A 72,089-nucleotide genomic window follows, 5' to 3' on the forward strand; every position below is an offset into this window, starting at 1 on the left:
GTAGATTACTTCTCTAGTATGCATGAAGCCATGAGTTCTTCCTTAGCACATCACAAACAGAGCACGGTGGCATATGCCTGGAACCCTGGCACCCAGGAGACTGAAGCAGGAAGAACAGGAATTCAAAGTCATTCTCAGCCACACAGAGAGCTCAAGGTCAGCTGAGGATATTTGAGAATCTTATCTCAGAAGGAAATCATGAAAAAATAAAAAATAACATCTCTGGGATATTCTCATGTGAAAATGTTATGTGATAAAACAAACACTATTCCAAAAAGACAAAACATGGTACCTTATCTCCAGGGCTAACTTTGCTAGTTTCCAACGCTAACTAAAAGAGGGTTGTGTCCCTGAACCTCACCTCAAAGGGATGCGTAAATGCGTCTTCAACCGTATCCTCTTCCTTATTAGAAGATTGGGGCAAGGATATATTTTTTTCTGGAGCAAAAGGCATTATCTCCAAGGGTGGGACAAAACAGGTGATTTGCCAAGGTTCTGACTGTCTGTGTAACGTCAGTACAGAGAGGCTAGAAGATATATGATTTTAGCTGTCTGTGCATCTCCTGATGCACTTTCCAGGAAAAGAAGAAAATGTCGGTGTCCCTTTACTCTGTGGAGTACAAAGATCAGAGGACAACTTTTGGCAGATGGTTCTCTCCTCCTACCATATAGGTGTCAGGAATCAAGCTCAGGTTATCATCCTTAATGGACCGAGCCATTTATCTGGCTTTATAGAGCAAGATATCAAGACGAGGCCTGCCTATGCTGGGCCCAGAAACAAGAGAAACAGATAGGGGCAAATTTACATCAATAATAATAATAATAATAATAATAATAATAATAATAATAATATGTATGTTCTAGTTATCTATAAATGTCAGAGACAAGGATGGCCACATGACGGGGGGACAAGTATCACCTCTAAAATGACTGACTGCTTTTGTTCATATTCTCTATAAAGTGTACTAGCTAGAGATAGCACAGGAAAGGCAAATTTTATAATGCTAGTCCTCTGTTTTCACAGATTGCTGGCTCTTTAAGTAAAGCACAGCTTAAATATTTAATTCTGTATCTGCACATGGGTATTTGCAGTGACACACACACACATTTTGTTGTTGTTGGGGTTTTATTTTGGTTTTGGTATGGGGTTTCACTGTGCATGCCTCCCTCTCCAGCATGAAACCCACTATGCAGACCAGGGAACACATTAGTTTCCATGCTATGCCTTTCCCTGTGTGACTCCACCTTATAAAGCAACAGTGTGTGCCATTTTGAGACCAAATGCTGAAGCAGAATATTGCTTGTGCAAAGAAATAAAGGACCACCATCTGTCCAGCACAAACCATGAGGCTCAAACTGACAAAAGAACTTAGTTATATGCACAAATCTTCATTTGTGTACCAGTTATCAATTCATAACATTAAATTTATCAGACATGCTAGACCAATCAATGATACAACCTCTTCACACTTTCCTATGAAGGGAGAGGCACCTAACACAGGGATTGATTAGCATCCACTGACCTGTCTGTCATCAGTCCATCCAGTGCTCGTGGCAGCTCTGTCCCTGGGGCTTCAGCTCGACACATCCCTTCTTTCTGTGGCCTCTGGTCTAGACCCAGTAAATCTGGAGCAAGTTCTATACTTTGAATCAACTCTGCCAGTGAATTCTTTAGGTTAACTTTTTTTTTTTTTTTATGGCCACTGTGTCTGTCTTAGCTCCTGTATTCAGTAAGGACCCTTTGAACCCCAGAGGCATTTTAACCTTGTGTGTGTATGTGTGTGTGTGTGTGTGTGTGTGTAAATATTAAATAAGAAGATGTCATGAATTTGAGAGGAAGTAGGGAGGACACAGTGAGGGTTATTGAAGAGGGAAAGGGAAGGGTGGAAATTATATCAATACAGTATTGATTATGAAATTTCCTCATCAAAAAGAGTCCAAATAGCATAGAGATTTTTAAAGGAATTGGAAGACGTGTGGCATAAAAGGAAGACTAGTTGAAATTGAGAAGGAGCCTAGATGACTAGTTGAGAATGAGGAAGGCAGGCCAGTCAGGGAGAGTACCTGAGGAAGCCCAACAGAAACAAAGTATGTATAAAATTGCCATTATGAAACCCATTACTTTGTGTGCTAATTAAAGGCAAGCAAATATAAAAATGAAAATCATTAAGTAAGATAGGAATAAAAGAACTTATGATTGTCAAGTGTCATGATTACCAAGCCAAATCAGTATTATTTGGTAAATTAAAGCTAAAGACATTTTTATAGTCTGTGAGTTCATTGTTATTCATTAAATTGTAATGTTTTACAAACACAAATGTGCCAGTCAATGTTTCCAGCATATCTCACTCATGACACCTTTTTCAATCTCTTAAGGAATCTCATTAGCGTTTTTCTAGTTGCTATGTCATTTTATATTCCCACCAATAGTTACAGCATCACCATAGGAGTTCAAAACAACTATCAGCTCAATCTACAGAAACAGCTAGGAAGCCTGCAGGATGGCTCAGCAGGTAAACACACTTACTGTTAAGCCTAATGATATGAGTCTGATCCCTAGAACACACATGACAGAAGAGAATTGATGCCTATGTGGTAGAAGTAAATAACTGATTCCTGCAAGTTGTCCTCTGGCCTCCATGTGCTTCACCTGTGTGTCCCCCCATACATACTTGATGTTATGCACATACCCAAATGCTTTCTGAATGAATTGAAAGTCCACTTCACGATATGGGCCCTATGCCTGATATCATCTGTGTCAAGGATCTGTCGCTGATAGGTCATAGGCCCTATCTAAATCAGTACTTCCCAACCTTCCTAACGCTGTGACCTCATATTGCTGTAACCCAAACTGTAAAATTATTTTTGTTGCTACTTCATTACTGAAATTGTGCTACTGTTATGAATTGCCATGTAAATATTTGTGGGTTCTGATGGTTTTTAAGTGACACCTGTGAAAGGGTCATTTGACTCATATTTTTTATTAGATGTTTTCTTCATTTACATTTCAAATGCTATCCCCTTTCCTAGCTATTCCCTTTCCTAGTTTCCTCTCCGAAACTCCCCTATACCCTCCCCCCTTCCCCTGCTCCCCAACCCACCCACTCCCACTTCCTGGCCCTGGCATCCCCCTATACTGGGTCATAAAATCTTCGCAAAACCAAGGGCCTCTCCTCCCATTGATGGCCAATTAGGCCATCCTCTGCTACATATACAGCTAGAGACATGAGCTCTGGAGGGGTACTGGTTAGTTCATATTGTTCCTCCTATAAGGCTGCAGACTCCTTCAGCTCCTTGGTTACTTTCTCTAGCTTCCCCATTGGGGGTCCTGTGTTCCATCCAGTAGCTGACTGTGAGCATCCCCTTCTGTATTTGCCAGGCACTGGCATAGCTTCACAAGAGACAGCTATATCAGGGCAGCTATATATTTTTCCTGTCAGCAAAATCTTGCTGTCATCTGCAATAGTGTCTGGATTTGGTGGTTGTTTATGGGATGGATCCCTGGCTGGGGCAGTCTCTGGATGGTCCTTCCTTCAGTCTCAGCTCCAAACTTGATACTTTCTTTATTTCAAATGTTACCCCCTTTCCTGAATTCCCCTCAGAAAACCCCCACCCCATCCCCTCTCCCCCTTCTTACTAACACACCCACTTCCACTTCCCTATCCTGGCATTCTCCTACACTAGGGCATCGAGCCTTCTCAGTAAGAAGGACCTCTCCTCCCATTGATAACCAACTAGGCCATCCTCTGCTACATATGCAGCTGAAGTGATGGGTCCCTCTATGTGTACTCTTTGGTTGGTAGTTTAGTCCCTGGGAACTCTGGGGGTACTGGTTGGTTCATATTGTTGTTCCTCCTATGGGGCTGCAAGGTCCTTCAGTTCCTTTGGTCCTTTCTCTAACTCCTCCATTAGGGACCTTGTGTTCAGTCCAATGGTTGGCTGAGAGCATCCACCTCTGAATTTGTCAGGCACTGGCAGAGCCTCTCAGGAGACAGCTATATCAGGCTCCTGTCAGCCAGCTCTTGTTGGTGTCCACAATAGTGTCTGGGTTTGGTGACTATGTGGGATGGATCTCCAGGAGGGCAGTCTCTGGATGGTCTTTCCTTCAGTCTCTGCTCCACACTTTGTATCTCCTCCCATGGGTATTTTGTTCCCCACTTCTAAGAAGGATCAGAATATCCACACTTTGGTCTTCCTTCTTCTTGAGCTTCATTTGGTCTGTGAATATTATCTTGGGTATTCCAAGCTTCTGGGCTACTGATAATCCACTTATCAGTGAGTGTATATCATGTGTGTTCTTTTGTGATTGGGATACCTCACTCAGGATGATATTTTCTAGTTCCATTTGCCTAAGAATTTAATGAATTCATTGTTTTTAATAGCTGAGTAGTACTCCATTATGTAACTGTACCACATTTTCTGTATTCATTCTTCTGTTGAAGGACATCTGGGTTCTTTCCAGCTTCTGGCTATTATAAATAAGGCTGCTATGAACATAGTGGAGTATGTGTCCTTATTACATGTTAGAGCATCTCCTGGGTATATGCCCAGGACTGGTATAACTGAGTCTACAGGTAGTACTATGTCCAAATTAGAAAAAAGCAATTCTCAAATCTATCTGGAATATCAAAAAGCCCAGGGTAGTGAAAACTATTCTCAACAATAATAGAAACTCTGGTGGAATCACCATCTCTGACTTCAAGCTGTACTACAGAGCAATAGTGATAAAAACTGCATGGTATTGGTACAGAGACAGACAGGTAGATCAATGGAATAGAATTGAAGATCCAGAAATGAATCCATACACCTACATTCACTTGATCTTTGACAAAGGAGCTAAAAGCATCCAGTGGAAAAGACAACATTTTCAACAAATCGTGCTGGTTGGATCAATTGGTGGTTAGCATGCAGAAGAATGCAAACCAATCAATTCTTATCTCCTTGTAGAAAGCTCAAGTCCAAGTGGATTAAGGACCTCCACATAAAACCAGATACACTGAAACTAATAGAAAAGAAAGTGGGGAAGAGCCTCGAACACAAGAGCACAAGGGAAATTTTCATGAACAGAACACCAATAGCTTATGGTCTAAGATCAAGAATCGACAAATGGGACCTCATAAAATTACAAAGCTTCTGTAAGGCAAAGGACACTGTCAATAAGACAAAACAGCAACCAACAGATTGGGAAAAGATCTTTACCAACCCTACATCTGATAGAGGGCTAATATCTGTGGGGCAACCAGGTACCACCAGGGTTCAAGACCTCAGCTCGACTGGAGACCAGTCTGTCTGTGCATAGCCCATTGCCCCACAAATATCCAGTATATACAAAGAACTCAAGAAGTTAGTCTCCAGAGAACCATATAACCCTATTTAAAAATGGAGTACAGAGCTAAACAAAGAGTTCTCAACCAAGGAATATCAAGTGGCTGAGAATCACCTACAGAAATGTTCAACATCCTTAGTCATCAGGGAAATGCAAATCAAAACAACCCTGAGATTCCACCTCACACCAGTCAGAATGGCTTAGATCAAAAACTTAGTTGACAGCAGATGCTGGGGAGGATATGGAGAAAGAGGAACACTCCTCCATTGTTGGTGGGATTGCAAGCTTGTACAACCACTCTGGAAATCATTTGACTCCTAAAGAGGTCATGACCCACAGGTTGAGAACCACTGTGCTAAATGGCTATGGTACCTAAATGAGTCCTAATGATTACCATTCTTGCCACAGATTAGTACATTTTTAAATCTTCATTAGAAAAGTTCTATTTTTAGTAAATGGCAACTAACACAGAAATTCACAACTGGTCATAGTCTAAAGAATAAGAAAGTGGGAGTGGGTGGGGGAGCGTGTGGGGGACTTTTGGGATAGCATTGGAAATGTAAATGAAATAAATACCCAATTTAAAAAAAAGAAATTAAAGTACCAGTGGCCTGAAAAAAAAAAAAAACAAACAGTGAGGCGGGAGTGGGTAGGTAGGGAGCACCCTCTTAGAAACAGTGGGGAGAGTGGGTGGGATAGGGGGAAACTGGGAATGGGGATAACATTTGAAATGTAAATAAATAAATAAAATAAAGCAATAAAAATTAAAAAAAAGAACAAGAAAGGGGAAGGGGAGCTCAGCTTTAAATGGGACATCTATCATTATTTATATAATACTCCTGCTTGAGGTTCACAGATCATTCCAGTGGAGAGAGTGTAAAGATTCTGAGAGCAAGAAGTGGTGGGTGTCATCATCTGTATTAGTCAGGCACTGGCAGAACCTCTCAGGAGACAGCCATACCAGGCTCCTGTCAGCAAACACTTCTTGGCATCAACAATAGTGGTGGGACCAATACAGATGCAGATACTCACAGTCAACTATTGGGCTGAGCCTGGGGACCTCAGTGGAAGAGATAGGGGAAGAGCTGAAGGAGCTGAAGGAGATTGCAATCCCATAGGAAGAACAACAATATCAACCAACCAGATCCCCCAGAGCGCCCAGGGACTAAGCCACCAAGGAGTACATATGGAGCAACCCATGGCTCCAGACACATATGTAGCAGAGGATGGCCTTGTCTGATATCAGTGGGAAGAGAGACCCTTGGTCCTGTGAAGGCTTGATGCCCCAGTGTGGGGGAATGCCAGAGCTAGGAAGCAGGAGGTGGGAGGCAGGAGTAGGTAGGTGGGGGAACACCCTCATAGAGGCAAAGGGGAGGGGAGTTTGTGGAGGGGAAAACTGGAATGTAGATGAATAAAATGATTAATAAAACATAAAAATACAAGTAGAAAAGAAGTGGTGAGTGAATAGAAAGCAATAGTAGATATGAATTGACAACATGCACAACACCTGCAGAAGCTCAAACCAGACAAAATCCTACCATGGTGGGGCAAGAAATAACACCAGTAGTGAAAGAGCTATTGGCAATTGATAGCTTCTGAGAGTGGGAGAGTTGGCTTTACCTAACATGTGACCCCTGGTAGGTCAACCATTCTCAAGGGCATGCTCCACATCTGAATTTGAGCAGTGCCAATTGGACTCAATGGAAAAAGATGATGTAATAATTATATTTCAATTAATATTTTAAAATATTTTTTAAAAGAGAACATGAAGTTGGGTGGTAGGGAGATTGGAGGTGGATCTTGAAGAGTTGCAGGGGTAAATATGATCAAAATATATTGCATAAAAATCTCATAGAATTTGTAAAAATATTATTAAGAATATGGCTCAGTGGGTAAAGGCATTTGCCATGCAAGCCTAGTGGCCTGAGTTCACTCCTCGGGACCCATAAAAAGGTAGAATGATTTCCATAAGCTATCCTTTGACCTCTTCCAGACGGGCACTGTGAACAGAGAGAGAGAGAGAGAGAGAGAGAGAGAGAGAGAGAGAGAGAGAGAGAGAGAGAGAGAGAGAGAGAGAGAGGGAGAGAGGGAGAGAGGGAGAGGGAGGAAAGGGAGAGGGAGGGAGAGGAAGGGGGAGGGAGGGGGAGGGAGAGGGAGAGGGAGAGGGAGAGGGAGGGAGGGAGGGAGGGAGGGAGAGAGAGAGAGAGAGAGAGAGAGAGAGAGAGAGAATCTATTTAAGCTTAAATAGAAATGTAGGAAAAGTTTGCTAGTGTGTCTTTCTTCAGGATTAGTGACACCAAGTCAGGAGGAGCATATTAAATATCAGCAAGAAGTAAGCCATTAGAACTTTTGCTTTACCAGATTTCCATGGGCACAAACACTGAGAACTGAAAGAATCACATAAACCAAGAAATTTTAATGAAAACAAATTATATAAGAGTCTTCCGCAGAGTGGAGTTCTCATATTTTGGCATAGCATTTGCAGGTTTGAATAAACAAAAACAAATCAAACTCTGCCTCTAAAACTATTAACATAACTTCACACTCATTTATACATTCAATGACAGCCTCTAAAATGTAGTCTATAGTATTCCCTTCCTGTTGGTGGCAGAGGTAGATTTGAGGCAGGATTTGCACTTTATCTATGCTGCTGCTGCTGCTTTCAGATCTCATAATACTCCTAGCCAAGGGTTCAACCTTGCATTTTTGTATTTTCTTAGCATGTGTCTTAGGGTATTTATTGATGTGATAAAATATCATGACCAAGTCCCATGACTTAGTCCATTAACAAAGAAGTTTGAGGCAGGAACTTAAACAGGGCAGGGACCTGGAGTCAGGAGAGGATGCAGAGGGCATGGGAGCATGCTGCTTCCTGGATTGTTCCCCATGGCCTGCCCAGCCTGCTTTCCTCTAGAACCCAGGACCACCAGCCCAGGGATGGTACACCCACAGTGATCTGGGCCCTCCAACATAAACCATAAATCAAGTAAATGTACTACAGGCTTGCCCATAGGTCAATTTGCTGGAAACATTTTCTCAATTAAGGCTCCATCTTCCCAAATAACCACAGCTTGTGTCAAGCTAATATAAAATTAGCCATAAGACCAGATTTCCAAAAACTCACAGAGAACATTGATCCAAGCTTCAGAGTCTGCATGTAGCTGAGGATAACCTTGATTTTTTTTTTGGGGGGGGGGGGCGGGCAGGGAATTCCTACCTCCACCTCTTAAGTGCTAGGATTATAGGTATTCATGACATCCAGTTTTTGTGGAATGCTAGGGATCAAACCCAGGGTTTTATGTATGCACTCTACCAACTGAGCTACATCCTCAGGTCAATTACAGTTACATTTTATTAGCTGTGATGCTCACAGTACTGCAAGGGTACCTGAAGTACCTGCTTCAGCCTCACTAATACCACATAAGGTAAGTCCTGCTATTCCTGAATAGAAAAAAACTAGGACCAGAAGGCAGAGACAAAGGACAATGATGCCAAAGACAGGAAGACAACCTGAGACTGTTTTATGCAGAGGACTGAGGAACTTGGCTCCTTCAATATCCTGCTTTCCCAACATCAAAAGCAAATGGAAATGGAACTTTCGTGATTGTTTATCAAGCTTTCTTGAACTGAACAGTATTGAAACCAGTTGTACAAAGAGTCAAGAAAACAGAGGCAGTACAGCATAGATGCTGACCTGGAACTTTAGAGACCTCACTTGTTGCTCCTGCTTTGGGTCATAATAGAATGGCCACCAACTTCAGTTTTTCTGCCTATAGAACAAGTTGCTGAAGATAATTTCTGGAAGATATCTGGCTCTCAATGGCAATGTATATAACCATCCTAAAGGCAAAAGAATAGAAACAAGTTTTGAAAATGCAAAGCAATGACTACTGACATTACTAGAGTGTAGATATTAGTATTAGGTCCACTCATTTTATTGCAGTCTCTCTAATCCATGAGCACTGGAAGATGATATTCAGATGTCATTTAATCCCATGGCTGGATTCTGCAGATGCAAAGAAAGTTGCTACTGCCACCATTCTTGTTTCCTGGTACTTCTCTGTCTTGAGAATATAATGTAATGAATGGGCTTAGAATCAGAGCTCAAGGGGATGTAGCTCTGTTGGCAGAGTATTCACCTAGCATTCCTTAGAACCTCATCTCGATCCGTAGCACCAAGTGGGGTTTTGTGCTTGTAATCACAGCATCAGGTTACAGAGGCAGAAGCAGGAGATGTTCCAGTTCATCCCTGGCTACATCAAGGAGTTTGACGTTAGCCAATGTTTTATAAGACCCAGTTTGTTTTTTAGAACAACTCAGCAAAATAAAATTTTGGTTTATTATTGATCATTGTTTTACACATACATCAAATAGGCAAAATAATAATAATAACAATAATAATAATAAAACCCCAGAAACTTCGTAGCCCCCCCCCAAAAAAAAGGAAAAAATCTTTTTATTTTTGGCCTTTTTAACTATCTCATACAAACCAACTACTTACAGTACGGCTAGTTACTGGAATGCTCAGAATACGATTTTTGTTGTTGTTGGTTTTGTTTTTTATTTTACAAGTTTTTTTTTTTCTCCTATGAGACTATAATGAACATGGTCACACCACAAGTAAAGTCTGAAGTAGGACAGAAAACACTCTGAAGGCTGGTTTGGTCACCCGTTATCATTAAAAATGGCTGATCCCTAACAATATGTACAAAAATATAAAATGTAAATAAAAATACAGACAAATTTTCCTTTTAAAGTATTTTTGAGAAAAAAAAAAAAAAAAAAAAAGGAGGCCCTGGGAAGATCTGGTTCTTTTTTCCTCCCATGATGCCAGTTTGTGTTGTGGTTTTGGCGGGGTCATGGAGAACACATGTCATCTGTGGGTGGCACAGCCCGCTGAGGGTAGGTGGAGCCTGCTTCTCTACTCAAAGGTGACCAGGATTAAATTCTGAGATGGGAAGTGAAGGGTGACTAGGTCACGATGTGTAAGGTTAGCTTTTCCTTTTGCTGTCTAGTCATCCTCGTCAGTCTTCTGCTTCTTGGTGTCAACATCCTCATCCTCATCATTCTTAGCTACCTGTTTGCCTGTAGGAACCTCAGCTTCCTCAGCTTCATCTCCATCCTTTTCCTCACCGTCACTTTCCTCCTCTTCCTCTTCCTCCTCCTCCTCTGCCTCCTCCTCCTCTGCCTCCTCCTCTTCTGCCTCCTCCTCCTTCTCTTCCTCCCCACCTTCTTCCTCTTCTTCATTTAGCTCATTGTCAGCCTCCTGCTCCCCATTTTCCTCATTTTGAGCATTCCCATTGGCAGGTGTATCTCTTCTGCATCCTCGACAACTTCCTGCTTCTCCTTCAAGTCCTTGGTGGTGATCTCAGAGCTGGTGTCCACTGCCGCGTCTGACGTGGTGGGGCACACCAGTGGCCCGATGCAGCGAGTGAGGAATTAGTCGAGTTCAAGGACTCTGGCGAGAAAGCTGCAGAAGTCCAGAGTCTGCGTTGGAGGAGGTGGTGGGAGGCGAACTAAGTTGGCTGCAGTGAGCGTGGAGCACGACCCGGGAACAATGCAAAGATGGCTTTTCGGAGCAGTCAGTCAAAACCAAGGTTTTTAAAAGCTAAAGATACTATGGCATTGAGCAGGAGGTGACTGGAGCTGGAAGGTCTAAACAGGGTCAAAATTAATGTGGGAAAGTGAGGCATTCATCTTGGGCACAAAATCTGTTAGGGCACTAGAAACCTCAGAAATTAAGACAAATACCATCTGAAGAAAATGTTGGTAAGAAATCAAAATCAATTCCAAAAGTCCAGAGTGTATGGAATGCCAACACAGACAGTCTTGTTACTGTCCAGCGCTCTTCTCTTGCAATATATTCATTAAATCCAATTTCTTCCTACTAAAAATGTTAACCAAGGACAGGGTTCGCCCTGGTCCCACCTTACTTGTTTTTCTTGCTCTAGTTCTGCCCCACTTCCATTCTGGTCCAGCACAGACTTGGATAAAGTTGTTCAAATGTTTACTTTTGTTCAGTTCAATTCTTTAAAAAGACAATAAAAGCAACACAATGGTCTCCCACTCAGTCTTCACAACACATTCAGATATGAGTGGCTTATAAGAAAGAAGTCATTTTGAAATTTTTAAATATACTATTTAATATTTTCAGTCTCTTTCTTTAATACTTATTAAATATACTATACAAGCATTTGATTCTACATTTTTAATTGAAAAGTAGATCAAGCCTTTTCAAATTGCTAATATGCTTTCATTATTTCCAAATATATTATATTTTTTTATTTGAAAAATAGATGAAGCCTCTTTTCATTATTTAATTATTTAATTATTTAATGAAATGTTTTCATTCTTTCCATATATATAGTTATGAATTACTTTCCATGGCATTTTTTAAAGTGTAGGATGTTTTAACCATAATAAAGAATAATTCATCCTTTTCCATTTACATATTCATTCCTCTTATGCTATATCAATTTGTGTCTTGGCTTTCTTTTTATGCATGTGTGAGTGTGTACAAACACGTGTGTGAGGCCAGAGAACAAGGTCGGTGTCATCCAGAAATGTCATCTACCTCCACTGGGACAGAGATTCTCACTAGCCTTGCTCTTGACAAGTAGGCTAGGCTGGCTAGACAGAGAGTTTCAACCCCTCAACAGTGGGATTGTAAATGCACTACCATGTCTAGCACTTTTGTGATGGTTTGGGGGATCAAATCCAAGAACTTGTACTTTACTGACTGAGGCACCTCCTGATTTGTTTGGTTTTGTTGTGTTGTTTGTTTGTCTTGGGGGTTTTCTTTTTAAACTGGATTTCACATAGCCAAGACTGACCTTGAACCCCTAAGCCTTTTACCCCTATCTCCACTATGCTGTGATTGCAGGCATGCATGCACTGCTACGCTCAGAGATCTAAGTATACCTTAAATTTTACATCGCTTTAATGAAATCTTTAATTCTCCAATGAAATATTACCACTTTTGGTTTGTTTTGAGACAAGACTACAGTTATGTGTTCCATGCTGGCCTTGAACTCACAGCAATTCTCCTGCCCAGTCTTATGGGACTGTAAGTATGTGCTACCACACCTGCCAGTATGACTCAGATTCTACCCTTGAATATAGACATCAAGACAATTTCTTGGGCTAAAGATAAAATGGTAGAGTAGAAGTTTCTTCCATGCAACCTTGTGAATGAGAAACATCTGCCATCAAAGCTGATAATGTATTCTGAGGAGAGAGCAAGTAGAGAGAACCAATAAAGAGGTGACAGAACTGCTAAAAGTACAAAGAAGTCAAAAGGCCATGCAGAACTTTCCTTAGAGGCATTGCAGGTGAGGATGTGTTGTCAGTAGGCAGCAGGGATAAGAGAGGCTTTATGTCTTCATACAGTGCCTGTGAACATCTAAATGGTTGGTAGCTTAACATTCCCTGAAAAAAGGTGAACCTGAGATGATCACCAGTCTGGCAGGCTCTTAGGGTGAGGAGCAAGCCAGAGACTAGAAGAACCCCATCTAGGACCGCAGGCCCCATGAGGAAGTGATTTCAAAACAGAAGACCCTCCCATGGAGTCACTATGGCAAGCAAAGAGTGAACCTGAGAAAACCACCGGACTTGCACCATGTGGCCCGGACAGGGAGCATCCCTGAGATGACCACCAGTCCAGCACTGCACAGGCCTGGGTAGGGGCACAGACTATGCCCCTGAGATGACCCCTGCCTAGTTCCATAATGCATAAGTGAGGGGAGGGGTAGCACTCCTGAGACCACACCTGAGATGACCCCAGATACTCAGGACACAGGGCAGCACTAAGAGGAGCAAGTGAGTGGTGGAAAATCATAAGAAAAAGAGAAACAGAAGGATGTGTGTACAATGAAGAGAGGTAGAACTGGAGACTTGAGAGTAGTGAGGAAGAGCCTGGTGTGAGTAGCCAGTGATGCTACCTGAGACCTTGGTGGGGTCCTAGCCTATGCTTCCACTAGAGACCACCCCTGCAGCAGCAGGGGTCTGTTACTACCAAAGGTCAGGTGAACATCCTAGTCTGGGCTACTGCCCAGGGACATGTTGATGTCTGAGGACTCTGCAGAACTGACCCCACCTGTCCAGCTGCATGTCTGCCTCACCACTCGGGGTTCCCTAGTGCCATCAGGAAGCCACTCAGGGAAGGAAAATACAGTCTGTAATAGGGGTCTCAGTCAGAACAGGGGTCCACAGGTCTACACTTCCCCTCAGGCCATAAAGAACAGATTTTAATGCTATATGACTGATTGTCATGGTCCTCAGTGGGGTGTCATGGTGACATGTTCCAGATCAGGTAGTTTGACAGGGAGCTGACTCCATGCCTGCAATTCTCAATTCTGAGATTCCCTAGAGTTTGAGCCTGCTCAACCTTACCACTTCTTCTATCTGGTGCCATGGTCTAGGTCTACTTGCCTCATACCTATCTCTCACTTGGGCATCCTGGGAGAGCGCTCCCTAGGGATGTGAGAGCAGGAGAGCTGACCCCCATCCCTAGCCGGCTGCAGTTCTAGGGAGAGCAGCTGCACTTTGTGGGAGTTGCAGGTGATCTGGCCCCAGGGGTATAAGCATGGGAAAGCTGGGCCCTACCACTCATCACCTGTGTGAGTAGCATAGTCAAGGGAGAGTTACCCTCCTCCCCATCTTGTTCCTTACCACTTGTGGCAGGTGGGAGACCAGGCCTTGGGATCATTTGTGAGAGCAGGAGAGCTGACTCTGCCCATCACCTGATATAGCACCCGGGAGATTAGGCCATGCACATTCCCTGGGGCAGCATAGTAGAGCTGACCCTGATGTCTCAGCTAGGTCCCAGGGGCATAAGTGTGGGAGAGCTGGCCCTGCCACTGGTCTGCCATTCGGTGACATGGGAGAGGAAAATATGGCCTACCTCTACCCTCAGCAGGCAGGAGAGCTGACCCCAAGGTCCTCAGAGCAAGAGGGCTATCCCCACCCCACCTACTGTAGCACTCAGGAGAACTAGCCCTACAACACACCTGGGCAGCACAGTAGCAGTTGTGGGACAGTGGACCATGCCAGGAAACTTGCTAAGGTTGAGTGGTTGGCAGCCCAGGAACCCAGAGGGGATGATAAAGAGTTTTATCTGCTTCTGAGCAAGCCCCTGTCATGTGACCATACTCCCTACATAGAAACATATAGGTCACATAGATCAGAACAGAGCTCTCTATGCTAATGAGGTATCTAGAGGTCCTGAGGGTTTAGCCAATAAGCTTTCCTTCCTGAATATTACTTCCTGCAGAAGGTGTTTAATCTCTAGTGCACCCTGAGGAGGTGGTATGCACCCATTTTCCACAATGAACAATCAATAAACAGTTGGGAATCAAGGATTGTCTCTTTCATCAAGAACCGCTGTGGGAAGCATAGAGAAAGCCTTCAACTACAGAGTCGCTCTACCATCTAAAGTCTCCCTCAGAAGGCCCCTCCATGCTTCCAGACTTGCCACCACTGAGCTAAGCTGGGGGCCGCATCCCCCTGGACCCTGGCTTGTCCTCAGCCCACACAGGTCTCCTCCATTCTCCTCAGCTCCTCTGCAACTTCCAACAGTGTCTGGATGTCCAGGAGTCTGAGAACCACCCCCCTGCTCTGGCCTCATCTCAGGCCTGTGGACTCCTGACTCTCCATTCCTAACTCTTCTGCAAAGTTTCCAGTGCCAACTGGATACCCTGGAGTCAGAGAACTCCAGCTTCAGCCTCCCATATCTTAGACTGTGTTTTCCCACCTCCTGCGTGGTATATTGGCACTTCCCTCAAGTCTAGCATCCAATAATGAAGCAGGGTACATACAGTCTAGCATCTCTGCATTTTCCCTGCCCAGCAGAGTTCCCACACCCCGTTGGTGGGGTGAAGTGCAGAACCACAGAGCTGGCCTTGGATATGAGGTTTGCTGGTGAGCTAGCCCTGAGGGCATGAGTGTAGGAAAGCTGGCCCTCCCTCTTATCTGCTTTGTGGTAGCTCAGATGAAGAAGAGATCAACTCTCCTTCCTTTTACCCTAGCCATTTATAGCTCTGAAAGGATCATAAGAGCAGACCCTGTACCTCACTTGGGCACCACAGCAGAGTCCCTATGGCCCTATGACAGGGTTGTGGGTGAGCCAGCCCCAAAGTTGTGAGTGTGGGAGAGCTGGCCCTGCCACTTGTCTATTTGGAAATGTGAGCAAGGGAGAGATACCCTTCCCTACCCTCTCCCCTTGCCACCTGTGGCAGGCCAGAGAGCTGCTCCTGGGGTCATGAAAGCAGGAGAGTTGGACCTGCCCCTCACCTGCTGCAGCACTCGGGCGGGAGAGCACCCTGAATCTCACCTGGGCAGCACAGTGGGGCTGGCCCTGGACATGGAGGCTGCAGGTGAGCACAGGAGAGTTGGCCCTGCCTCTGTCTTCTGTGTGGTGGCTCTGATGAGGGAAAGATGCCCTCCTCTCCTCCCTTAAATCTTGCTACTTATGGCAGGCAGGAAAGCTGGCCCTGGAATCATGAGAGTGAAAGAACTGGCCATGTCCCCCAATGACTGTAACACTTGGGAAAGTGGGCCCTGTGCCTTGCCTGGAACATCAGGGTAGAGCTGCTCCTGGTTGTGGGGTTTGTAGGTAAGGCAGCCCCAAAGCCATAAGAGTGGGAGAACTGGTGTGTTGACCAGCTCATACCTTCAGACCAAGATCCAGGGATTTAAATTGGCCCACCCCAAGATCTACCCCATGGATGAACTGCTGGAGTGCATGAAGGGGCCAGTCCTACAGATTCAAAACGACAGGATCTCCATAACACAGGATAGCAACAGGATAGCTGGGAAGAGTCACAGTGAGGTTCCAGGATTGATTGTGTAGCAGAAGCCAGAGGCCTGGTACTATACCAAGGAGTCACTGCAATGAACATTTGTGAACAAAGTAATGCTCACAAAAGAGTCTACTGTGGGACACACTGTTACACACTGCAGCTTCCACGATGAGATTTTTTTTCTCTATTGGGGACGTGGAAGGTTGCTAGGGTGGAGGGTGGGTTCAAGGGGAGAGGGAGAGGAGTGGGCTTGGGGTGCATGATGTGAAATTTGCAAAGAACCAATAAGAAAGGTTTTTTAAAGGCCATGTAGAGAAAAATAAAAAAATAATCTATAGCTTCAATCCTAGCTTGGAGGTGGGAGGCAGAAATCTCAAACACAAGGCAAGTCAAGTAGACTTGATGGCACCCAACTGGCAGTCTTAGCTAGAGGATTAACATGCAGTTCTCATTGGCCTGAAATCAAGTAGGAGGATTTGGTCTGACTCTTATAGGGCAGGCCACGGTGGCAAAGAACTACACGTGGGCGTTAGGGAATATAGCTTAGCTGGCAGAGTTCTTACCTCGAATGCATAGAACTTGATTTTCAACACCACATAAATAAGCTATGGTGTTGCCCTTGAAAGATGGAGGGAGAAGAATCAGGAGTTCAAGGTCATCTTTAGTTATATATCAAGTTTGAGGCCAGTCTGGGCTATGTGAGACCCTGTCTCCAAAAATAAAACTAATTTTTCTTTCTTTCATTTTATCTTTATTCCTTTATATATCTTAGAGTGCAATAGCCACATGCCAACTGTTTGAAACTAAGCTACTTCATGGACCTGGTGATACCCTGCCATAGCATATAAGTAAGTGAGAGACAGACAGGAGAGGTGGCCCATCAAGTGACAAAGGTAAAATGTGAACCTGTTTATTCTGCATGTAAGAGAAAATGTTCTCATCCTCCCTCTCAAATCTGTATTATTTTGCTTTAAATGGTGACTTCTGTTTCCATGCATGTTTCTAAAATGACATCATTTCATTCTTTTTAGTGGCTGAATAATACTCTATCATGAATAGCACAATTACTTAGTCTACCCACCTGTTGATGGACATCTAAGGTAATTCTGTGTCTTGGACATTAAATATAGTCCCAGGAGTGGTATAGCACATGATAGTCCTATTTCTAATTCTTTGAGAAATATCTGAACTGATTTCTGTTGTGGCTGCATTAATTTACATTTTTACCAGCCTTCAGCCAGTCTAAGTCCTTTGCATTTTCACATGACTGTTATGATCAATTTACTAATTTATGAATAAAGCTAATGAACCTTCACTATACCAATTCTGTAGACTCATTTTCTGAGTATTGCTACCATAACAATATTAAGTATTCCAATACATGAACACAGGCTATGTTAAATTTCATTAGGGGCTTCTTTAATTTCATGCAACAATGTCTTAAAATTATTCAGTATAAAAGTTTCAAGCTCATTTGTTGAGTTTATTCTTATATATTTTATTCTTTTAATGTTACTATAAGTACTAGTTTTTATTTAAAATTTACTTTAATTAAAATTAAATTATATTAATTACCCCTCTCTCCAAACCGTTTCATGGCATAGCCCCATTCCCCCTTAAATTTATGGTCTGCTTTTCTTTAATTATTATTGGTGTGTGTGTGTGTGTGTGTATGTGTGTGTGTGTGTGTCTATTTGGGGGTATGCACTTATGAATGCATTTGCCTTTGATAGCCAGAAGAAGGTGCTAGATTCCCTGAGTCCTACAGGCCATTGTGAACCACTCCTTGTGGGTACTGTAAACTGAATTTGGGGCCTTTGGAAGAGCAGTGCATGTTTTTAACCACTGAGACATCTCCATCTAGCTCCAGAATTGACTAACTAACCAATTAACTAAATAACTTTCTCTTTCCCTTTTTTTTAATTTTTTTATTTTTATTTTTTTTTATATTTTTATTACATATTTTCCTCAATTACATTTCCAATGCTATCCCAAAAGTCCCCCATAGCGCCCCCCACTTCCCTACCCACCCATTCCCATTCTTTTGGCCCTGGCATTCCCCTATATTGGGGCATATAAAGTTTGCAAGTCCAATGGGCCTCTCTTTCCATTGATGGCCGACTAGGTCATCTTTCGATACATATGCAGCTAGAGACAAGAGCTCCGGGGTTCTGGTTAGTACATCATGTTGTTCCAACAATAGGGTTGCAGATCCCTTTAGCTCCTTGGGTACTTTCTCTAGCTTCTCCATTGGGAGCCCTGTGATACATCCAATAGCTGACTGTGAACATCCACTCCTGTGTTTGCTAGGCCCTGGCATCGTCTCACAAGAGACAGCTATATTTGGGTCCTTTCAGCAAAATCTTGCTAGTGTATGCAATGGTGTCAGCGTTTAGAAGCTGCTTATGGGATGGATCCCTGGATACGGCAGTCTCTAAATGGTCCATCCTTTCATCACAGCTACGAACTTTGTCTCTGTAACTCCTTCCCTGGGTGTTTTGTTCCCAATTCTAAGAAGGGGCACAGTGTCCACACTTTGGTCTTCATTCTTCTTGAGTTTCATGCGTTTAGCAAATTGTATCTTATATCTTGGGTATCCTATTTTTTGGGCTAATATCCACTTATCAGTGAATACATATTGTGTGAGTTCTTTTGTGATTGTGTTACTTCACTCAAGATGATGCCCTCCAGGTCCATCCATTTGGCTAGGAATTTCATAAATTCATTCTTTTTAATAGCTGAGTAGTACTCCATTGTGTAAATGTACCATAATTTCTGTATCCATTCCTCTGTTGAGGGACATCTGGGTTCTTTCCAGCTTCTGGCTATTATAAATAGGGCTGCTATGAACATAGTGGAGCATAAGACAAAAAGACCACCAACAGATTGGGAAAGGATCTTTACCTATCCTAAATCAGATAGGGGACTAATATCCAATATATATAAAGAACTCAAGAAGGTGGACTCCAGAAAGTCAAATAACCCCATTAAAAAATGGGGCTCAGAACTGAACAAAGAATTCTCACCTGAGGAATACCGAATGGCAGAGAAACACCTGAAAAAATGTTCAACATCCTTAATCATCAGGGAAATGCAAATCAAAACAACCCTGAGATTCCACCTCACACCAGTCAGAATGGCTAAGATCAAAAATTCAGGTGACAGCAGATGCTGGCGAGGATGTGGAGAAAGAGGAACACTCCTCCATTGTTGGTGGGATTGCAAGCTTGTACAACCACTCTGGAAATCAGTCTGGCGGTTCCTCAGAAAATTGGACATAGTACTACCGGAGGATCCAGCAATACCTCTCCTGGGCATATATCCAGAAGATGTCCCAACCGGTAAAAAAGACACATGCTCTCTTTCCCTTTCTCTCATGGATTTCATTTCCTAGAATCCTGGTGATTTGACTTAATAGTTCTTTTTCATAGGAAAGGACCATATTTTTCTGTTTCTTTGTGTACCTCCTAACCTTGTATTGAAAGCTGAATGAGTTAAATATTATGACAATTCTGGAAATCCAGTCCTCCTATGGGGTTAATTATTCTCTCTCTTTTTCTTACTTACTGTTGCTGCTGTTTGTTTATTTAAAGGCTTTGCAGAAATGAATTCTGCTAAGTCTGTAATCTTCATTGTGTGAGGCCCCTCAAGTTTCTGCCTGCTTAGCTTCACCATCAGCTAAGGTTTAATACTCTCAACTATAAAGCTCCCAGGCTAGCAAATGTTTCACTGTGTTCTGGGAGATTATTTCAGTGCCTGGACATACAGTTTACAACTCTGACTCAAGGTCAGCCAGAGACAAAAGATTGAGTGAGCTATCTGGGGTCCTTTTTAGACTTCCATATAGTTCTGAATCAATGAATGGAATTCTATGTTTCAAGAGTGTATTGAGACATCTCAAGTGCCCCTGAATTGATCTCCTTTCTCCAGTTTAAGTTTGGACTTTGCCTCTTAGTCCCAACTGTGAACACCAACTCAGACCAGATGGCCACTTAATTTTGTTCCATTAATGATCCAGGGAGAAGGGAGCTCACACACACACACACACACACACACACACAACACACACAAACACATATCACACACACACAGATGCAAAAACTCACAAAGGTTATTTTCCTACTATACTCAAGTGAGGACCTGGTGCTAACAACTCCTCCTATATCAACTTTTCTGAGTGAATTTTGATAGTGAACTGTGTCCCAGAGTGGAGCTGACCAGAAGAATTGAACTATTGAACTCAAAAGGTTGCAGGCCTGGAATGATGTGGGGCTGACAGAGATAGCAGCTGGATGAATCTTGTTTTCCAGGTTAGAAGAACCATCCCATCGCTTGCTTTGGGATTTAAGAAAATTTAATGGTCATTGGTGTTACTGTCGCTATTAAAGTCAGAACCTGGGCCCTGGCATTCCTAACAGCTAAGCTTGGCCACCTATCCTCAATATGCTAATTAGAGAAAAGATGTATTTAATGTATCTATATTGAGAAGGGGTTTACTGACCCCTTCATCTTTTTAATTTTTTTATTTTTATTTTATTATTATTATTATTATTTTGATTATTTGAGACAGGGTTTCTCTGTGTAGTCCTGGCTGTCCTGGAACTCAGTATGTAGACCAGGCTGGCCTCGAACTCAGAAATCCAACTGCCTCTGCCTCCCAAGTGCTGGGATTAAAGGTGTGCACTACCACTGCCCAGCGACCCCTCCCATCTTTATTGGGGTTTTAACCAGCTCAATGCCAATGTTACTCTCCTCTGGTTTATGGTAGCCATGAAACCTAGACAAGACTAACAGCTACTGAGAAGGAGATAAGGGATCTGTAGCTCCCCGAAGCCTCATTCCCAGTGAATCATCAACATTAGACTTGTCTAGTAGCTTTCTGAAAATTATTTTTTCAGTGGTGGTGAGTTGGGAGGCTGAGACATACAGATCTCTGGAAGCTGCCTGGCCAGTTAGTCTAGCCTGTTTGGCAAAGTTCTAAGCCAATGAGAGACTGTCTAAAACAGAAGTGGAAGGTGTCTGAGGAATGACACTTGAGGTTGTCCATTTTATCAACATTATCTCTCAGAAAGCAGACCATCATTACCCTGGGGATCCTACATGAGACTCATTCGACTTCTGCAGGCTTTGTCTGCAGATTCATGATCTGCTGATGAGCCATTAAGGAAGGATGGGACATTTATAGCCTGAGCAACCCACTCTTCAAGATAATATTATAGCTGGATCAGACACTAAGGACCAAACTAAAGAAGGAGACATTAACTGTCAGAATCATGGGCTTATAGATTGAGCATTTCATTTGCCTCGCCGTACTTCAGGTCTGGGTGAAATGTTTTATCATCATAAAAAACAAAACAAAACAAAACAAAAGCATTTGGGATCAGTCTGGCCCATCACTTCCAAGTGCTCTAGCCCTCATCTTTCTTTTAGAAGCATGATATGATATGTTTATTCTGGGCATTGTTTCTATGTTTTTACATACAGTGCTGCATTCAATTCCCATTTTAACTTTACAGGTTCTTGCATGTGCCCTAGTGTACAAACCTTAGTATAGAAAGATATGCATTACATAGGCTTCCCAAAGTCACACTTCTGCAGTTATTCAGATCAAATCCAGATTTTCTGACTCCTTGTTCAGAATTACACTGAAAATTTGCATGCTTAGGAAATCTACTTGTTAAAATGAATTTGCTCATAATTAGTTAACATGTTTTTTTATTTTATGTTTTATAAATTATTTTGCATTTGATCTTTAGAGCATCAGGCACAGAATATAGAATTTAAAGTATAATGTAATTAAATTTGGCATAACTTGATTTTACATCAAAATAGTTTATTAAAATAATGGAATAACATTTTTATTAGATATTTACTTTATTTACATTTCAAATGTTATTCCCTTTTCCTGGTTTCCTTCCCCAAAAACCCACTATCCCCTCCTCCCTTCCCCTGCTCCTCAACTCACCCACTCCTGCTTCCTGGCCCAGCATTCCCCTATACTGGGGCATAGAGCCTTCACAGGACCAAGGGCCTCTCCTCCCATTGATGGCCGACTAGGCCATCCTCTGCTACATATGCAGCTGGAGCCATGAGTCCAACCATGTGTATTCTTTGGTTGGTGGTTTAGTCCCTGGGAGCTCTGGGGGTACTGGTTAGTTCATATTGATGTTCCTCCTATGGGGCTGCTATTCCCTTCAGCTCCTTTTAGATATGTTATAAAAATAGTGTTTTATGGAATGATTTTACCATAATAAAATACATTTTAGATATCAGAAAAGAATAATGAATATCAATATTGTCACCTTATAGTTATATATGTATATATATGATTATAATAAAATAGTTGACTTTATAAATAAAAGAAGCTAATTACATGAACACAGTAGAAATTTTTCCTATAGATAAATAAATTTTAAACTTGAATGCTAAAAATATGTATTGTCACACCTGGATATATTATACAACATGCATTTTTATACTTTTGAGATTTTAAAAATTATATATATTTATTTAAAGTCTACTTTTTACATTTATTTTGAAATTTTTCATATATAATTACTGAATTTACATAATTTCCTCCTCCCTTTTCTTCATCAAGCTCCTCCCATGTTCCCGCTCCTATTCTTCCCCAAATTCAGTATATTATGTATAAATTTATAAAAACAACTGATTTGTTCATTTAATGTTGCTCATTTGCATATATTTAGTAGTCCACACAATTTATGTTCATGCAGTACATCTAAATCTTTAGAGTGTTTCTTTCTTTTCCTTTGAGAGATGGTCTCATGTATCCAAGTCTGATCTCAACTCACTATTTACTGGAGGATAACCTTGAATTTCTTATCCTCCTTCCCTCCACCTCCTATGTGTTCTAATTACAGGCACATGCTATAAGCTGCAATTCAAAGAACTTTAGAATCACTACATGTTGAAATTTGTGTATAAACCTGGTCTTGAGAAAACCACCTGGCCACTTCAGTGACTCAGTTCCACTTTCAAAGTCTTCCTTGATCTCAACCACAGTCGAGGAGCAACTAGTATGGAAAGACAGGAAGGAACTCAAAGTCAAGATTAACTGCATTTAGACATTTAGGAAGGAGACATTTTAAACATTCAAAATTGCATTGCAGAGAACTGTTCTCACAGACCCAGTTGTCTCTGCCACAAGAGTTCTAGAAAGGCAGCTTTCCTGTAAGAGACAAGACTGACTTCACAGCTGAGAGGGCTATAGAAAGAGAAGACTCTGAAACCTTACTGAAAGGAAAAATGGGGACACTGGAAATTTTAGCAAGGCAGTATATAAAAAGTCACATTCACCTGGGAGTATACCCTAAGATAAGTCCTTTGAAATCACTCTACACAAAAGCCATGAAATCCTGGGAAGAGGTAGGATGGTCATCTTACACACCATAATTGTTCTAGGAATGTAAGAAAGCCAGGTCAAGTTCCAAACATAGAGCAAGACCAAACAAATCGAAACCAATGCACCCAAGCTCTTACATCCTGGGTCATAGCGATAGGAAGGCAGGTATACCTGACTCATGGTGCATGGCTCTTTGTGGGGCCAAGAGTCATACTATGCTGGAAACCTGAATTTTTTTTCTACCACAAGATTTCAAGTTCAGTTACCTCTGGATCATTCTTAGCTTGGAAGAGGTTGATCTGCTGAAGTTCTTGTGTGCACTGAGGTCTTTTAACCTGAGCAAATGATTCTAGAAGTGTGCTCCCCAGACAAAGCAATACCAGTCTAATCTGGAAACCAGCTAGAAATGTAAACTTGGGGGCCTCAATGAGGGTCCACAGAGTTGGAAATATTGAGTTAGACCCAGAAAGCTATATAAAATATCTTCAAGCTGTACTTTGTTAAGTCTCTCAGGAGAATAATCCTAAGCTAGAGACAGGCTATGGTTGACCCTGTTCACATATCAGAATCCTAGTTCTTAGCCATCTAGTCAGAGAAGGCTTAGCTCTTTTTCCTCAATTACATTTCCAATGTTATCCCAAAAGTCCCCCATAGCGCCCCCCACTTCCCTACCCACCCATTCCCATTCTTTTGGCCCTGGCATTCCCCTATATTGGGGCATATAAAGTTTGCAAGTCCAATGGGCCTCAAGATATGAGATACAATTTGCTAAACGCATGAAACTCAAGAAGAATGAAGACCAAAGTGTGGACACTGGGCCCCTTCTTAGAATTGGGAACAAAACACCCAGGGAAGGAGTTACAGAGACAAAGTTCGTAGCTGTGATGAAAGGATGGACCATTTAGAGACTGCCGTATCCAGGGATCCATCCCATAAGCAGCTTCTAAACGCTGACACCATTGCATACACTAGCAAGATTTTGTTGAAAGGACCCAAATATAGCTGTCTCTTGTGAGACGATGCCGGGGCCTAGCAAACACAGGAGTGGATGTTCACAGTCAGCTATTGGATGTATCACAGGGCTCCCAATGGAGAAGCTAGAGAAAGTACCCAAGGAGCTAAAGGGATCTGCAACCCTATTGTTGGAACAACATGATGTACTAACCAGAACCCTGGAGCTCTTGTCTCTAGCTGCATATGTATCGAAAGATGGTCTAGTCGGCCATCAATGGAAAGAGAGGCCCATTGGACTTGCAAACTTTATATGCCCCAATATAGGGGAATGCCAGGGCCAAAAGAATGGGAATGGGTGGGTAGGGAAGTGGGGGGCGCTATGGGGGACTTTTGGGATAACATTGGAAATGTAATTGAGGAAAATATGTAATAAAAATATTAAAAATTAAAAAAAAAGAATAAGCAGGTTCTCCTTTCCCTGCAAAACCTTCGGTAGCTAAACATATCTGGAGGTTTCTGAGGATTCTAAAAATCTAAGTTGGTGGAGGCTGGAGAGATAGGTCAGGGCTTAAGAGCACTGGCTTCTCTTCCAGAGGACCTGGGTTCCATTCTCAGTACCCACCTGACGGCTCACAGCCATCTGTAAACTTAAGTTCTCAGGGATTCAATGCCATCTTCTGGCTTCCAAGGAACACAAGTGCTGCACAGATATACATGCTAACAAAACATCTGTACTCATAAAATAATAAAAAGTAAATCCTGACTGGCCTCAAATTCTAAGGGAGTATCTTGATTCATTTCTCAAGTGCTGAGATTATGACACATCTATCAGAGGCCTAAGACTGTTTTCCTTTCTTTATTTGTTCCTTTCTTTATAAGATAGGGCTTCGGTCTGGAGAGATGGCTCAATGGTTAAGAGCACTGACTGCTCTTCCGAAGGTCCTGAGTTCAAATCCCAGCAACCACATAGTAGCTCACAACCATCCTTAATGAGATCTGATGCCCTCTTCTGGGGTATCTGAAGACAACTCAGTATACTTACATATAATAAATAAATAGATCTTTAAAAAATACGATAGGGCTTCTAATAGAAGAGAAAGTGGCAAAGAGCCTTGAACTTTGATACAGGGGGAAATTTCCTAAACAGAACTCCAATGCCTCATGCTCTAAAAATCAGGAATTGATAAGTGGAACCTCATGAAGCTGGAAAGCTTTTGTAAGGCAAAGGACATAGTCAGTAAGACAACTCAGCATCCTACAGATTGGGAAAAAATCTTCACTAATCCCACATCCCATAGAGGGCTAATATCCAAAATATATAAAGAACTCAAGAAGCTAATCACCAAAAAATCCCCCACAAACAACCCAATCAAAAAAATAGGATATAGAACTAAACCAATGATTCACAACTGAGGAATCTCAAATGGCTAAGAAGCACCTAAAGAAATGTTCAAAGTCCTTAGTGATAAGAGAAATGCAAATCAAAACAACCCTGAGATTCCGAAACTTTATACCAATCAGAATGGCTAAGATCAAAACCTCAGGTGACAACACATATTGGAGAGGATGTGGAGAAAGAGGAACAGTCCTCCATTGCTGGTAGAATTGCAAACTGGTACAACCACTCTGGAAATCAACTTGGAAGTTCCTCAGAAAATTAGAAATAGATTTATCTGAAGATCCAGCTATACCACTCTTGGGAGTGTACCCAAAAGATGCACTACCATGCCACAGGGGCACGTGTTTCACTATATTCATAGTGGTCTTATTTGTGATAGGCAGAATATGGAAACAACCTAGATGTCCCACAACAGGAAAATAGACATAGAAAATGTGATTCGTTTACACAATGGAATACTACTAAGCTATTAAGAACAAGGACATTCTGAGTTTTGCAGGCAAATGGATGGAACTAGAAAATATCCTGAGCGAGGTAACTCAGACCCAAATGGACATGCATGTCCGTTTTTATTAGTACTCACTAATAAGTGAATATTAGCCACAAAAAAGTACAGAATACCCAAGATACAGTCCACAGAACTCAACAAGTTCAGCAAAGTGAAGTGCCCAAGTGAGGATGCTTCAGTTCCACTTGGGAGGGAGAAGAAAGCAATCACAAGTTGGGAGGGAGGGAGGGATTTGGGAGGAAAAGTGGATGGGGGTGGGGCAGAGGAGAACCTGATCTGGTATTGGGTGAGGGAAAAGGACTGAAGCCCTGAGGGCCAGCAGAAAGAAAGGAAACAGGCAACCTCAGGAAGTCTGAGGTTGGGGAGGACTCTCCACAATGCACCAGAGACCTGGGAGGTGAGAGACTCTCAGGACTCAAAGGGAGAGACCTTAGAAGAAATGCCCTACAGTAGGGAGAGGGAACTTGCCCACCTCCAGCAGGAAGAAAGGACATCAAACGAGGAAGAGGGGCTCCTTCCCACACTCAGACCTCTGACCCATAATTGTTCCTGTCTGAAAGAACTGCAGTGATGGGAATGGAGTGGAGCCTGAGGAAAAGAAGGTTCAGTGACAGGCCCAAAGTGGGATCCAGCTCAAGGGGAGGTCCCAAGTCCTGACACTATTACTGAGGCTATGGAGCACTCACAAAAAGGGACCTAGCATGACTGCCCTTCAAGAGACCCAACAAGCAGCTGTTGCTGTCAGATGTAGATATTTGCACCCAACCAATGGACAGAAGCAGCTGTCCCCTGTTGTTGAATTAGGGAAAGGCTGAAAGATGCTGAAGATTAGGACAATCCTGTAGGAGGACCAGCAGACTCAATTAATCTGGACCCCCGAGATCTCTCAAACACTGGACCACCAAACAGGCAGCATACATCAGCTGATATGAGGCCCCCAACATGAGACCCAGAGAACTGCTGAGTCTGTGTTTATTTAGAGATGATGCTCCTAATCCTCAAGAGACTGGAGGCCCCAGGGAGTTGGGAAGTCAGGTGGGGTGGGGGTGGGGACATCCACTTGGAGACAGGGGATGGGGAGAAGGTAGGGGATGTGGAACAGTTGGCAGGTGGACTGGGTGGGGGGGGAATAAAATATGGAGTGTAAATAAATAAATAAATACATTTTTTAAAAAGATAGGACTTCATTTAGCCCATGTTGGCTCTGAACTTCTGATCTATTTGCCTCTACCTCCCAAGAAGCACAGCCTCTTTCCCCACAATTCTGTCCCTGGAAAGCTTCCGGGTAATGCCAATGATGCTGGTCCACAGGCCACACTGGGACTTGTAAGGAGCTAGTTCCAACCTCCTATCTGAGGTTCAAGTGCCAACATAGTGATTCCCCACCTTGGCATTGCCTGGACTTACTGTCCTGGGAGCTTTCACATAGGAACCTCTAAATTCCACTCTCAAACTCCTGAGTGAGAATCTCATGAAGTCTGCTCATCTACATTTTCTGTCAATGCATAGAATTCTATATGTATGAAAGAGAAACATAAAGGTTTTTTAATACAGAATAGTAACAGTACTATATATTTGAATTTGCTATTCAATTTCTTTTTTATTAGGTATTTTCTTCATTTACATTTCAAATGCTATCCCCAAAGCCCCCTATTACTCCCCCCCCCCCCGCTTCCCAACCCACCCACTCCCGCATCTACATTTTTAAGGTCCTCGGGTGAAGCTGGTGCAGCCAGCTTTGCCCATGAGTTGGCATTTGGGAACCACTGGCCTATATTGCATGCCTGCCAACTTACATGATTTTGCAGCTTCTGCCAAGCCATTCTAGAGAAAAGGGGCAGCAGCTTTGTCAAGGGGATGAACCATATCTGCAGCAAACACTGATCAAAGCTCTTACATTTAGGTCTTGGAACCATTTTAATTGTATATAATGTGTATTAGTTACAGTTCGCCTCAGTGTGACAAATGACCTAACAGAAGCAACTTAAGAGAGGAAAGACTTGTTTTGGCTTACTGTTCCTGAGGGTCACCGTTGATCATGGTAGCAAATGCAAAGTATAGTGACTCTGCAGAAGTGGGAGGACTGTGGCAGCATCTTCACCTGGCAGTGGACTGGGAGGCAAAGGGAAACAAGAAGCAGCTGAGATAATATACCTCCCATCCTCAACTCCCTCCTGCTAACTCTAGACTATCCAGAGCCTACGAAAGCAGTACCAACAACCAGGAGCAGGTGGTTTTAAAACCAAAAACAGTATTTTAGATTCAAATAAGAACAAGTTCTAAGGGATGGATCCAACTGCATGTTTTAAACATGAGGATATTCTGCTTTCTCAGCACCATTTATCTTTTTTTCCCACTAAGTGTTCTTAGTACCATTGTCAAAAAACAACCTAAACAGGTAAATAAAGGTCGCTTTCTGAGCACTTGGCTCCACCCCACTGATCTGTGTCTATTTTTCCCTCCAGTAACACAGATTTTGCTTTCATTAGTTATATAGTAAGTTTTGAAGTTGAAAAAAACAAACGGTGCCAATGAGGTGGCTTGGTAAGTAAAAGTGCTTACAACCAGCCTGAAAACCCAAGTTCAACTCTCAAACTTCAGATAGTGGAAGGAGGGAACACTCACATGTGCGCGCGCGCACACACACACACACACACACACACACACACACAGTAAATGTTAAGGGTTTTTGTTTTTTAATTGAGTCCTTCAATTTCAATTTCAATTCCGTTATTTTTCAAGGTTATTTTGGCTATTTGGAGTTCCCTGAAATTCCAAGTTAGGTGTTAAATGAATTTTTCTATTTACTTTTTAAAACTCATTGAAACTTTTGATATTTGTTCTCTTTAATTCATGTTTCTAACTGTCTCCGTTTGCTTCTCTCTTGCTGTGATAAACACTATGAGCCAAAGCAATTTGGGGAGGAAGGGGTTTATTTCAGCTTACAGTTTATAATCCATGATGAGAAGTCAGATCAGGAACTCAAGCAGGGCAGGAACCTGGAGGCAGGTATAGAAAGAAGCAGAGATTATAAAGGAATGCTCATTGGTGGCTTGCTCCCTGTGGCTTGCTCAGTTGCCCAGGACTGGCAACACGCACAGTAACCTAAACCCTTCTTTATCAAGCACCAATCAAGAAAATGCCCCACAGGCTTGCCCACAGACCAGTCTGATTGAGGCTTTTTCTCAACTGGAGTTCCCTCTTTCTGAGTGGCTGTAAGTTGACAGAAACTAACCAGCACATCTGCTAATACATAAAATAAAATTGGCACAAGTTAATAGAAAACTATGGGTGATGACATACATGGATAAACTGTGTGATGTATAAATCAGTGTACTTATAGCTTTCTGCTGAGCATGGCTGAGATGAGAATGGATGTAATCCCTAGCACTTGGGAGAGTAGGAAAGGAGGTTTTGTGCAAATTCAAAACCATCTTGGTCTGTATGGTGAGACACTAGCTCAGAGGCTGAAAACAATTTAAAGATTAAAAAATAATGTGCCATTATCCTTCAACACTTATTATCCTTTTGCAATGAAAGTTGACATTTAAATGGCCTTTTTTCTGAGTTTTTGAAATAGAAAATACATAATAGTTTCCTATGGTCACTCTTCTTTGCAGTAGAACAGCAGACCTTTTATTTTAACTACAATTAAGCACCCAGCACTTGCGCTTTCCCTATTCCACCTCCTCTGTATTCCCCTCATCTCTGGCAAACAATATTCTACTCTCAACTTTTTTGCAGTCATCTTTCTTGTCTAGAGAAAAATGGCATGTGTCCCAGGCTGGCCTCAGACTAGCTATGTAGCCAAAGATTACCTTCAATTTCTGGTCCTCCTGCCTCCACCACCAGAGTGCTAGTATTAAAGAATTGTGTGACCCTTTGATGAGATGCTGTGGATAGAGCCCAGGAGTTCTTCACTTGAGGCTGCATCCGCAGTCTGTCTACTCTGAACTTCCATATCAGCTTTATTAGATGTCACATATAAATGTGATTGGGTGCTATTTGTCCTCCCCGGCCTGGCTTATTTAATTTTCTCCAGTCACAATCTTGTTACAAATGACAAGATTACATTACTTTTACAAATGAATAGTATTCCATTATGTATATATGTAGCACACGTTTGAGACAGGATTTTGTGTAAACCAGACTGTTCTCAAATTTGAAATACCCCAGTCTCAGTCCCCTGAGTACTGGGTCTACAGGCATGTGCCAGTCATTGCAGCAGGCTTCCAATTTATCTTATTTACTTTTATTTATTTATTTTTTCTTATGTGATATGTGTGTATGGTATGCACTCATGTCTAGATGCATGCTAGTGTATGTTCAGGTGCATGTACACATACATGCTATGTTCATCTTTAATGCCTTTTGTTGCTGCTTTGCAGCTTTTAGGGGCTATGTTTGGTTTTTTTAGCTATAGCAAATGGAATTATATTCTTAATTCCTCTTCAGATATAAAAAATGTTTTTAAGTTTTTGGAATATAAAAGCACAGTGTTTTCTCCCTCATCACGACTTTCTTTTGTGGTTACCTAATTTTTATGCACCCATATTTTGAGAATATTCTTTACATGTTCTCTGTGGTAATTATGGGAACTACCGTAGAACAATATATAATAGTCTAACAACATAAAAATTGATTTTTACTCATATCCACTTAAGCTAAACTGCATACAAAACTCTACTTCTATATATCTCTGCCCTTTCATGTGTTTTGTGACCGAAACAAACAAATTATAATTATACATTATGTAGCATTAACTTAGATTTATAGCCATTTTCTGTATTTCTCTTTTAAACCTCCTAGAAAGTATGTTCACAACAAAATTTATTATAGTATTGGCTTTTATGTTCAGCTTCACTCATATTCTTAGGACATGGGAAGAATGAAATGACACTCCTGGCCAGAATATCACACAAATGGCCCCTGGCCCAGTACCAGATAGAGTCCCTGTTCACCTCTGAAATCCCATGGGCCATACTGCCAGTGTCCAAATTGTTCTCTGCCCAAATGCCACCAGAACAAAGCATTACATTTTCACTTACAGCATCCAGCCTAAAATTCCCCACTGTTCTACATTCCTCATACAAACTTATCCCAAAGTCCTCAGTACCATATAGACAGCTTTATCACTGCAATGGCCCGGTTTCTCAGAACCAATTTTGTCCGTTTCTTTTCTTATTGCAGTGATCAAATACTCTGACAACACCAACTTAAGGAAGGAAGGCTCCCTTTTAGCTCACAGTTTGAGGTCATGCTTTGTCACAGTAGGAAAGCCTAACTGATAGGAGCTTGAAACATCCAGAGTCAGGGACAAATGAATACAGATTTCTGACGAGTGCCTTTCTCATTTTTATACACTCAGGACCAGGGAATGTTCCTGCCCACAATTAAGACAGGTCTTTCCATATCAATTAATATAATCAAGTTAATCACCCATAAGCATGTCCAGAGGTTCATCTTTCAGGTTATTATATATTTTGTCAAGTTGACAACACTAACCATTATAACCGTGTATTTATCTTTATTGGAAATCCTTGTGGCTTTACGTGACTATGACGTAATCCCCTAGTATCCTTTATTTTCTTTTCCTTTTTTAAAAATTCACTTATTCTCCCTATTGTCCTTTATGAGGGAACTTATAGAGCCCACCTCCAGCAGGAAGACAGTACATCAAGTGAGGGATGGGGTTGCCATCCCACTGTCACATCTTTGACTCATAATTGTTCCTGTCTGAAAAAATTACAGGGATGGAAATGGAGAGGAGCCTGAGGAAAAGAAGGTCCAGTGACAGGCCCAAAGTGAGATCCAGCTCAAGGGGAGGTCCCAAGGCCTGACACTATTACTGAGGCTATGGAGTGCTCATAAAAAGGGACCTATCATGACTGCCCTATAAAAGACCCAAAAGGCAGCTGAAAGAGTCAGATGCAGATATTTGCACCCAACCAATGAACAGAGGCAGCTGACCCCTGTTGTTGAATTTGGGAAAGGCTGAAAGAAGCTGTGGAGGAGGGTGACCCTGTAGGAGGACCAGCATTCTCAATTAATCTGGGCCCCTAAGGTCTCTCAAACACTGGACCACCAAAAAGACAGCATACACAAGCTGATATGAGGTCACCAACACACATACAGTAGAGGACTTCTGGGTCTGTGTTCATTCAGACATGATACAGCTTAGATGTCAGGTGGGGTGGGGGATGGAGGTATCCACATGGAGATGGGGTGGGGTGGGGAGGAGGTGTGGGATGTGGAGCAGAGAGAGATCAGGAAATGGAATATGGAGTGTAAGAAATAAATTAAAAATAAAATAAATTTTAAAAAAATTCATTTATTCACTTTACAGCCCAATATCAGCCCTTCTTCTCCTCCTAGTACCCCCTCGTGCAAGTTCTCCCCCCATTCCACCTTCCCCTTGTGGAAGTCCCCTCTGAGTGTCACCACCATACTGACACCCCCACCTCCTACTTCTGCACATCAAGTTGACACAGGACTAGGCACATCTTCTCCCACTGAGGCCAGATGAGTCAGTCCGTTTAGGTGTGTAGGATCCACAGACAGGCAGGCAGCAGGCTCAGGGACAGCCCCTGCTCCAGTTGTTGGTGTACTCACATGAAGACCAAGCTGTTCATCTGTTACATACGTGCAGGGGCCTAGGTCCAGTCCAAGCCTACTCTGGTTGGTGATTCAGTCTCTGAGAATCCCCAAAGGTCCTGGTTAGTTGATTCTGTTGGCCTTTCTGTGGAGTCTCTGTCCTCTTCGAGTCCCTCAATCCTTCTCCCAACACTAGGTAAGATGTTCAAAGCTCCACCTAATGCGTGACTGTGGGTTTCTTCATCTCTTTCCATTGGCTGTTGGATGGAGCCTCACAGAGGACAGTTATGCTAGGCTCCTGTGTGCAAGCATAATAGAGTATCATTAACAGTGTCAGAGATTGGTTCTTGCCCACGGGATGGCTCTCAATTTGGGTTAGTCATTGGTTGGTTATTCCCTCTGTCTCTGCTCTATCTTTGTCCCTGCGTATCACATAGGCAGGACACAGTTTGGACTGAAGTTTTTTTCAGTGGGTTGCTATCCTTATCCCTCCACTAGGAGTCCTGCCTAGCTACAGGAAGTGGCCACTTCAGGATCCATATCACCCACTGCTAGGAGTCTCAGCTAGAGTTACCCTCATAAACCCTCTGGGGCCTTTCCCCATCCCAGGTCTTTGGCAACCTGGAGTCCCTTTCACATGTCTTGAAGGTTAAGTCTACAGGCAATAAATTCCATTTGCTATTGCTTATCTGGGAATGTATGTACCCTTCATTGATTTTTTTCCCCTTTGTTTTGGGGTATGTGAATTGAGAAAGTCCCTCTTCATAGTTCCTTTTCTGTTTACCTCTCTGTTTATACAGGCCAGCTTGAACTCATGTCAGTCTTCTTGCCTCAGACTCCAGGATCCCAGCGTTAAAGTCATGCACAACCATACTTAGCTTTCCTTAAGTAATAATATATCAACAAGGAGATGGAGTAAAATTCTACAGGCCTACATTCTTCACAGACTCTATGATAGATACTAAAGTATTTCTGATTGGTTTTATATTTCTTATAATGTAGATCAATTGATCATGAAAAATCCTCCAAAGGGGCATTGGAACATGGTTCAGTGTGGGAAAGGTGAACTGTGCACAGACAGCCTGGTCTGTAGGAGCACAGGCCTGGAACCCAGGAGACCTGGTGGGCAGTGACTTCTGCCTTCATGGGAAGGTTGGAGTTCAGCCCCGCCTCCTGGGCCCCTGGCTCCTGTCGCAGCTACAGTCTCCCACAGCCCCCTGCAGAGAGGTGTGTGGCCATAAGTCACACAGGCAATGAAATGCCCCAAGCTCCTGGTATTCTGTCTGGACTCCACCCCCACAGTTACCTGGCAACAATCAGGTATGCTCCTCCCCACAGTTACCTAGCAACTGCCAGGTAGCCCCAGCCCACTACAAAAGGAGCTGCTTGCTCCCTCCTCACTCTCTTACCTCTTATTCGCTTGCTCCCTTGCTCCCCGACTCTTAGATCTCCAACTCCTTTCAGCATTGTTAGCTGCAATACACTTCTTCCTTTGGGCTGTTTTCACTCCATTAGCATCTATCTCATGGCTCTAGCATCTCCAGAATCTTGGGTCTCCAACACAATCCAGGCATCACTTTTACAACTTCACACAATAGATTCTCTAGACTTCCTTGCAAGGACACCGTTGCCACATGCCCGGCTGCAGTCGTTTTTCTTAGTTGTGGAGGGAGATTCCATAATTCCTTCCTTCTAATCTTGACTTTAAAGCCAGAACCATGTGACTGAAGCTGCCAGGTTCTGCTGCTTGCTGGAACTGGAACATGGCCCCTCTTTCCAATTGCATCTTCACCAGCTTTCTGTTTTCCATGGTTTCCTTCACTGCTTATGCTTGGCTGTCCTGAAACTATCTCTGTGGACCAGGCTGGCCTTGAATTTGGAGATCTGCCTGACTCTACCTCCATAGTTCTGAAATTAAAGGCATGTAAAACGATACCCGGCCCTATATATTTTTTTAAAAATCCTTTTCATAACAGGGTCAGATCTTGCCCTGAGGTCACCACTCTCTTTATTCCATTTGACACCACTCCCATTATCTATTTCATATTAAACTTTTCTTTAATCAGTTTGTCTCTTTGAACACAGGACTTAGCATTCCACTTCCTGGTGCTCCCTTTCTCCTCAAATGCTACATACATTTTCCACTTTTCCATGCTCAGGTCACTCATTTTTATGATAGATCTGCCTAAGAGTGAACACCAATAACCACACGCCAGAGTCCTTACTAGGCTGTTTGCACATTTCCTCTGCCAATGCAAATAATCTAAAACTCTTCAATTCGGCTTCAGGAAGACATTTCTAACAGTAAAGAAGTAAAGCAGCCACATTATTTACCAAAGCATCACCAAGAATGGTCTCTAGGGCACATACTAACATTCTTTTCCTCTGAATCATGTGAGCCAGGCCCCCACAGTTCAAATCACCCTCACCACCACCACCACCACCACCACCACCACTGTCTTTTGTGTTCCTAGTAGTATGCCCCGTTAAGCAGCTCTTAATGCATTCCACTGCTTTCCTAACCCAAAGTTCCAAAGTCCACATTCCTCCAAACAAAAACATGACTGGCCTATCACATCAATACCTGACCCCTGGTACCAATTTCTATCTTAGTTAGCGTATCTGTTGCTGTGAAGAGACATCATGACTACAGCAATTCTTATAAAGGAAAACATTTCATTGGAGCTGACTTCCAGTTCAGATGTTTAGTCCATTATCATCACAACAGGAAATATGGTGATGTGCAAGGAGACATGGTACTAGAAACATAGGTGAGAGTTGTACATCTGTATTGGAAGGCAGCAAGAAGACACATTGTCACAGTGGACCTGGCTTGAATGTATGAGATATCAAAATCTGTCCCCAGTGACACACTTCCTCCAATAAGACCACACCTACTCCAACAGGGCCACACCTCCTAGCAGGGCCACTTTCTATGAGCCAAGCATGAGCAATTCCTACTGAAAACATCACAACACTAAACAAAGAAACACGTTTAATTTTTTTAAAATAAGAAGAAAAAATATAAAGTAAGATAGGTTGTTTCAGATGTAAAACCACAGGATCTAAGGAGTGAGAGGAACCTTAGAGATTTAAACAAGTAAAGCACTCAAATAAAGTCAAGTATCTATTATTTATCCTCCTTTTAAAAATACCATCTTAAGAGAACCCTGAACATTAAACATACAGCACAGCATGCATCCTTGTTCAAGCACGCCAAAAATAGTCTAAATAGATAGTTCGTGGCTTTTTGCCAGGATCTTGTCTTCTTATTTTTTTTTTTTTTTTTTTTTTAGAGGATGAACTTTCTGATTTATTTATTTTGGTCCACACAGAGAAATATCCGAGCCTGAGATCACGTTGCCTTATTTTCTTTTTTTTTTAATTTTTAATATTTTTATTACATATTTTCCTCAATTACATTTCCAATGCTATCCCAAAAGTCCCCCATAGCGCCCCCCACTTCCCTACCCACCCATTCCCATTCTTTTGGCCCTGGCATTCCCCTATATTGGGGCATATAAAGTTTGCAAGTCCAATGGGCCTCTCTTTCCATTGATGGCCGACTAGGTCATCTTTCGATACATATGCAGCTAGAGACAAGAGCTCCGGGGTTCTGGTTAGTACATCATGTTGTTCCAACAATAGGGTTGCAGATCCCTTTAGCTCCTTGGGTACTTTCTCTAGCTTCTCCATTGGGAGCCCTGTGATACATCCAATAGCTGACTGTGAACATCCACTCCTGTGTTTGCTAGGCCCTGGCATCGTCTCACAAGAGATAGCTATATATGGGTCCTTTCAGCAAAATCTTGCTAGTGTATGCAATGGTGTCAGCGTTTAGAAGCTGCTTATGGGATGGATCCCTGGATACGGCAGTCTCTAAATGGTCCATCCTTTCATCACAGCTACGAACTTTGTCTCTGTAACTCCTTCCCTGGGTGTTTTGTTCCCAATTCTAAGAAGGGGCACAGTGTCCACACTTTGGTCTTCATTCTTCTTGAGTTTCATGCATTTAGCAAATTGTATCTTATATCTTGGGTATCCTAAGTTTTGGGCTAATATCCACTTATCAGTGAATACATATTGTGTGAGTTCTTTTGTGATTGTGTTACTTCACTCAAGATGATGCCCTCCAGGTCCATCCATTTGGCTAGGAATTTCATAAATTCATTCTTTTTAATAGCTGAGTAGTACTCCATTGTGTAAATGTACCATAATTTCTGTATCCATTCCTCTGTTGAGGGACATCTGGGTTCTTTCCAGCTTCTGGCTATTATAAATAGGGCTGCTATGAACATAGTGGAGCATGTGTCCTTTTTACCGGTTGGGACATCTTCTGGATATATGCCCAGGAGAGGTATTGCTGGATCCTCCGGTAGTACTATGTCCAATTTTCTGAGGAACCGCCAGACTGATTTCCAGAGTGGTTGTACAAGCTTGCAATCCCACCAACAATGGAGGAGTGTTCCTCTTTCTCCACATCCTCGCCAGCATCTGCTGTCACCTGAATTTTTGATCTTAGCCATTCTGACTGGTGTGAGGTGGAATCTCAGGGTTGTTTTGATTTGCATTTCCCTGATGATTAAGGATGTTGAACATTTTTTCAGGTGCTTCTCTGCCATTCGGTATTCCTCAGGTGAGAATTCTTTGTTCAGTTCTGAGCCCCATTTTTTAATGGGGTTATTTGACTTTCTGGAGTCCACCTTCTTGAGTTCTTTATATATATTGGATATTAGTCCCTTATCTGATTTAGGATAGGTGAAGATCCTTTCCCAATCTGTTGGTGTTTTTTTTGTCTTATTGATGGTGTCTTTAGCCTTGCAGAAGCTTTGTAGTTTCATGAGGTCCCACTTGTCAATTCTCGATCTTACAGCACAAGCCATTACTGTTCTATTCAGGAATTTTTCCCCTGTGCCCATATCTTCAAGGCTTTTCCCCACTTTCTCCTCTATAAGTTTCAGTGTCTCTGGTTTTATGTGAAGTTCCTTGATCCACTTAGACTTGACCTTAGTACAAGGAGATAGGAATGGATCGATTCGCATTCTTCTACATGTTAACAACCAGTTGTGCCAGCACCATTTGTTGAAAATGCTGTCTTTCTTCCACTGGATGTTTTTAGCTCCCTTGTCGAAGATCAAGTGACCATAGGTGTGTGGGTTCATTTCTGGGTCTTCAATTCTATTCCATTGGTCTATTTGTCTGTCACTATACCAGTACCATGCAGTTTTTATCACAATTGCTCTGTAGTAGAGCTTTAGGTCCGGCATGGTGATTCCACCAGAGGTTCTTTTATCCTTGAGAAGAGTTTTTGCTATCCTAGGTTTTTTGTTATTCCAGATGAATTTGCAGATTGCACTTTCTAATTCGTTGAAGAATTGATTTGGAATTTTGATGGGGATTGCATTGAATCTGTAGATTGCTTTTGGCAAGATAGCCATTTTTACAATGTTGATCCTGCCAATCCATGAGCATGGGAGATCTTTCCATCTTCTGAGATCTTCTATAATTTCTTTCTTCAGAGACTTGAAGTTTTTATTATACAGATCTTTCACTTCCTTAGTCAGAGTCACGCCAAGATATTTTATATTATTTGTGACTATTGAGAAGGGTGTTGTTTCCCTAATTTCTTTCTCAGCCTGTTTATTCTTTGTGTAGAGAAAGGCCATTGATTTGTTTGAGTTAATTTTATATCCAGCTACTTCACCGAAGCTGTTTATCAGGCTTAGGAGTTCTCTGGTGGAATTTTTAGGGTCACTTATATATACTATCATATCATCTGCAAAAAGTGATATTTTGACTTCATCTTTTCCAATTTGTATCCCTTTGATCTCCTTTTGTTGTCGAATTGCTCTGGCTAGGACTTCAAGTACAATGTTGAATAGGTATGGAGAAAGTGGACAGCCTTGTCTAGTCCCTGATTTTAGAGGGATTGCTTCAAGCTTCTCACCATTTACTTTGATGTTGGCTACTGGTTTGCTGTAGATTGCTTTTATCATGTTTAGGTATGGGCCTTGAATTCCTGATCTTTCCAAGACTTTTATCATGAATGGGTGTTGGATCTTGTCAAATGCTTTTTCCGCATCTAACGAGATGACCATGTGGTTTTTGTCTTTGAGTTTGTTTATATACTGGATTACGTTGATGGATTTCCGTATATTGAACCATCCCTGCATCCCTGGGATGAAACCTACTTGGTCAGGATGGATGATTGTTTTGATGTGTTCTTGGATTCGGTTAGCAAGAACTTTATTGAGGATTTTTGCATCAATATCCATAAGGGATATTGGTCTGAAGTTTTCTATCTTTGTTGGGTCTTTTTGTGGTTTAGGTATCAGAGTAATTGTGGCTTCATAGAATGAGTTGGGTAGAGTACCTTCTGTTTCTATTTTGTGGAATAGTTTGTGAAGAACTGGGATTAGATCTTCTTTGAAGGTCTGATAGAACTCTGCACTAAACCCATCTGGTCCTGGGCTTTTTTTAGTTGGGAGACTATTAATGACTGCTTCTATTTCTTTGGGGGATATAGGGCTGTTTAGATCATTAACCTGATCTTGATTCAACTTTGGTACCTGGTATCTGTCTAGGAACTTCTCCATTTCATCCAGGTTCTCCAGTTTTGTTGAGTATAGCCTTTGGTAGAAGGATCTGATGGTGTTTTGGATGTCTTCAGGATCTGTTGTTATGTCTCCTTTTTCATTTCTGATTTTGTTAATTAGGATGCTTTCCCTGTGCCCTCTAGTGAGTCTGGCTAAGGGTTTATCTATCTTGTTGATTTTCTCAAAGAACCAGCTCCTTGATTGGTTGATTCTTTGAATAGTTTTTCTTGTTTCCACTTGGTTGATTTCGCCCCTGAGTTTGATTATTTCCTGCCGTCTACTCCTCTTGGGTGAATTTGCTTCCTTTTGTTCTAGTGCTTTTAGGTATGTTGTCAAGCTGCTAATGTGTGCTCTCTCTAGTTTCCTTTTGGAGGCACTCAGAGCTATGAGGTTTCCTCTTAGAAATGCTTTCATTGCGTCCCATATGTTTGGGTATGTTGTGGCTTCAGTTTCATTGAACTCTAAAGAGTCCTTAATTTCTTTCTTTATTCCTTCCTTGACCAAGGTATCATTGAGAAGAGTGTTGTTCAGTTTCCACGTGAAGGTTGGCTTTCTATTATTTATTTTGTTATTGAAGATCAGCCTTAGTCCATGGTGATCTGATAGGATGCATGGGAAAATTTCAATATTTTTGTATCTGTTGAGACCTGTTTTGTGACCAATTATGTGGTCAATTTTGGAGAAGGTACCATGAGGTGCTGAGAAGAAGGTATATCCTTTTGTTTTAGGATAGAATGTTCTGTAGATATCTGCCAGATCCATTTGATTCATAATTTCTCTTAGTTTCTCTGTGTCCCTGTTTAGTTTCTGTTTCCATGATCTGTCCATTGGTGAAAGTGGTGTGTTGAAGTCTCCCACTATTATTGTATGAGGTGCAATGTGTGCTTTGAGATTTACTAAAGTTTCTTTAATGAATGTGGCTGCCTTTGTATTTGGAGCATAGATATTCAGGATTGATAGTTCCTCTTGGAGGATTTTACCTTTGATGAGTATGAAGTGTCCCTCCCTGTCTTTTTTAATGACTTTGGGTTGGAAGTCAATCTTATCAGATATTAGAATGGCTACTCCAGCTTGTTTCTTCATACCATTTGCTTGGAAAATTGTTTTCCAGCCTTTCATTCTGAGGTAGTGTCTATCTTTTTCTCTGAGATGAGTTTCCTGTAAGCAGCAAAATGTTGGGTCTTGTTTGTGTAGCCAGTTTGTTAGTCTATGTCTTTTTATCGGGGAGTTGAGTCCATTGATATTAAGAGATATTAAGGAAAAGTAATTGTTGTTTCCTGTTATTTTTGTTGTTAAAGTTGGCATTCTGTTCTTGTGGCTGTCTTCTTTTAGGTTTGTTGAGGGATTACCTTCTTGTTGTTTCTAGGGCGTGGTTCCTGTCCTTGTATTGTTTTTTTTCTGTTATTATCCTTTGAAGGGCTGGATTCGTGGAGAGATAATGTGTGAATTAGGTTTTGTCGTGGAATACTTTGGTTTCTCCATCTATGTTAATTGAGAGTTTGGCTGGGTATAATAGCCTGGGCTGGAATTTGTGTTCTTTTAGTGTCTGTATAACATCCGTCCAGGATCTTCTGGCTTTCATAGTCTCTGGTGAAAAATCTGGTGTAATTCTGATAGGCTTGCCTTTATATGTTACTTGGCCTTTTTCTCTTACTGCTTTTAGTATTCTATCTTTATTTAGAGCATTTGTTGCTCTGATTATTATGTGTCGGGAGGTATTTCTTTTCTGGTCCAGTCTATTTGGAGTTCTGTAGGCTTCTTGTATGTTCATGGGCATCTCTTTCTTTAGATTTGGGAAGTTTTCTTCTATAATTTTGTTGAAGATGTTTGCTGGTCCTTTGAGTTGAAAATCTTCATTCTCATCCACTCCTATTATCCGTAGGTTTGGTCTTCTCATTGTGTCCTGTATTTCTTGGATGTTTTGAGTTAGGATCTTTTTGCATTTTACATTTTCCTTGATTGTTGTGCCGATGTTCTCTATGGAATCTTCTGCACCTGAGATTCTCTCTTCCATCTCTTGTATTCTGTTGCTGATGCTCGTATCTATGGTTCCAGATTTCTTTCCTAGGGTTTCTATCTCCAGTGTTGCCTCATTTTGGGTTTTCTTTATTGTGTCTACTTCCCTTTTTAGGTCTAGTATGGTTTTGTTCATTTCCATCATCTGTTTGGATGTGTTTTCCTGTTTTTCTGTAAGGACTTCTACCTGTTTGATTAGGTTATCCTGTTTTTCTTTAAGGATTTGTAACTCTTTAGCAGTGTTCTCCTGCAATTCTTTAAGGGATTTTTGTGCTTCCTCTTTATTGTCTTCTACCTGTTTACCAGTGTTCCTTTGTATTTCTTTAAGTGTGTTATTAAAGTCCTTCTTGAAGTCCTCTACCATCATCAGGAGATATGCTTTTAGATCCGTGTCTAGCTTTTCCGGTGTGTTGGGGTGCCCTGGACTGGGCGAAGTGGGAGTGCTGGGTTCTGATGATGGTGAGTGGTCTTGGTTTCTGTTAGTAAGATTATTACGTTTACCTTTCGCCATCTGGTAATCTCTGGGGTTAGTTGTTGTCGTTGTCACTGTTTAAAGATTGGAGCAGAAGCTGTGTTCCACTCACCAGCAGTCTCAAAATCCTGTGGCGGGGGTCGTGGGTAGCTGGTGGTACCCCGCTGCTGGTCCAGCCGGAAGAGGCCTGTGGTCCTACTCAGGCCGGTTTTCTGCTTCCCTAACTAATGCAGTCTCAGGTCCCGCGCGCAATTGGATTGGAGCAGAAGCTGTGTTCCACTCACCAGAAGTCTTAAGATCCTGTGGCAGGTGTTGTGGGTAGCTGGCGAGTGTCAGCCGACCCTGTGCCCTAGCTACCCTAGTGCTTTTCTGACCGGAAGAGGCTTGTGGCTCTATGTAGGCCGGATTTCTCCCTCCCCAACCAAAGCAGTCTCAGGTCCCACGTGATTGGACTGGAGCAGAAGCTGTGTTCCACTCACCAGCAGTCTCAAAATCCTGTGGCGGGGGTCGTGGGTAGCTGGCGGGTGTCAGCCGACCCTGCGCTCTAGCTACCCCGGTGCTGATCCGGCCGGATGAGGCCTGTAGCCCTACTCAGGCCGGTTTCTGCTTCCCTAACTAATGCAGTCTCAGGTCCCACGCGCAATTGGATTGGAGCAGAAGCTGTGTTCCACTCACCAGAAGTCTTAAGATCCTGTGGCGGGTGTTGTGGGTAGCTGGCGAGTGTCAGCCGACCCTGCGCCCTAGCTACCCTGGTGCTTTTCTGACCGGAAGAGGCTTGTTGGATCTTGTCTTCTTAGAATAGAAGTTTGAGATAAGTGATTCTAATTTCTCAGCGAAGAGAGCCTCTCTATCTCACTCCAATAATACAGTGGTTTCCTAGGGTTGGCAGCCTGGGGATTTCACAAAAGGCTGAAAATCTGTATAGTTGATAATTAAAGTCCATGGCCACCTGATCTAAAGTTTTCTTTGGCCTTTTGGAACTTTCATGCCACTCCACCACCCCCCCCTTTACAAGGAAATTCTTATTTTAAAAATCTTGACAGTTCACAAGAATTGCTCATTTCCCTCTCATCTCCATAAAGGAACACCTACTATTCCAAAGTATAGAGAAGAGGCAAACTTGGTGCTTTGGTTTTTCTTAAATGAAGCAAATGTTTGTTGTTATACTTTGCAAGCAGCACATGCTGCAGGACACTGAGTATGGAGTATGGTGGTATATATCTGTAATCCCAACACTCAGCAAGTTCAAGGCCATCCTTAACAATACAGCAAGTTCAAGGCCAGCCTGAGCTATATGACAATTTTTCTAATATATAGCTATGTCTATATTTTTATGTATATTATATATATTATTATATTATATATGTCTAATATATATTATTATAAATAGGTTAGATATATATCATATATGTAATATATGTATGTATGTATATATATAGTATATATATAATATATATACCTGGCATGATGAATCACAGTTTAATCTCAGTACTTAGGAGGCAGAGGCAGGTAAATCTCTGTGAGTTCCAGGTATTCAGCCTGGTCTATATACTTCTTATTGAGTTCCAGGCCCATCAGATTTTCATATTGAGATCCTTTCTCTTAAAAAAGTATGTACACTTACACATGTGCATGCACACACGCACACACATACGCTCACTCTCACACACACACATGTATATATTCTACTCAATTCTACAAACACAGCATACAGATCCTAGAGAGAGGAGGTTGTATATAGCCTTTGCTCATAGCAAGCCACTCCAACATTACTTTCTTAGTCTCTAGTGGATATGTGGCACAAGTCGTAGAGATGAAAATGCTGTCACACTTAACACTATGTATGCTCCATTTAATAAATAAAATACATATTCAGCAAGGTTGTGTTTTGTTATAATTTTACCTGGACTGCCACTCAGTGGCCATTTGGAGAAATACCCAGAAGAGAGCCTGCTGCTTTGATCAACTTTCCTTCTGTTTTAGAAATGGCCAAGACACAAAGCCTTTCCCATTCTTCTTGGCTCTAACCGTGCTGAAATCCAAGTAAGGTATGATACTGAATTTTAGGCAGAGAATACTCTTTAAGGCCAGTCCTTTGCAACTATCTGCCTCCCTGATCTATTTATTTAAAATCCTCATGGTGAATATCTCCCAAAGGTTTTCAAAGAGTTTAGAGGATTCTTCTTTATTTTGTCTCTCAGGATCCCCTCTAAAAGGAGATAGTGGCCCAGGCATTGCTCCAAAGTTTAACGCCAACCTGTTTTGAAAGCAGGAGTTCCAGGCCAGCCTGAGCTGTAGTGCAAAGCATTCTCCCTAAAACCAAATGAACAATTGAAGGGATCACAAGGCTCTACCTCTTCCTAAAGAGCTATGGGCAGTCAAGGTACACACACACAATTTCAAATAAAATAAATATTGTAAAACAAAGACAGAAAAGATTCTCTAAACACCTGTGTACTCCTTAATCTCTTTTGGCATCCTCTTATCAGCCTATCTCTACTTACACTCCACTGTTCCTTACCCTGGAGGGAAAGCAACCCTTTAATAAGATACAAGTCTTATTTTATATACTGTTTTTATTGATTATTTGGAAATTTCACATCATGAACCCTGATCATACTTTCTTCACAATCATCCCAAATCCACCGGTCACCCCTGTCATCCAACACCCCCCTGCCCTGAACAAGAAGGAGGAGGAGGAAGAGGTGGAGGAGGAAAAGTCTAATTTGTGTTGCCCATATACTCACAAAAACTTCTGGTGGCCAGCCCCTTAAAAGAACCTGAGTTCTTCCTAATACATACCCCCCCACACTTGAAGCCATCGATTGTGGGGAGTTATAGTTCAGCATCCTTATCACAATTTTAAGAGGTCTTTTTGGTGGCTTTCTGTCTAGGCTGTTGCCTTTTTTCTGGGGGTGGGCATGGTGTTGGGGTAGGTGTTGTCACAGAAGCCTTCTATGCCTTCTGTGTCCCTCTTTCTCAACTGTGAGCCTGTAGTCATCAATACCACATCAAAAGTAGCTTCCTTGCTCTTTACAGCCAGCAAAAGAATTACACATGCTTTCTAGAGACAGCACAGACCACCGATATAAACACGATCTTCAGTGTCTGCACATGTTATGGACCTCAGCTTGGTGTCTGGTGGCAATACAGATCACAGACATGAATGTGACCCTCGGCTAGAGGAGAACACTGAGTGACAGAAGAAAAATATTCTACAATGATAACTTAATAAAAAATCTCTTAAGTAGTTTTTAAACCTCAGAAGTTCTTAAAGTATGTTTTTTTATCTCACTTTATTGTAATAAAAAGGCTTTTAAAGCCACATTTTATTGCTGACATTGGAACATAGCAATGCTTATTTTATTTTAGGAGTTTCCGAAAGATTGAGAGTGAAATTTACAACCACCAACTATAATTTTAGGACTTTCAGTGATTTCATGTCTCAGAATAAAAGTAAGATACTTCAGTAAGTTTTACAATGTTCTCCTATCGTTTGAACTCCTGTCTCCTTTTGGATCTTATTTCCTGCCAGCATCCCTCGAAGATCTAGCTAGTGACTGATATACCTGGACCACCTTCCCCTCCTAGTTTCTTGCGTTTCTTCTTGGCTTCCAGGACATATTCTGATCAGTGCTTTACCTTATTTGAGTATGGGCATCACAACCATCCTCATTGCTTCCCAGCATCCGATCTAGAAAACTTACTACACAGTCTGATGCTACAGATTTTGTTCATTGGTTTCTTGCCTACTGCCTTACCTATAGAAAGTAAATTACAGGGATCAGGGAGTCTTGTCTGGTACATTCTCAGTGCCTTGAATAGTGTGTCCAGCAGATAGTACATTTAACAAACAGTAATTAAATGGAAACACAAAAGAAGTGATAAAAAACCCAGAAACTTATTTTATTTTATTTTATTTTATTTTATTTTGTTTGTTTGTTTTTGTTTTTTGAGACAGGGTTTCTCTGTATAGCCCTGGCTGTCCTGGAACTCACTTTGTAGACCAGGCTGGCCTAGAACTCAGAAATCCACCTGCCTCTGCCTCCCAAGTGCTGGGATTAAAGGCGTGCGTCACCACGCCCAGCTGAAACCTATTTTATAAGGAACATTTTCTTCTCTTTTTGCCTCAAATGAACACTTGTCTGATGTCAATAATCTGATGAATCTTTACAAGTTATTTTGTGAACTCTGCTTAATCTTTGATGCCAAGCCTGTGATAGTCTCCCTGTCTCTTACACCCTTAGATTAAATTTATCACTTGATCTGTGATCCCCCAGTACACGTATATGTTCAGCTTCAGTGTTCATCATACTACAGTATTGTAATAAAAATCATCAGCAAATTCATTATGATTATTATGACTGGTAGCATTAACTTATAATTAATTTATACATAAGGGCCTCTAGACTACACCTATAATCCCTGAACTTGGGGAGCTGAGGCAGGGGCATTGGGATTTGGAGGCCATCCTGGGCTGTATAACAAGACCTTGTCAAACAAACAAACAGACAGACAGACAGACAAACAAACAAACAAATAAGTAAATAAATGAAACAAACGCTGTCCAAATCGGAGTATGGCAGCTCATACCTGTAATTCCAGCACTTGGGAAGCAGAGGTAAGTGGATCACTGTGAGGCCAGCTGAAGTTCCATAGCGAGTGCTGGGTCAGTCTGAGCTACAACAGACCCTCAGAGAGGCTACCCATGCTGAGCATCCACACTCTGATTACACATATTGGCAGCACCAAGTAGACTCCATGAATTTAACAAAAAAGAAGAGAACACATGAGACTGGGAAGGGATAGTGGGGAGGGGGAGAGGATCTGAGGGGAGGCAATAAAGGATAGACTTAGTCCATACACATTATATACATGGATGAAATTCTCAAACAATAAAACATTTAAAAGTCAGGACAGAAAAAGAAGGAAGGAAAGCTGTCTCAGTTTCCCTTCTACCCACTAAGCTACTCCAACCACAGTACTCTGCTTAGATTATATTTGGTAAATCATCAAATGAATTAATATGTGAATCAATAAAAGAGGATAAAAAACCTTGTTAGTATAGCAGTTCTCTATATGTTAAACATCCTTTTGAGTATTACAATGAACTACTATGCTGGCTGCGGTTTTTTCAGACTTGCAACAGCCTGCTTCCTGGACCACCCATGATATGAGTTCCATTTTATTACACTCTGTTATCAGTACAAAATACACAGAAATGGTTTTCCCAGTAATAAGGATGATTTGTAAGCAGTAACTAGTAAGTTTTTCTGCTTTTAATATACTTTATACTTTTTAGCATGTTGATTTATTGGGAAGGTGGGGCACGGTGCACATGTAGAAGCCAGAGAAAAACTTGCAGGAAACAGTTCTCTCTTTCCTCCATGTGAGTCTCTAATATTTAACTTAGAAACGATCTTACCAGCCCTTGAATGTGCTTTATAAGGCGACAATCCATGGACTTTGTTTTCCTGAAGGCATGTTTTCTTTTATTTTTCCTGCCAATATAATATTTTTATTAATTCTTTGGAGATTTCATACTATGTGTTCTATCACACTCACTTTCTATTCCTCCTAGGTCCATACTCACACTGTTGTGCCCCCACCAAGTCCAATTTATGGTGCCCATATACTCATTAGAGCATGATCAAACCCCCAGTGGCCAATCTTTTAAAGAAAACTTAGTCCTTTCTCATCACCCCACCCCACCCCTGGCCAGAAGCCATCAACTGTGAAGAGCATCCCTACCATAATTTTTAAGGACAATCTTCAATAGCTTCCTATTCGGACGTTTTCTTTATGTGTTTGTGTGCGAGGAGACAGGGTTGTCACAGAAGCCTTCAATGCCTCTCTCGTTTTCAGTTATGAGTGTGCAATCATCAATATCACTGCAAAAGAAGTTTCCATGCTATAGCAGCCTGCAGCAGCATGGATCACAGACACCAATATGGTCTCCAGAGGCAGCCTGGATCATGAAAGGCAACATGGTCTCTGGCAGCAGCACAGACCACAAAAGTCTTTCAAGCAGACCGAATCGAGAAATTGAACCATTCTTCATCACAGATATTTTGTTGTTACTCCAAGTCAGAGTGATGGTGTGGTGTGGTGGGGACAGGGCCTGCATGAGCTCCAGGATGCTTTACAGCACCTTTCCTGGGCATGATCACAGTCTTTAAGGCCTACGGGCAGCTGAGGCCCTCTAACTCTCCTCCTCCTGGCAAGTGAGCAATGTGGGCAGTATCAGCAGCAGTTACTCTGTGCTCCTAGCCAGTCCTGGGCTAGGCAGGCCCTGTGGGTGGCCCAAGCTTCCTGGCAGCCCAAGGACTGATCCTACATGCTCTTTTGTGCCCACAGTGTCTCCAGTTCTGCTTCTCTCTCCTTAGTCCACCACTCCATTCTGCCATGTTTCCCATCTCTGTCTTGTATGTTCACCAATTAAAGTGTGGTTTCAATCAGCTATGTGTCACACAGTATATTACTTCTCCCAGCAGCTTCACATGCAAATACTTATTGCAGGGAGTATTTGATCTGGCTCAAGGTTTCTGAAGCATCATCACGAATACCAGAATATCTCTGAGACTCATCTTGGATATCCTGCTGTTGCTCAGAGTCAGGGTGGGGTGTACAGCTAAGAGGTGTGTCTGGGTCAGGACCCTTGAGAGTTCCTGGCTTCTGTGAACGGCTCTGCCCTCAGTGCCAGCACTCCAGGCGCAACCATAGTCATGACATAGTTTCACTTCTCACTGCTCTATTCAGACATCTTTTTTTTCCAGTTCCGTGAAACCACTTTTAGAAAACATCTTCCCATAATACTTACCTTTTCTAGTTGTTCCAGAGTTACTGAGTGTTCTGTTCATGTTCTACCACCGAGTTTCGCCTTGAAGCCACCATGGGTCTTTCCCCACAGAAGTCTCCAGGGCTCCTCAGAGTGAATCGTAGGCTTCAAGGGTTCTGGTGGCTACTGCCATCTTGAATCTGGCAAGTTTTCTTGATTCAGTAGTCCACTCATATGTTGTATTCCTAACTCTAACCAGGTAATTTGTCATTTTGAGCCAACTGTTGCAAGAACCTTGGAGATTTTGGTGAACACAGCATATAAAGTTACCTTTCTGTTAGTAATAGTCTGTAAGAAATGTCATCTTAGAACAGGATACCAAGCTGTCCATATTAGGTCTCCTTGCTCCCTGAGAATATTAAGTTAAAAAACAAGTTGCCTGGGGTGACTGCAGTACTGGATATCCTTTGAAACCTGTTATAGTTTAGATAAATGTCCCTTTCCAAAGGTCCATATGTAATGGCTTGATCCCCAAGGTGGCTGTAGTAGGGTCTACAATGTAGTGACATTGCCACTGTGCCCAAACCACTCACAGATACAAAGTGTAATATCTCAAAGCTGAGTCCAACTGACACAGGTCGGTAACTGAAAAGGCTTTCAATGGCCTTAAATGACCACATCCAGTGGAACGGTCTCTTTCTAGTCAGAGACCATGCACCTACTCCTGACTGAGAGGAAATTCAAGCAGCAGCACCTCCAACCAGCAGGTGATACAAAAACAGATTGAGTTTGAAAGTGAAACTTGCTTCCTTAAAGTGAAAGAGCACTGTAATACCAATAGCAAGCTATCCCTGATGAGTTTTAGAAGCAGCAGCAGCAACACTGATTAATATCATTCCATGGGCTCGTGCAGGCTGGTAATGTAGACATATCTCCATGCTTAAACTCACTAAAGTTTTGTCAGACAGCATCAGCAAGAAAATAAGAAAGATATGAACTTGGGTTATTGAGCTGGCTCAGGAGTTAAAGGTGGCTGCCCCTGCCAACGTAAGGACTTTGATCTCCAGGAGTCACACTGCAGAGGAAGAGAACCTATTCCTGCAAGTTGTCCTCTAACATGTACATGCACACTGTGGCATGCATGTTTGGGCGTTACACACACACACACACACACACACACACACACACACACACACCCCACGTAAATATAACTTTTTAAATAATGTGAACTCCTGAAAGACAGCAAAGCTGATCCAGTACTAGTACCCTATGGTATTCATGTGAAGAGTTTAGGTAGATAAAGCCAATAGAAAGTTCTGTCTCCTGTGGCAGATGCCAACAAGAGCTTGCAGATAGGACCCTGATATAGCTGTCTCCTGAGAGGCTCCGCCAGTGCCTGACAAATACAGAAGTGGATGCTCACAGTCATTCATTGGATGGAGCACAGGGTCCCCAATGAAGGAGCTAGAGAAAGTACCCAAGGAGCTGAAGGGGTTTGCAGACCCATAGGAGGATCAACAATATGAACCAACCAGTAACCCCAGAGCTCCCTGGGACTAAACCACCAACCAAAGAAAACACATGGTGGGACTCATGGCTCCAGCTGCATATGTGGCAGAGGATGGCCTAGTCGGTCATCAATGGGAGGAGAAAGAACCCCTTCGTCTTGTAAAGGGTCTATGCCCCAGTATAGGGGAATGCCAGAGCCAGGAAGCTGGAGTGGGTGGGTTGGGGATCAGGGGGAGAGGGAAGAGGATAGGGGATTTTCGGAGGGGAAACTAGGAAAAGGGATAACATTTGAAATATAAATAAAGAAAATCTCTAATAAAAAGAAAGAAAGTTCTGTCTCACATGAATGAGAGTCAGGTTCACTTAGAACTGAACTAAAACAAGTAAGGATTGTTTCAAGCCATGTCTTCAACTCTTGGCTGAGTGAAAAAAAAAATGGCATCAAGAAGCCTACTCCAAGAGGGAATAGATGGCCCTGTAACAATATCTACTAATTAAATTCAACTTGGTGAGCTTTAGCTCCCATGTGACTTAATTCGTATTGTCTCGGTATTGATTTGTGGCCAGAGTTAAGCATAGCTCTCTTAACAGCAAGCACATTTTGAAGTGCCACCCACAAGTAGGAAAACATGCAAATGTGATGTCTTCTAAAGTGTTGTGGTCCCGCAGTGGAATGGTCTATGGCTATTAGAGATGACAAGAATGTAGTCTGTGTTGATCTATGTAAATGTGTATGTACAATTATGCTAAGTGAAGCCGTGTGTACATATTGATTGAAGGCCTGCAGGAACCTAGCCTCTACATTAGCTCAGATCATAAGTGAACCCGAGGTGACACAAATAGAAATTAATGGGCACTAGGTTGTGAGTTATTCTCTTTCTTCCAGAAAGATTGTTTAAGCTCACAATGAAAATAAGTGAAAAGGAAAACAACAAACAGAAAGAAAGAAAGAAAGAAAGAAAGAAAGAAAGAAAGAAAGAAAGAAAGAAAGAAAGAAAGAAAGAAAGAAAGAAAGAAACATTGCTGTGTGCCCGGGCCAGTGTAACAGAGAGGTTCTGAAATCTGAGTTCATCAACTCCAGAAAGGGAACAAACAATAGCAGGATGACAGTGACAGGAACAGACCTGCCTTGAAACACACTATTGAGGTGGTGACTGGCCTAGGTGAAGTTTTCATGATATTGTAGGTTGACTGCTGGCTTTCAGGCAATATACGTTCTGTCTGTAGCACCCTGTTCAGAGGAGTCTACTGTTTTTTCATAAATAAATCTGTACATCAGAGATCAGTTTTGCAAAGAAGAATTGTTTGAGAAGGGTTAAGTCTGTATCCCAGAGCCTTTTCTTTGTCTCTGGAGAAGGGAATGGAGGTCCTCCTGGGGTGTTGAGGCAACTGTGAGATCTAGAAAACCAGAGACTCAGAGATGCTGCAACAAAGCAGATCATTTCCCTGGACTTCCTCATATGCAGGCTGTAGGGATAGCAGGCAAGTCTTCATTCCAAAATAGCTCGGAAAGGCTAACTGGCTGAATGTGTGCAAAGGCATGCAGCACTTGTTTGCAGCTTTTGCTACTGCTTTATCCATCTCTGGGTCATTTTCTTCTTCTGAATCTTTAGCTGTAGAAAAAGATGGAGGCCACTGTACTTCCCGTGGCTGGGTTGTAGCTTCCTCCCTCAGGCTGTCTGGCAGTGGTAGCACTCTAGGGAACCTCTGTCAGGCTAGCAATAAATAAGGTCTATGTGGTATTCCCAGGGCAGGGCTTGCCAGACCCTCCAAGCATTTTATCTGAAGGTTGGACTTTGCTAATTAAATGGAGAAGTTATGCTGGTATTGGAGGAAGTCCATGTCAAATCTGCGTGCCTTTTCCCTTGCTTGTGGCTTAGACTGTCTACTGGCAATAGACTCCCCTGCCTCCCCAACTTCCTAATACTCAGGACTGCTGTGCTCTTCTGGAATGAGAATCTGCTCAAGCATACATACCACTCATACATGACTCTCAGGACCAACATGTCATAGGTGTTTGATTGACACTTCATCAGCAGCTGTGAGGTCATCTGGAGGAACTGTTGTCTTCTTAGAAGAATGTCTATGACCTCTGTAGATATACAGTAATAGGGCTACTGTCTTCTAAACACCATCTTCAGGAATGATGCCAGTGGTGAAGAAAGAGAGGGCACACTGGGACCTATGACATGGTATGGAGGAGACCAGTGTAATGTCTGCCAAGCTGCAGCTGTTTCCCTTATGAAACTGTGTTCATAGAAACAAAATGCCTCTCCATTGAAGAACCACTGTGACACACAAATACTCTCAAGGAGGCTCAAGGGTATCCTGATGCTGTGGCACTCTCCCTCATCTGGTCAGATGTGGACTGGGAGCAAAGAGGTGTTGCAAGAACTTCAACCAAGGGCTTGCTTTTATAGAAGTAAATTCAGGAAGTGCCTGGCCAGTGTTAATCCGAAGACACACACACACAAAATGTAATGACTCTGCATAGACACTTGTATTGCATGCTTGTGCACAGCTCATGGGAGCCTCTGAACAGGATGACAAAGTGAAGGACATTCCAAGGTTACAATGGCTGGAAAAACTGCCCCAAACAATCACCTGGCTGGTCCCCCACTGAGCCAGCCTCTTTGGAAAGCTGATGCTGACATCCCCACCCCCACCCCCCAGCATGACTGTTGACTTTGGAGTGAGAACCTTGTACTATACTTTACTAGCAGCTAGGCAAACTCAGGAACTCCAAAAAGATCTTGTACCCAGAAATCTAGGAGACCACCAGGCAGATGTCACCACAAAAGTGTCCAACTCCAAGCCTGGGGACCCCCAAACCCCACCTATCTCTCTTCTGCCCAGCTATAAGCTGTAGGCCTCTTTTGTCACCAATCAGGGAAAGCATGGGGGCAAGGTTACATAGCATCATGTGGGTCTACATGTAGAATCTCACATCTCTGGGAGCAACCAGGCCTTGGGAACCACTATTTACCATTACAATATATAGCAAAAGACCACACCTCAATACCAACCTTTCAAATCATTGTAGTTACACTGTACACCACCATCACCAGCTTTTAAGTGGGTGTTGGGGATCCAAACTTTATCTTGATCTTTATGCTTTCAAAAAATGACTGATCTTCCAAGCTACAAGTAAGGGTAATTAGTATTATGTTTTTACTGAGCATTTACTATGTACCAATCTGGGAAAAACAATTTAATGCATTCAAAACTAGCAGAGGGTGGCTGGCTTCATGAAGTAAATGCTTTAAAAATATATGGACAAGGTCAAATTAACTAACTATAATTAACCCTTGGCTGAGGGATCAAAAAACAGAGACTTGGACTGACTGTGCCTAAAAGATAGCTGAGGGGACAAGAATGCCACCAATCCTCAGCCATGAAAGCAAGAAGCTAGATTAACAGATGTCCTGATCAGTTCTTGCCTTGATTCCAGGTGCTTTCATTTGGCCAGGCCAAGTAAAACTCATAGTAGATGGGAGGCAATAGATACAGTTAATTAAGCCCCCAGAGCTCCCAGGGACTAAACCATCAACCAAAGAGTACACATGGGAGGACCCATGGCTCTAGCTGCATATGTAGCAGAGGATGACCTTATCAATAGGAGAAGAGGCCCTCGATCCTGTGGAGGCTCAATGCCCCAGCATAGGGGAATGCTAGGTGAGGTGGGAGTGGGTGGGAGAGCACCCTCATAGAAGCAGGGGGAGGGGCATAGGATAAGAGGTTTTCGGAGGGGAAACCGAGAAGGGCGATAACATTTGAAATGTAAATAAATAAAATAACCAATTTTTTTAAAACCACAGAGCTGAGCTAGACATGGCAGTGCCTACCTGTAATCCCAGCACATAGGAGGTAGAAGCAGAAGGTCAGAAGTTCAAGATCAGGCTTAGCTAAGTAGTGAATCTGAGACAAACTTTGGCTACATGAGGACTTGTGAAAGAAACAAATAACATTACAGAGCTAACTGAGGCTGTGATACTTGCAGGTCAGTTGGTAAACAGCTTGCCTATAAAGCCAGCAGTCTGACCTGCAAAACCAAACGAACTCGGCATGGTGGCATACACCAATTACCCCAGCACTGGAGATGCCAGTCATTCTAGGTTATAGAACAAATTCAAGGCCGGACTCTTTATAATGAGACCTTGTCTCAAAAACAAAAACTGTCCTCACATGCTCCCAATCTACTCAGACATGCTCAAAGGGCACTACTTTACGACTATGAGTAGTAAATTATCAGTCTGCATCTTGTGGGTGGTGCAAGACAGATGCTGTCATTTCCATGTCCACCCAGGTGCACAGTTGTCCCTATATCCTCAAACTAGAGTTCAAAGCTATGCATATAAAATGGAGTATCTCAGATCAAGGCCCAGTCTGACAAAACAGTTTTACACAATGTAGAGTAACTTAGGGCAGGGTATGGCCTAATTTCAACAAGAAACTTTTCTCAAAATAAAACCAAAAAGCTTAGAGGTCCCTTATAGCTCCTCCTTCTGATGCTCTAAATGTCTTCTGTGGCATGGTCCCATTCTGTCTCCCATTGCATGATTCCCATTGCCATTCCATGAGCCTCTTGTCACATCTCTCTGGGCAGCCTCCCATCTTTAAAAGACAGTGAGCGACTCTATTCTACTCTTGTATGTATCACCTCAGAATCCAGCCCTGTGCCGGATGGACAGTCATTTATCCACACTAGCTGGTTTGCTGGGCAGATTTGTCAAGACAGACAGGCCGAACGGGGCAGTTATTTCACACAGTCAAAACTAAAGTAGTTGGAAAACATACTGAATAATTTAAAACTCAGTATATTAAAACTCACAATAATATTTGAGGTTTAAATATTTTATTTATACCCTAAACAGAATTTATTATCATTTTGCTCTCCTGGATTTAATGGAAGCAAACACATCAATAATATTTTCAAAAGCTACTTCTAGAAAAAAAAGTTGGCTCTTGAAATATCCATAAAAACATGTATCTAGGCACACATTTTCCTTTTGCCTCAGGCTCCAATATGGCTTGGCATGGCATTGTGAGATACTGTAATGAAAAGTTTGAGATTTTGTTTCTCATGGTTGTTTAGCATTCACTTGGTATTTTGAAAATACTGTGTTAAAATGTGAGGCTTTTGTAGCCTCCTTAAAGTGTGCTCCAGAGGTAGATGCAAGTGTCTACAGTGAATGGTTCACCGGCCTAACCTGAGTACCCGAGGCTCAGTCGCTTTGAGCTGGTGGAGAGAAAATGCAGTGGTTTATTAAAGAGTTAATACCTAGTATAAATGACTCGGCAGCCTCTTCATATTCCCTTTCTGAAACAGTCATTCAAAGAGATAGCTGCCCCTATGATGTAGCCTACACTGACTGGCCTTGAACTCTGTAGGTAGCTGAGACTGGAGTTGAACTGATCCTCTAGTCTCCATCTCCCGAGCATTGAACTTGATCTAAGTTTAAAATTTGTCTTCTATCTTTGTTACAAATTATGTCTTTTGAACAGTGTCAGTTAAAAAGCCACAAAGTCAACTGGGCATGGTGGTGGCCCACACCTTGAAGCCCAGTACTTGGGAGGTAGGAACAGGCAGTTCTTGGAGTTTGAAGCCAGCCTAGTCTACAGAGGAAGTTCCAGGACAGCCAGGGCTGTTACAAACCTTGTCCGGAATACTCCTGATTCAAAAAGCCAGAGTAATGAGTGGTGTACCTACCACCCAGTTGCTTGTGCTTTATTAAAGAGCTCCCACCTATGTTTATGCAAACAGAAAAAGGCATGGAAGTAAGAAGGGGAATTGCTGGGAAGAAGGGGTGTATCAGCAGTGGTAGAGGATATGAGAGGGGAATAGGAGTGAATGTTCAAAATGCACTATATACATGTATGAAATGGTCAATATGTAAAATTAAATATTTAAGAGATGCAATCAACTAGATTGAAAAGCGCTGATCTGTGTGCTTCATGCTTCTGTCTCAAACTGACAGATCTGAGGTTTAGACATGAGTTTTGGAAGGTTTTGGAAAGCAGCAGCAAATTGGCCATCTCCATCTGGAAGTCCTTTGATCATTTGGAGATTGACAGGAAGACTCGGAGCTCTTCCTTGAGACATCCCCATTTGTGCTCAGAAGGCTACACTTAGAACAGCAGGCCCTGGGGCTCTTTTTCCCCCTAGAAGCCCAGATACAGGGGACTCCACAGGCCACACTTCTTCGCATCTCCCTCCATTCCTCAGAGTGGAACGTTTCAAAATAGCAGTCAGTGCCTGGATCTGTAGCACGTAGATTTATTACTTCCTTCTGTGTATGTGCTTGAACTTGGGAATCTTGGATGACTTAGAGTAAGGTAGGGTAGAGTGGCTAGAAGTAGGAATTGTTAGGCCCCCAACAGGCTTCTTTTGCCAGGCTAGAGTCTATCTGGGCTTCTGGTTTTCATAAAACTCCTCAAAGTCTCTAAAACTAGGGTTAGTAGTCTAGTTTAGAAACCGGCAAACTTCTAGAAAGGGCCAACTACTAAATATTTCAGTATGGAGGCCATACAAGTTCCTTCACAATCAGTCACCTCCACTGTGATACTGTATTAGTTATTTACTGCTGTGAGCAGACACATGACCAAGGCAACTCTTATAAGGACAACATTTAATTGGGGCTGCCTTACAGGTTCAGAGGTTCAGTCCAGTATCATCAAGGTGGGAGCATGGCAGCATCCAGGCAGGCATGGTACAGGAGTTGCTGAGAGTTCTACATCTTCATCTGAAGGCTGCTAGGAGAATACTGGCTTCCAGGCAGCTAGGATAAGGATCTTAAAGCCCACGCCCACAGAGACACACCTACTCCAACAAGGCCACACCTCCTAACAGTGCCACTCTGAGCTGAGCATATACAAACCATCACAGATACTGTCTATGGCTATAGACATTAAAATTATATTTTTACCTCTTAGGTATCACAGAATACTATTTTGAGATGTTTTTTCAACTGCTTAAGAATCTGTACCTAGTGGTATATGCCTGTTTCCTTAGCTACTTGGACATTAAAGCAGGAGGATCAGGAATCCCAGGCCAGCTTAGGCTCCATAGTGAGTAAAAGACCAGCTTAATGTGACCCTATCTCAAAAATTAAAAAAAAAAAGTCAGAAAGGCCAGAGATACGACTCAGTGATAAGAGTACTTGCCTAGTATATACAAAGCCATGAGTTCATTTCTTGGTGCCACGCACACACAAAAAGTGCAAAGCATTCTTAGTTTGCAAAACAGTGGTATAAAATGATACAAACAGATGGACCACATTTGACTCCCGGGCCATAGTTTGATGATCCCTGATGTGGAATGAAAATAGAGTGTTGAAATATACTGAGTCCCAGGAGAGGGGTGCTCCTTCAATGAACTCTTCCTCTGGAGACATCTCATTGTCTAGAGAGGAAGTCCCAGTCACTCATCAGAGGTCTTGAACTCCTCATTGCTGGACTATGGCAGTTGACTGAAGGCCAAGCAGTAACTACCAAAGCAATGTTAACGTTGATCCCCAATTTTAATTCCTAGCTCTATTTTAGGAGTTTGAATGAGGTAACTTCCATCATCAAATAAATTAAGAGTCATGTTCTATGAAATAGTCCACTCAATAGAGCTGATGGGCCTCGATGCAATGTAAAAAACTAAACAGTCACTAAATCTCTCTCAAGCTGCTGCAGCAACTAACACTTAATGTGTGCAGAAATTTCCCAGAACAGACACCTCAGCATAGACATTGGATGACTGAGTTATATTCTCCACTGGTAAGTTACACAACAAGGACCCTAAGTTATTAGTCATGCACTAAGTCCAACCTTCTCATCTGATAGAGGCCCAAGCATTGCAGGCAGCTTTTGCTCTTTCCCCTTTCCTCTCCCTTGTTAAACATTCCTAAAGCTGAGACCCAAGGTCTGTTCCCTTATTTGGCTACTTATTCCTAAGAATAAATTCTAGGGTCAAGCAGGAAGAGAGAGAGAGATTGAGATAGAGAGACAGACAGACAGAGACAGAGAGACACAGAGACTGGGCTTGGTGTGGAATTTTGAAAACAAAATTCATTATTTGGCTACATGGCTAACCTGTCCAGTCAGGACTTACCAACTTGCTCTAACACAGACTCCCTTTTTCTCCTTAAAAACCACTTCTTCAGAGAGACCTCCTGTTGTCTATCTTTGTTCAATTCAGAGGCAGCCTCCCTTAGCTTGCCCTTCTCGGGTAATAAATCTCCTTTGTGATTAGAATTTGGTAAGTGGGAAAGGGTATGGGCCAAAAGGATGTGGCCTAGTCACTGTTCTATTGCTGTGAAGAAACACCAAGACCAGGGCAACTCTTTAAAAAGAAAGCATTGTTTTAATGGCTTGCTTACAGTTTCAAAGGGTTAGTCCATGATTACCATGGCAACATATGGGTAGGCATGGTGTTGGAGCAGTATTTGAGAGCTTACATGCTAATCTACATGTAGTGGGCAAGCAGGCACACACACAAACACACACACACACACACACAGAAAGACAGAGAGACAAAGACAGAGAAACAGAGAGAGACAGAGACAGAGAGAGACAGAGAAAGAGAAAGAGAAAGAGAAAGAGAAAGAGAAAGAGAGAGACAGAGAGAGAGACAGGGAGAAAGGCTGGGCCTGGTGTGGACCTTTCAAAGCTCAAAGCCCACTCCCAGTAATACAGATCCTTCAACAAGGACACACCTCCTCCAAAAGGACACACCTCCTAATCCTTCCAAACAGTTCATCACCTGGAGACTAAATATACAAATAGATGTGCCTATGGGGGCCATTCTCATGTTCATTACCATAGGTTGGATAATCCATTCTTCAGGTAGCTAGTGGGACTACCTTATTTACACAGTGGATTGTGACAATGATGGTATCAGGAGTGGGACAGAATGGGCCATTTAAAATATCGAAAGGGCACAGGTGATCTCTTTGCCTATTGATCCAGGAGGATGCTTAGGCGGTGGTATGTTTTTGAAAGCTGTAGAACTTTGTGGAGGTCGAGCTTTGCAGGAAGAAGACGGTCACTCAGGGTGGATGCTGACATTTTCTAATCAGCTTATATACTCCCTGTCACCTCTCTGCTTCCTGAGTATAAGCACGGAATGCTTCTGGGGCCCCGTCTCCCCCGCCCCCATAATAGACCGTATCTCCTAGAACTGCAGAACAGCAACCAACCAACCAACCAACCAACAACAACAAATCCTTCCTATTTGAGGTTGCTTCTTGTAGGGTGTGTTGTCACAAGAACCAGAAAAGTAGCTAATACCAATGTGCTTTATCTACACTGTCTGCACAATTGCTGTTTTGCACAGTGCTTACGAGACACCCTGTTTACAAAAATAGGAAGCTTAATGTGTAGTTCAGAGACCTACTAAAATAGCTGTTTGATCTGATTGGAAGAGAAGATTCAGCTACCTCTGCAAGAACAGCCTCAGCAGCAGTGGAAACGGTCTATCTAAAATGTGACAGCAAAGATGGCCTGGGAAATGGAAGCCTGCAGTTAAGTTCTCGGGAGCCTGGGGAGGCTTGGAAATGCAATAGTATCTTCATGCTCATTGGAATGTTTCATGTACCATTACCTACAACCCACTGCACACTGTATCTCTCTGCCTTGACATCTCCTTCCCAATATTATGGTATCAAGATCAAAGTCTCAATTCAGTGCGATGTGTCTTCTGAAACCATGGATCTCAAACTCTACTCAATTATCCTGTGTACATTGTTTTCTCTTTAGATCATTTATGGATATTTGGAAGTCTCAAGAGGTAATGTCCAATATCTCCTAAGACCCACGAACTCAGCTCCTCTAGCCAAACTCTCTGAATTTGAATGCCACTGCTACTTGATTCTGGCTGTTTAACCTCAAGTGAGTATCTATTTGCCCCAGATAGGGTATGGAGAGATCAAAGGAACAATTCTGCATAGGTTCAGCTTCATGAGCCAAGGGGTTAATTACAGGAATGTGGGCAGCCCCCAAATTGTTGCTTCACTATAGTCCCACCCCAGTGTGAGTGATGACCCCTCCCTAGTCTGCAGATGGACTCTTCTCCCTTCAGTAACTTTCCACCCTTAGCTAAGTCAGCAGCACCAGAGACCATGTGAAGCTAGGGCAGAAGTTCATGTAGCTAAGGGGGGAGAGTACAGAAACGTCACATGCAAGTTTAATGACCACCCCGCCACACACACACACACACACACACACACACACACACACACACCCCATTTTCTTCTATGAGGGAATGTCCATGGTCCTGCTCTTAAGGGTCATGTTTAGTTAATTACAACTGCTTTGATTAAGATGGTAATGCCTATGTTGTACTCAGCTGAGAACATTCTACAACATTTGTATTTCACAGTTTCATCTATAAAATGGGGATACTGCTAATGGTAGTAGCTCCCTGTTAGAGCTGGGAGATTTAAATATGCAAAACACCTTGTGTAGGCTTCCATTACTGATATTCAGCTCAAAGTCACGTTCTCAGAGGAAACTAGTAAATCTATTAAGACATGTCCAAAGGATGTTTGTGTGACAGCTCAACTATGAGGGGTAGGGAAGTAGAGGGTGGAACAAAGGGGAAAGAGAAAACACAAAGACCGCAGAACAATGAGGAAGAGGAAAATGTAGGGAGAAGAAGAGGATAAGGATAGGGTGAGGAGCAAGTGGGACTAAGAATCCATCAGTAACTGCTTGACAATGTAGATGGAGCAGATGCTTCTAACAGCACACCACAGGTGGTTGGTATTAGCCAGGGAAACAGCAAGATTGAGAAGAACTGTTAAGAAAGCTATTCATTGCATACTTATTTAATGATAACCATCACTCTTTGAGAATTTTGCCACCACCTTTGTCTCAAATGAGGAAAATTATATTTAGGGTGATCGTAAACATCAGCTGAGGTGTCCAGACAATAGCCATCCACCCTGCCATCAGGGTCCAAGGGTCACATAGGAACCATCACCACTCCCCTGTCCAGCACCTCTCTGCCTCTTAGCTCACAGTCGAAGTCAGATTCAAATAATACAGTGCCGTATTAACTAAGCCCACGTTCTCAAACTACAGAAGGCTTGTCACCTCGAAAATCGTTAATTGAAGAAACCTCTTCTGTCTGGCAGAATGAGAGTTTATTTCAGACCCCCATTACATGTTACATCAGGCCACTTACAACTGGCTTTTTTACTTAAAGGCCTTTTACTTGAAAAGGGAGATCTGTACCTTTCTCTTGAAACTCTTCTCTCCCACCCTGATTTTAAATCTAGTGATAAATAGCAACCAGGGGGACTGGTGAGATGGCTCAGCAGTTAGGAGTACTTCCTGCTTCTAGGGGAGTGAAGTTTGCTTCTCAACACCCATATCAGGCTGTTTACAATTGCCTATAACTCTAGTTCCAGGGTATCTGACCCCTTCTGACATTCAGGGGCACCCACACACATGTGACATACACTCCCAGATAAAGACACAAACATACACTCACACACAAAATAACTCTTTAAAACAATAACAACAACCTGTAAAGCTTATTAGTGATTGAATTCACCTTATCCTTGCAACTCATATTTTATTGATGTTCAAAAGCTTGGGTTTGTCTGTATGTTTTGTTGCTCTTTCTCAGTCTGCTTTGATAGTATCACTTTTATAGCCTGATCTTATGTGGCAAATGTTCCAACAAAAAAATTAAGATGTGAGGTGACTGACCTAAGGTCACGTAATCAGAAGGAGCGGGCAGACTAGACACTAAGGTTGTTGAGTACCAATAAGCCCTGGCTTCCTTATCTCCACTTCCCCACGCACAGAGGAGTCAGGCTAAGAGGAATTTCATTCCTGTTTTGCCCAAATGCAAGACAAATGCTAAGATGGAAGCAGAAGTGTTCTCACTATCCTAATGTGTGTGTGTGTGTGTGTGGGGGGTGTTCTGTAGCTCTCAGCCCACAGCAAAGGAATTTAGGTTCACATTTCTTATTAAGAAATTATGGACAGAACGACAATGTGCAAACAGTTTCTTGTTACGGGTTTGGAGGGAAATAGCTTTGGTTTGAGGGTTTCCCTCCTACCCCCATGTGCATCTCACACCTCACTCTTTCCATTTCTGTCCCTTGAGCCCTCTCCCTGCCTCACACTGATGTTTCTGCACAGCCCAGGTCTGGGCAGAGATTCTGGTTTTAAAGCCTTCTGTATCCACAAAAATCAGAGACACTCACTCCAAAGCTAGTCCCCCAGGACAAAAACTGGGCAAATCATTCATGCGGAGCAGGCTTCTCAGCTCTAGTCAGCTCTGTGGACACAACTCTGACAAGATTGCCTACATCCCAGAAAGACTTCATACCCCCAGCAGTCTTTAAGAGTATATTTGAAACATGCCTTCCTTTGTTTGGCTGGCACATGTGAGTATCTCCAATTTAAACACATGTTGGAACAAAATACTTCCTCACTTTTCTGTTCTGTTCCAGCTACAGGACATCTCAGAAGCCCAATTTAATCCCATTGCTGGGAAATACAATTAATTTTTGCTTCTTCTGGGCGCTCCTGAAAGACAACGGTAAACAATGGCTTATCCTCTTCGCCAAACAGGAAGGCGATTGAATCACACCACTGCCTAAAAACTGAACCAGAGAATTCTGGCTTGGGACTGGAGCAGGAGTGGCGGGGGAGTCCCTGGTATAAGATGAAATGATCATCTTCAAGCCACATGTTTCTTCAGGCGAACTCCTGATGTTAATTGGCCTTTGAATACATTAAGCTCTTTGCTTAAAACCCTCTCTCTTACCAACCAATAGAAGGATGTTTGTGCCTGCCTGAGGTCTGTGAGGGACAGTTTTCATGGTGAGATCTGACAGATTGAATATGATCCTGGGAGGCTCGCTAGCTGCTAGTTTGGAAATAGACATAAAAAGAATAATCTTGAGTGAGTTTTCGAAACATATTAATGTTAAGCTTGACATTTGTTTGGGAGCCTCATGGACTCCATTAAAAGCTGTATCCTTTGCTCGGCATTGTTGGGTCTGGGGGCCTGGGAAAGTGGGATTAGGAGAATCTCCCCAACCCCCTTCATTTAGATCCTCTAATTCTCTGTAATTGTATTTATAGTGCTGAGCGCTGATTGGTGGAAAGTAACCACAAACAGGTGAGGCTTTAAGAGTTTTCCCTGCTTGTCTGAATTCTGATCTAAGGCAGGACAGACTGTTTGGACTTCATTCAAACACAGCCTGAAGTATTGTTGTGTACACGCTTGAAGGGAATAGACAGAAAGAAAGGGTGGCTGTTCTTGCCAAAAGGCTGGAGCATTGCATTATGGGGCAGGGGGAGCAGAGAGCCGAGGGCACATAGACCTAGACTGGAAAAGGATTTTGAGTTTTCTTTTTCTAGCGATAGCAATTCTTGGGCTATTCTTGAAGGTTTCCAACACTAGCCTTCTCCCTTCCAGAGATACTGCGGCACAGAAACCTATTTGTCCTGTCCCAGAGTCCTCCATTAGAGACCTGGGCCTGGGGCTGAGGGTCTCTCCTTTGCCTGTACCATTCTCTCAAGTAATCAGGGAATTCTTCTGGATATGATGCCACTTGAAGCACCCACTAAATTGTGTGTGTGTGTGTTCATGTGTCTGTCTGTCTGTCTTGAATGTATGCATGTTTGTGTATGTGTAGCCAGAGCTAAACCACAGCGTTATTCCTTGGATGCTATCCACCTTGAGACAGAGTCTCTCACTGGCTTAGATCTCACCAACTTAGCCGTGTTAGCTGGCTCCCTGTCCTCCGGCAACATGCTTGTATGTGTGTTCTGGGAGTCGAATTCAGGTCCTCACACTTGCCTGGCAACCATTTTATTGACTGTGCTAGCTCTCTAGTGACTTCATTCCTCTCTTAAAGTTTGAAGAAAGCCCAGGTCTCTCACACATTAGAGGAGAGACCTAAAATGGGATATGAAAAAGAAGGGACAGGAAAGAAGAGATGAGGTCTGACAATGGGAACTAAAGGTAGAGATGAGGAGGAGAAAATGTAAGTTGCCCTGCTTCATGCTTTGGCCTTGGACCCTCCCTGCTAGAGTTAGAGGTCAGCTGAGAAGTCTTTAGTCTTATGAACTACAGGGAACACGGGCCAGCTGCCTTCATTATCTCAGGAGTTAGGACTGAGGAGTGGCAATCTTTTCCCAGCAGTGTCCTCATTTCTCTTCTCTCTTCCAGCAGTGATAAGGCAGCTATCTCTTTTTCCTCATCTCCATAACCCAATGTGCTTAAGTCGGTGGTTTCGTTCTTTTGAGCTCTATCCTTCCTCTTGAAGTTGGAACATAACTTGCACCTTCACTTGCTGGATCATCCCCCTCCTTAGCAAGCCCTGTCATAGAGGCCAAGTGGGCCTCTCATTGCCCTAAGTAGAAATCTCAGTCTAGGGAGGAAGAGCAGATGGTGGAAAGGCAGCACTAGTGGGGGATGGGGAGGGCATAAGTAGGCTCTCCAGTTTCATGAGTAGTAGCTATAGATCCTGGTGTTAACCAGAGCGCTACTGGCCAGCATCATGGGGACAGACACTCTTGGATTCAGTGTTTACTGGGGGCCTCAGTTCAACTTTGACACCAAGAATAATCCTGTAAAGGTCTCTGGAGCTCCTGTTGAGAGTCAAGGCTCCACAATCTTGTGAAATCTTTTTTTTTTATTACGTATTTTCCTCAATTACATTTCCAATGCTATCCCAAAAGTCCCCCATACCCCCCCACTTCCCTACCCACCCATTCCCATTCTTTTGGCCCTGGCATTCCCCTGTATTGGGGCATATAAAGTTTGCAGGTCCAATGGGCCTCTCTTTCCAGTGATGGCCGACTAGGCCATCTTTCGATACATATGCAGCTAGAGACAAGAGCTCCGGGGTACTGGTTAGTTCATCATGTTGTTCCAACTATAGGGTTGCAGATCCCTTTAGCTCCTTGGGTACTTTCTCTAGCTTCTCCATTGGGAGCCCTGTGATCCATACCTTGTGAAATCTTAAGTGGAGCATTTGTTGAACGAAAGAGCAAAGGTGGCTGTCAGCGCCAAGGGAAGGGGCTCCAAGATGGTTGGAGAAATGTGAACAGGGCAGATACCAACGCTCTCTGCATTCTCAGCTTCCCCTTCCTACCAAAACAAACCAAGGTTTCTGCGGTCAGACAAAAAAAGGCAAGGAAAAGGCAAAGAAATCCATTCATCTGGGAGAAACTGGCAGCTTTGTAAGAGCCAGTGCTGTGGTGGTACATTCTTAAAGTTGATAGCCCTTTGCACAAGGATGCTCAGGTGAAATCACGGCTACCATCAGTGGTGAGTGGGGGCAATGTATGTGTTGGAGGGATTTCTGTCTTTCAAAGCATACCTGACAAGCAATTATTGTCCTAGAATAGCAATACTGGCTCTGCCCATTTCATACAGCCATTTGGGGGCACCTATGCTTCTACTTGAGCCTCAGAGAGGGGCTGACACTTCCCTCTGAGAGGGCCTCCTTGAACCTCTCCTCTTGGAAACACACAATTACGGCTCCAACTGGGAAGCCACGACACTGAATACTCATTCTCTGTCCCCAGCAAAACGTTCTGCCTACGCCCGCAATTGCATTGCTTGTGGAAAGCTATATTTTCTTCAAGTGAAAGATGTTCTGCCAGAGTCTCTCTCAGAGTCTCTGAGAACAACAAAGCATTGTTTGGGACCAGCAGCATACAGGCTCAGGGCAATTCTAGGAGGGCTCAGCACCATTATAACGTCGTCTCTCATGTGACTTGCATCATGTCACCATTTCCAAAGTTAATTGAAGGGGGAAATCTTGGAATTCAATAAAACCTTAACAGCCCTAAATTCCCTGCCACACCTTTCACAAGTTTTCAAGTTCTATAAATGGCCCTTTGTCCAACAGCTTCGTGAGTGAGCATTGTAGGAAAACACTAAGGAGGGTGTGGCTGCCTCGAATTCTGCTATCCCATCCACACCTACTAAAAGATGTACAGGGTTTAACACCCAGAAAAACTCATTCCAAATTCTGTTCCCTACTTCCTGAATGCAATTGAAAAGGAAGGACATCATTGAGGGACCCATGCAAAAATATTTTTAAAATTTAAAGGATGTGTCTAAAGCTTTCCTTTCATGTGCTGTTGAAGCCATTTGAAACTAGTGCCTCGTGGAGCCAATCAAATTGAGGTGTCTTTTTGAAAGCAATATATTTTAGGTTCTAGCAAAACTGAAGCAAATTGTCAACAAACTGTCACATTTTAATTTCATTTCACTCTCTTGGTAATCTTGTAATATTCTGTACAAACGTACTAGGTAATAAAGCTGAGGTATATGTGTCAAGCATGGTAAGGCAGACCTATAATATCAACACTCAGGAGGCTGAAGCCAAAGAATTGTGATTTTTGAGCCCAGGCTGGGCTCCATTGTGAGACCTTGTTCAAAAACAAATAAAAACAATCAAGCAATAGAGGGAGGAAAGGAGGGAGAGAGGGCAATAGAGAGGGGAAAGGGAAAACAGAAAGGCTGGGCATGATGGTGAATGCTTACAATCAAATCAAAGAAGTAGAGGCAGGAGAGTCAGAAGTTCATAGTCCCTTTCTGCTCCATACGGAGTTCAAGACCAGCATGGCCCATATGAGACCTAGCCAAAATCAGACAAAAATAAAAAGAAGATAGAATCACAGTTGAGGTTTGGACAGTACAGTGGGCTCAGCTATGTCCCGTGTTTGCTGAATGATGAACTAGAATATGAAAGGGTCTGCATATAGTAATTTTTCACTAAGTCATGCTGGCAACATATCTATTATATACAGGTTGAATTCTCTCCTAAAAATAATGACGTGATGTGGCTGCTAAAAACTGTATTGTGGACTGGAGAGATGGCTAAGCAGTCAAGAGCACTGGCTGCTCTTCCAGAGGACCTGATTCTCTACCCCGCACTCAAATGGTAGCTCACGACTATCTCTAACTCCAATTCCAGGGGAATCCGATGCCCTCTTCTGGCTTTGGTAGATGCCAGACATGTACTTGGCACACAGAGTTGCATGCAGACAAACACTTATGTGAACAACAACAACAAAAAAAGCCAAACAAATCTTTTTTTAAAAAATTACAACATTGTATTAACCATAAGTGACTTGTAGTTTTTAAAGGAACAAGCTGATTTAAAGTCAAAGTTAAAACCTGCCTGAGGTCTGATTATACTTTTTACAAATGCAAGGGGGAAAACACTCCTAATCATATAAAACAAACTACTACAGCTCCCAGCAAAATAATAGAAGAGGTGGGACCGAAAGCATTAGTAAGTTACCAAAACCCAATAATACAAACAAGTGTGATCCAATCGCTAAAGAATCACATACCTTTAAAAGTGAAAGTGACACAAGCACTGGAAGAGTCAAATCAAATTTAACTAGACATCTTAATATTTGAGTTTGGCCAGTTCAAAGAGGATACGGGTAAAGCAGTACTCGGCTGCTATAACACTACCACCGACAAACCCCACAACATTTCAGTGGTGCTCATTTACCACTAGCTTTGCAGTGGGATGTGAGCACTCCTGGCTGGTGAGTAGCTTGTTCCTATGTAATGATTCTGAGCCATGTTCCTCTCATTCTCGGTTCCCACCATCTCCAAACAAGAATTCCAAAGAGTCATTTAGAGGCATTACAGAAAAGATACAGCCACGTCAGCGCGTCAGCCTGGGAAAATAAACAAGCAATGCTCTAGGTTGTGGTAACCCCTCGTAAAGAGCAAAATGAGGTGTGAGGGTTGAGTCAGATAAGTTCTGGTATTGGTTTAGAAAGAAAGTTATGGTCCCAGGAGCTCCCTTTAAGTGGTGGCGCCTGTGAGGAGGCTGGAATGACTTGGTAAAGGACCCTCATGGGGCTAGACAGCCTGACTACTGGAGAATACTTCCTGTTCAGTCAATGCAAGACACTTTGAGGGTTTTATTTTATTTTATTTGTTAAGTTTCACAAAAATCAGCAACATACAAAAAAAAATGTAAAAGTCCACTTGCAAATACAGAGAAGTCTGTACAGAGTGTTTTCAAGCTATAATGAAAGAATGCTAGACATCTATCCCAGGGGCCTGAGTGGGCAGGGAGCTCAGTGGACATGTACAGGGCTGGAGATGGACATCAGTAATGGAGTATTTGCCTAGCCTGCACACTGCCTAGAGGGAAATTTCAAGTACTGTAAACTCTGCACGCATGTGCATACACATCTGTCTATGTACATACGTAATCCAAAATGGAATTAATTAACAAAAATTATATAAAACTTAAAAATCTTTCATAGGTTACTTTCAGGCCAAGGAAGAAATACAGAACAAAATGATGAAGTTATTTTACTGATTTGGAGACAGGGTGTTCTGTATCCGAGGCTGGCCTTCAACTCATTATATAGGTTAGGATGCTCTTGCCCTTTGATCCTTATACTTCTGCTTCCCAAGTGCTGGGGTTACAGGAAATGGCTGACTATGCCTAGTTTATGTGGGAGTGTCAAACCCAAGGCCTCATGCTTTCCAAGGAAGCACTTTAATGATTGAGGTATATCCTATTCCTGATGGAATATTTAAAAAATGAAATACAAACGTAGCATTGCATAATACATAGAAGGTTACATTGACAAGCAGAGAGTGAAACACAACAAACCAAATAATTACCTTGTAAAAAGAATAAAGCTCCCCTAAACTATAGAAATAGAACCATCAAATAAAGATGAGCAAGCTTGAAAATATAAAAGAAACCATTTGGTAAACAAGCCAATATTGTTTCTTTGGGGGAAAAAATGCAGTTCTAACATCCCCTGCCAAGTGATTTACAAAAGAGGAAGCAACACACAGCACAATAAATTAGTGACAAAAGATTTTAACAATGAGTAGGAGAGAAACCCAAAACACTTGGGGCTATTTGCCTATCTGTTTCTGTAGCACCCTCTGTCTTTCTGTGTAAAAAAACATTTATTGTGTTATCTTTTAACTATGTATTTATTTGTCTGTCTCCTTGTCTTAGCCATTCTTCCAGCAGGAAACAGATGGCACACTCAGAAAGGCTTTATGGAAGAGGGCTTGATCAAAGGACTGTTTGCAATGGTTGGTCTCCAGAGTTGAGGGGACCAACAAAAACTGCTGCTGGAGGAGCAGCAAGGCAGTCCTGCCTGAGTCTAAAGGGGCAAAGAGCAGGAATGAGGCAGAGTAACCTGGCCAGAACTGAAGCTAGGAAAGAAGGGCTTACTGATCAGAGATCAGGGGAGAGGTAGAAGTGTGATGTCACCACCAAATCCAAAGCCCGGAAGGTGGAGCACGTCCACATCATGGACTGTCATGTGCTCATTTCTTGTTGTTCCTCCAAGAGATGGGACTCTGTCCGGAGCCATAAGACAGGCGCATCCTTAGCAAGGTGTTGACAGATGCCAGTCTTGCAGGACACAGAGTAGGAGAGAATGAGGCTAAGGAGAAGGCAAATATGAACAAGTCCACTCAACAATCAGAAATGGGAGTCCACAAGAGCATGAATCAATCCTGTCTTATTTAATTTTGTGCTACCAGCATCTAGGGGGAATGGGTCAATACTTATTTGTTGACTGAATTGAGTGATTTATTCTCAGCAACATGTTAGTAGTGACAGTGAAAAGTGAAAGATCATTCCGTGGTCTAGCTCATGCTTGCCTACCCTTCCTTAGTTCAATTTCCTGTTACCTCTGCCTGTACAATAAAAGAAAGTGATGAGTGAGAAGCAATAAAATAAATGGAAACCTACACACACACACACACACAATAGCAATTATGACAACAGGAGAACAAAGGGGAAAAAGGTTGACTAAGAGAGTAAACCATAGAAAAAGGATTTGATCTAGTCACAGAAGATAGTTTCCAAGAAACAATCCTTCACCAATCTGTTTTTAAAACACAGCAAAAGAGAAAGATATCTTTGTTTCGAGGCAAATGTTATTTTAACTTAAATATAAGTAAGCAATATAGAATACACAGACTTGTATAAATATAAACACAGAAATTGTAAGAAACCACACTGTAACGCAAAGGATACAGGGCTGGCAATGTGGCTAAGCAATATGGCTGGCTGCCAAAGTTGGTGCTCAACCCTGGTACCCACATGATGGAAAGAGAGAAATGACTCCTGAAAGGATTTTTTTTTCTAACCTGCACATATGTACTATGAGGCCTAAGACCAAGCTCCCCTATACCCCAGTATACATATTAAATAAGTGTGTGTGTAATTTAGAAACAGGAATCAGACTACAGACAAAGCTGGGTATAATGGTGTACCCCATTATACAATCTCAGGATTCAGGAGCATTGCTGCAAGGTTGAGGCCTGCCTGGACTACATAGTGAGAACCCCCCTAGTTTAAACAACAAAGAAACAAACACATATATGTAAATAATACAAACTGCTGGGAGAAAGCTTTCCTACAGCTTTGAGAACGTTTATATACAGGAGCACTATACATGCCTAGCCTAAAATATATATATATATAAAGCCCTTGCCAGACTGAGTGGGAATCCTCAGACCTCACAGAAAGCTGGACACAGCAGCAAGTATCAGTAAGCCCAGTGCTCCCAGGACAAGACAAGAAGGAGACAAAACAATTTCCAGAAACTTGCCGGCCAACTGGCATGCCATACTCGGTAGCAAACAACTACGCAAGTCTGACTCTAACAGGGTAGGACTTGAGGGTTGACTCCTGAGTCTTCCCCTGACCTCTACAAACATGTGGCGGTACACCCTCATCTTCACACACAAGAGTGAAGGCATATGGCCATGCGCATGTGCACACAGGAACACACTAAAAGCAGAAGATGCTATCTATGTTCTGGGGGCGGGGAGCACAGAAGCCATACTCAATTATGCCTCCAAGAAATTCACACGGAGGACACAGGGAGCCTTGAGCACTACAGCAATGCAGCTGTGAGCGATACAGACAAGGAGACTCATCTTGGAGCTAACCAGCTTGATGAGCGAGAGAAGCAAGCAGGGCCCATAACTAACTAGGATCATTACACGTGGCAGCAAGCACTGTAAAGGAACTACTACAGTATCATATGGTGGCGTGGGAGTGGAGGCGAGGGTTTCATTAGATAAGGTTACCAAGGAACTTCTCCCTGGGAACACTTCTGCTGACGTTCGATATTTCAAAAGTTGCTGAGGAGACACTTCTTAAAATGCCAAACTTCCATGGATGAAACAAAAGAAAACAACCACAAGGGAGTTTCTACCTTAACAGGAGCACTATACATGCCTAGCCTAAAATCCAGAGTCAGAAGCACAGGGGATGCTCTATTAAAAACATAAATATGACAAGGCTGTCGCTTCCATCAGTCTTAATTAACTTTGCAATAAAATGAGATTGAATAAAAAGAAATGAGTTATAAATAAGTGAAAGGAAGAAATAAAAATAACATTCCGAAGTGACAGGATTATATAAGGGAGATGTCTAAAACATCAACACAAAATTCATTAAAAATAATAAATATGTTTGGCAAAGTAGCATCATATAAGATAAAATGGCAAAAGTCTGTCGAATCCCCAGTAAGAGTGACACGATGCTAGACAATATAATGAAAAGGGGGCTCACAATCGTGACAAAATAGTAAGGATGTGGTTATTCACTTAATTTGAGAGACTAGAGATATATTGAAAGAAAATTATAAAGCAGCAATGGGACAAGTCAAGGAAGACATGAATAAATGATGCTATTTACCAGGAAGAGTAATGCTGGAGAGTGGAGCTGTTAGAAGTCACATGGGTTTGCATAGAAATTTAATGGAGCACAAATGAAAG

General features: G+C 42.4%; 2 pseudogenes; one reads left to right on the plus strand and one right to left on the minus strand.

The window, feature by feature from the left end:
• Positions 1 to 6,968: 6,968 nt before the first annotated feature.
• On the minus strand, positions 6,969 to 34,410 carry LOC147004804 (uncharacterized; annotated as a pseudogene).
• On the plus strand, positions 12,636 to 12,752 carry LOC115030206 (small nucleolar RNA SNORA17; annotated as a pseudogene).
• Positions 34,411 to 72,089: the final 37,679 nt, after the last annotated feature.

Source organism: Mus caroli, unplaced genomic scaffold (genome assembly GCF_978045245.1).
Source record: "Mus caroli unplaced genomic scaffold, Mus_caroli_1 scaffold_5, whole genome shotgun sequence".
Taxonomy (NCBI): domain Eukaryota; kingdom Metazoa; phylum Chordata; class Mammalia; order Rodentia; family Muridae; genus Mus; species Mus caroli.